The 70,922-nt window shown below is 38.5% G+C and overlaps 6 protein-coding genes and 1 pseudogene across 6 annotated transcripts in view; 3 read left to right on the top strand and 4 right to left on the bottom strand.

Moving 5' to 3' along the window:
* si:dkey-28n18.9 (sorting nexin-6) overlaps window positions 1-2,639 on the bottom strand; it is a 12,527-nt gene extending 9,888 nt beyond the window's left edge. The window contains exon 1 of the mRNA XM_053497651.1: window positions 2,409-2,639. Coding sequence (XP_053353626.1) covers window positions 2,409-2,414 — 6 coding nt within the window. The 5' untranslated portion in view covers window positions 2,415-2,639. The remainder of the gene's footprint in view (window positions 1-2,408) is intronic.
* A 1,631-nt stretch (window positions 2,640-4,270) lies between these two features.
* Window positions 4,271-11,061, bottom strand: ccdc174 (coiled-coil domain containing 174). The gene is made up of 11 exons (XM_053498881.1): window positions 10,940-11,061; window positions 9,174-9,278; window positions 8,039-8,139; window positions 7,880-7,938; window positions 7,613-7,778; window positions 7,247-7,342; window positions 7,019-7,155; window positions 5,782-5,876; window positions 5,168-5,300; window positions 4,852-5,016; window positions 4,271-4,565 (listed from the first exon to the last, which is right to left on the bottom strand). The coding sequence occupies exons 1-11, from the start codon at window positions 10,979-10,981 to the stop codon at window positions 4,300-4,302; spliced, it is 1,365 nt and encodes a 454-aa protein (XP_053354856.1). The 5' UTR covers window positions 10,982-11,061; the 3' UTR covers window positions 4,271-4,299.
* Window positions 11,062-12,888: 1,827 nt separating this feature from the next.
* On the top strand, window positions 12,889-14,897 carry LOC128527030 (ghrelin-like). Its single transcript, XM_053499294.1, has 5 exons — window positions 12,889-12,972; window positions 13,329-13,491; window positions 13,631-13,717; window positions 14,418-14,529; window positions 14,626-14,897. Exons 2-5 carry the CDS (start codon window positions 13,378-13,380, stop codon window positions 14,637-14,639), a joined length of 327 nt encoding a protein of 108 aa, XP_053355269.1. The 5' UTR covers window positions 12,889-12,972; window positions 13,329-13,377; the 3' UTR covers window positions 14,640-14,897.
* Window positions 14,898-17,741: 2,844 nt separating this feature from the next.
* On the bottom strand, window positions 17,742-21,246 carry vhl (von Hippel-Lindau tumor suppressor). Its single transcript, XM_053498944.1, has 3 exons — window positions 20,904-21,246; window positions 18,513-18,635; window positions 17,742-18,412 (listed from the first exon to the last, which is right to left on the bottom strand). Exons 1-3 carry the CDS (start codon window positions 21,109-21,111, stop codon window positions 18,219-18,221), a joined length of 525 nt encoding a protein of 174 aa, XP_053354919.1. The 5' UTR covers window positions 21,112-21,246; the 3' UTR covers window positions 17,742-18,218.
* A 3,719-nt stretch (window positions 21,247-24,965) lies between these two features.
* On the bottom strand, window positions 24,966-32,760 carry crbn (cereblon). Its single transcript, XM_053497573.1, has 11 exons — window positions 32,586-32,760; window positions 31,100-31,209; window positions 30,741-30,943; window positions 29,683-29,841; window positions 29,448-29,601; window positions 29,285-29,347; window positions 28,846-28,930; window positions 28,408-28,523; window positions 28,206-28,270; window positions 27,722-27,853; window positions 24,966-25,852 (listed from the first exon to the last, which is right to left on the bottom strand). Exons 1-11 carry the CDS (start codon window positions 32,659-32,661, stop codon window positions 25,675-25,677), a joined length of 1,341 nt encoding a protein of 446 aa, XP_053353548.1. The 5' UTR covers window positions 32,662-32,760; the 3' UTR covers window positions 24,966-25,674.
* zgc:152986 (uncharacterized protein LOC101884054 homolog) lies at window positions 25,638-38,264 on the top strand. The gene is made up of 6 exons (XM_053498165.1): window positions 25,638-25,809; window positions 27,662-27,822; window positions 30,752-30,928; window positions 32,658-32,790; window positions 37,707-37,829; window positions 37,923-38,264. Exons 1-6 carry the CDS (start codon window positions 25,638-25,640, stop codon window positions 38,189-38,191), a joined length of 1,035 nt encoding a protein of 344 aa, XP_053354140.1. The 3' UTR covers window positions 38,192-38,264.
* A 3,109-nt stretch (window positions 38,265-41,373) lies between these two features.
* Window positions 41,374-62,322, top strand: LOC128526927 (fatty-acid amide hydrolase 1-like; annotated as a pseudogene).
* Window positions 62,323-70,922: the final 8,600 nt, after the last annotated feature.

The following is a 70,922-nucleotide window of genomic DNA, read 5'->3' as shown; positions in this document are numbered from 1 at the left end:
AAATAATTGATTCATTACAGAGACACTTGTCAAGGGGCGGGACATGCAGTCACTTTTAATAGAAAATTAAAAGAGGGGGCACTAACTTCAAAGTTTTACGAAACTAAGTACCCCCTTACTGCCTCTTTAGGATTTGAGATCATCAGCAGGTGTGTCCACAATGCCAAGAGGGAAAGACATAAGCAATGGTCTTAGAGAAACAACTGTTCCTTTACATCAATCTGGGCAGGGGTTGAAAAACCATGGAGTTTGGAGCTCAACATTCTACAGTGAGAATTTATTTTCAAATTTAAAGCATTCACAACCATTGCCAATCTTCTCAAGAGTGTACGTCTCAGCACATTCACCCCAAGTTCACACCAGGCAATGCTTAAAGGCAAAAACAAGAGCTACATCTCAGGTCCAGTCTCACTGAACGTGTAAAATGTTAAAGTCTATGACAGCTCAATTATAATAATAATTATATAAAGTTATTGCTGCTAAAGGTGGACGTACATGGGTCATAAGGTAATCATAGGGTACTTTTAATGCACCATATTTTTTTTATTGGCTTCATTATTAATCAATAAATAATGGCACAGTAAAAAAAAAGTTATTTGTTGTTGTTAATTTGAGGTTGTATTAGCCAACAGTCAGATTATTTTATTGTTTTTACACGAAAAACAAAACATAGAATTAAAAGAGGAAGCACTAACTTTTACACATGGGTATATTAGGCAGCAAGTCGAAAGTCAGTTCTTAAAACTGATGTGTTGGAAGCAGGAAAATTTACAAGTAACAAGGGGCAAATAATAAAGACTAGATGGCTGAGTCAGACTATTTTCAAAAGACCAATTTTTGTGTGGTGTAGATGCAAAAGTCCTCCAAGGAAGGACAACTGGTGAACCATTAATTAGATCTGGTCTGATCACTGCTGCAGACCAAGTGCACCCCTTCGTGGTAAAGGTAAACACTACAAACATTTCCCAGGAATGGTCGAGCATTTGTGGGAAGTGCTGGTGTAAAAAGTCAGATCTGTTGAGATACTACCTCACAACTAACAAGACATAAAGAATCTACTGATGATGTCTTGGTGACAGATATCACAGCACACCTTTAGAGGACTTGTGGAATCCAGGCCTTAAAAGGCTTGTTGTTTTGGAGGTACAAGAGAAACTTACACAATATTAAATATATGCTTTTAATGTCTTGACTGATCTGTATAATGGTATAATAGTACTGTAATGTTATACAGTATATTAGACACTGAATATATCCTGTAATATTTAACAATGTTTGAGACATTTTATAGCAATTATATTATATTATTCTTGCTTTAGTGCATACAGATCAAACTACATAATTTTGAATTCAGAAACTGACAGACTTTGCCTATTCAGAGTCATGGATTCACGTTTTTCCCTTGTCTTAGCCAAACACAGGGAGCATGACAGGGTAACATGTGCTTCCTCCGAGATGTTTTCACGCTGATTAACATTCAGAGAAAAACATTATCCTTTGTTGTCATTTTTATGTACCGTACTAGTCAAAAGTTTGGATACACCTTCTAATTCAGTGTTTTTTGTTTAATAATTTACTTTCTGCATTCTACAACAATTTAGTAGATTTCAAAATAATAAATAAGCACCTAAGGAATTATGTAATTAGGCATAAACTGCAACGACAGTTGTTATTTTAAGACACAAAGGTCAGCTGTTCTGGAACAGTTTTGGCAAGATCAAGATCAAGCACCATCTCACCATTAACAGTTCATTGGAGATTATTGCATATTCTGGATTCCTTCAGCTTTAAAAAAATAAAATAAAATGAAAATCAGGAAAGACAACGGAGTTAGAAAGCATGTCCAAAATTTTGACTGGTACTGCACATGATTGGTTGGTGTTGCTGTGATTGACAGGAGAAACAGAGTATGCTCCTCCCTTTCTTCTTACCTGTTAAATCTTAACCTCCCTGAAGAGGTAACCAGATTTGTTTGAAGAAAAAAAACTTTTATGTGCTTTTGATCAAATACATCCTCGTATCAAAAGCACTTGGAAAGTTTCTGGAGCTTGCGAGTGGGTTAAGTAATAAATAATTTGCATTTAGTTTAGCAGACAATTCCAAGAGGAAGAAAAAGGATATTTTTGTTGCATGAAATTCCCTTTTGCTTGAATCTTTCTTTCATATGGAACATTTAGTTTGCGACATTTTTACAAAGACTTGCAAAAGAAGAGTGCCAATAATTAAGGAGGTGGTTGTAGAAAATACTGTACAAGTAAAGCAAAAGATTTTAAGATATGAAGCCAAAAAAAAAAAAGCTATAAAACCTAATCCCTAAAAAGCACATAAATCACATGAAGTTAATCATAGAACTAAAATAAGATAAAATTGATATATAACTTATATTGAGTTTAACAAGTAACACTCACCATCATATACGGGAAAGCTTATGTGCAGAAGAACTTCTAACAAAACGTTTTTTAAAACAAACACGAACACACAAGTCCTTTATGTGCTGGCGAATCAATTCTCTCTTCACATTGTCTCGTATAACTGTTTATTACTCTCTCTCTCTTTCAAACTCTCTTACACTCACACATACACACGGGCAAAAAAATGCCTGCATGCACAACTCTGGAAAGCAGGATATCCTTTAGGGTCTAAGGTCACAGCAGTCCCGTGATGAGCTTGTGCCAAGTGTGCAGTTTATCCGAGGGATTTTAAAGCAGGAACAAGTGTTAGGTTGAAGTTATCTGTGTGTGTGTGAATGTGTGTAAGTAAAAGTAAGATAATTACACAATGTTTGTGCATGCGATTCATTTTAAAAGTGTATCACAGGAGATAAAGCTCTCTTTAACACACACACACACAGGTTTAACAATAACCACTGAGTGACTATACCTCCTACATGTCAGGTGCTCCTTATAAACTATGAACAGAGTACTTTTTTTTTTTTTTACTCAGTTTCCTCCCTCCCTCTAACAGACATGGTTTACAGGAATCTCAATCTAGATTCAGATATATAATAAACAAACAAATTAAAGAGGAAAAAGCAATGTAAAACCTCCAAAGACGTCACAAAGAATAAATCTGAAAAGGAACCAGACACCTCTGGATATCAAAATTCTAAATATTTGTTATCATACTATATTTTATGAGAAACTCAAACAGTACTTAGTGGCCTGCAAAATTCAGCTCCTAACTCCTGTGGACCTGGGCCTGTATTCACAAAGCTTCTTAGAATTCTCTCAGAGAGCTCCTATCTTAGCTTGAAAGTTCCTAACTGGGAGTCTTAGACTAAAAGTGACTTAGAAAGTTTCTTAGAGCAATTCTGAGTAAGGACAGTAAAAAAAACTTTATCTTAGTGAGGAGGCGTGGTTGACCCTGTTGGGATGACGCAGCAATTCAAGGACTGTAATTGATTAATAAAAAAATGACAAGAAAACCAAATTGGATAGAAGAGCAGTGTTTACTTTTAGCTTTATTTTCAGCGTTTGGAGAATAAGTCTTTTTTCAGCCATTTGGTCCTCTGCTATAGAAACTCCTAAGCCTCTTAAAAGTCCTCCTCTCTACTCTTAACAATTTTTACATTAGGAGCTGTTTTTAGGACTAAGATGTTTAGTGGATCATTTTTATCTTTACTAAGATTTAATCCTAAATTTAAGGGTAAATTTTAAGAAAACATCATAATTCTAAGAATTTTCTTAGAATGTTGTCACTAGGAGCAACTTTTAGGCTTAAGAAGGTTTGTGAATACGGGCCCTGATCAGTCCGTCTATTCATGAACAAGAAGCCAACCCTTCCTTAAACTCCTCCACTGAGATATGTGGAGACATAAATCTTAACGTAATTCAAGATTTAACCCAAACAAGATTCGACTCCTCACCTAGCCTGACACGAATATGTGTCACACTTCATTTCAGTCAACCTTTATCCAAGTTTTGTTTGTTTGTGTAACTAAAAATCATTAAAAGTACAATTATAAAAAAAAAAAACTAATGCACAATCAGCTCTGCAGACAGATGGAGTGCCTGGGTCACTCACTATACCAAAAAGCACTTCCCTTAATAAAACACTTCCTCTTTTTCTCCCTTTCTCATCTGAAGAGTGGCTGATTTCCAGATCAAAAGATAAACTGGGTGGGAGACGGAGAAACCGAGATGATGCTTACTGGGGTTGTGCGTGTGTGTTTTCGGGGAAAAGATTCTGACGCTCTGGAAGAGGATCTCAGACAAGTTTAATTTGCACATTTATCATAAATACAGCAAAGACAAAAACAAAACGGTGTAATTTAAAATGAGATTTTTTTGTTTTTAAAGTTTAAACAGAGTTTTTGTAAAAAGATAAAAGAGCGTCCAGGTCTTGCGTTTGCGCAGACGGTTGTTGTGATGTTTTAGGTTGTCTTTCTGCTTCACCCTGATCTGATCCCCTGGGTGACTCGAACAATTTGAATCCGGGGTTCCCTTTGCCCCGCCCTTTGGGTGCAGGACCACTGTGTCGCTCATCTCCGTAATATGAAGAGGGCGGGGCAAAATCTGAATCTCTCTCCTCCCGTCTTCGAGTTGTCCACTGACCCCAGGAAAACTCTGTATGGAGAAAGCAGAGACAAGGATAAGAAAAGATGACCTGGATTAAATCCAGAGGTTTTGGAAAGACATGTATTTGTTGTTCGCGACCCCAAACAACAAAACTAAGTCATATGTTTACATGTGGCCGGTTTAAGCACAACTCCTAGTAACATCTTAAAAAAAAAAAAAAAAAAAAAAACTTTTTTAAAAATCTAAAATAAAAAATAAATGAAGGTCCCTGATCTAAATACATTATACACAGTTCAATTTACACACTCTAGCATGAGCATGATTAAGATGTTACCTTTCCCTCTGTCCCACTCTCTGACATGTGGCACTCCCGGTCTCGAGTCTTTCCTTTCCTGAATTTCCACTTCCACCTTTCTAAGATTTTCAGGAGGAAGTGGAGGTCCAATCGCGTCCACGGGATCGTTCTCGACCTCTTGAGCAGCAGCATCAGGAACAGGACCTGCAAAGTATGCCAAAATTAAGCAATACTCGTTTTCCCCACCCTCACTACAGCATTTGTCATACTGATCTACTCACACACTGAAAAAAGAGGAGGAAAGAAGAAAGAAAAAAAAAACCAAAAAAAAAAAAAAACCACCACACTGAAGTACCTTCTTCCTCCTCAGCTCCTGGATCCATTTTGCTTTTCTTTCCTTTCCTCATTCTCACTTTAGCGAGGCGAGCCTCGAGCAGAGCTTTGCGCTTCTCTTTGAGATTCTCTCTCTTTGTGCGTTGCTCGGCAGTCTATCAAAAAGTCAGAATATTAGATTATGATTTATAAGATAAGTAGCCTATACCCTGAACACACACATTAGGTGTATGTACTGTACATCTACAGTAACAGAGCTGTGGATCATGGGTAGACTAGGGTTGATTTGATTCAATTTTTTTTTCCGCATTGTGATTTGCGTTTCGATTCAATATTACCAAAGTTTACCCCTTATCGATTTCTGAATCGAAAACTAACCAACAAAAGATAGATTAAATTATATAATTGATCAAATCACACAAATCTAAACCTAGTCATCTGTGAAGAACTCACTGTTACATAATATAAGAGACTGAACTTGCACTGGATTTTTCAGATTAGACTATGTAGTGCACTTTAAATCCGGATAATAATATGCCTTTGATTGTTAGACTTTTAAGTCATTAATGTCGTTCACTCTTACTGCTTAATTATAGTAAATTATAAATATTTGCGTTTCTAAAGTGTCTCTCTCACCTGGTCTCTCAGCATGTCCAGAGTTTCTCTTTGTTTCTTGCGCTGGGCTTCCTCATGAGAAAACGCGTAATAGCCAACACCTAACTCTCTGGCCTCTAAAACACACAAACAATTTAAGCAAATTAGTGGTCAATTAGAGATTCATTTACTAATATTCATACTTACCTACAAGACAGGCCAATTATTATTTTAATCTAATACCAAATGTAACATTTGGAAGTTTACTGGCTAAAAAGTAATTCTAAACATCACAACAAGGGGGGACTTCAAAAAAAGTAGAAGTTATGCTATGATGCTGTTCTACCTACGATGCCGCTACCTGGCTAAAATAATATATATTTTTTTCCCCTGATTGCAACATTTTGAAAAGTTGGGATTTTTCATCTCTTTCATCACAGTCTGCATTTAATCAGCTGCCTATCCGCCGGCAGAAAAGGTTGTGGTCACCAGACGGAGTCACTGACCTTTTCTTTGCACATTACTATTGTGACGAATGCACAGCACAGAAGACGTGATGTACACTGACAGAAATGCCTCTGAAGAAAAGTCTCACTTTGTTATGCCCGCGGACAGAACATGAAAGCCTGTTACCCGTTAGACTTCTCGCTAATTTTAACCAGACCCTGTTAGCCAACAATGGAGCTCTGTGACCTTAGACATCAAATGCTCGCCAGCTGTCAATGTTGCCATGACAACATCATCAAACTGGGAAAGTATAATGTTTAGATTTAATCTTGCTAACAGTTTTTGATGAGTATGGCAAGTAGAAAACACATTTTATTACACTGTATTAGTGCATTCCTAATCCAAGGTGTGAGCTGGGTCCAGATTAACTTAATGTGCGGTCCGAATCGTGACCAGAACCTGGACTCTGAGAAACCTTGATCTAGAGAAAACACTGGACAATGATACCCCGGTACACGGGGTGGAGTAGAGAAGGCTTTACACAGAGAATAGTGTTGATTAATTTCCTGACATGAGTGACTCTAAGAAGAGTCTAATTTTTAAAATCCTTTTAATAATTACCAAAAGGATTGAAAATGCTTAATCATTAAAAAAAAGTGTCAGCGATAAGAATGTTTGGTCGCCACCTTCAGGACGACCCTGTAAAGGTGGCTAATAACAAATAAATCAAACTCGGGATTGTTTCATCAGCACAACCTGCGATCACTGAAATTTCTCTGTGCTGGTCTGACACCCCTGCTGTAGGTAACAGCGACTCTGCTTCATCTCTCACCCTGATCACGGATGGTCTCATAGTGAACGGGTCCAACGGGTCTCTTCATCTGCTCCTCTTCCTCTCTCTCCCACTGCTCTCTCTGCATCTCTCGCCTCATGTCGTCAGACAAGAGCGTCCTGTCAGTTCCCGTAACTCTACACACACGTAGGAACACTTACATCTAGAAATACAATGTGCGTAATACATTATATTATTCGTGTAAGTAAATATAACCACGTCGTGTACCGCTTGTTGTGTAAATCCTGATCCATCTTTTGAAACTGAGGTAAATCTTTCCTTAAACACTTTCGTGATCGACCTAGTGCATCAATGTAGTCCACCCTGAGAGAGAGAGAGAGAAAGATTGAGATAGAAGAACAGCCACAGACAGGCAAAGAAACAAACAAATACAGAAAGAGATAGACAGAAATTAAGACAGACAAACAGATGGATGAATTAACAGAGAAAGAGATGCCAGCAGAGAAATATATAGAAGGACAGAAGGAGAAAGGATCAGAAAGCGACATAATCAAGACTTTAATCCTCTGTTATTTCTTTAGTTAAATATCTAACAGTTAAATCATGAATCCTGCTTCTTGTTCCTTGCTTTACCATTCCTCGTCCGTGTTCTCAGGGGGCGGGATGGGAACGGACGTGCCCGATCCTTCTCCATCTCTGTCTCCATCTCCTGGTTCAGCCGCTCTCCTCTGTGCTGCCCTCTTCTGCTCGATTATTTTTTGTGTGAAGTCCACCAGGTACAGACTTTCTGTCTCCTCGTCTAAGATATATAAACATCATGTTAGTCCAATAAAACACAACACTTCATAATTCCAGAGTTATTTATTAAAAAAAAAAAAAAAAAAGCTCCAAATGCAGTACCTGGAAAATCCCCTTTAGTCATTTGTTCGTAAAGGCGAGCTTTCTCCTCCAGCTTCTGCCTGAGAGAGAAAGAAAGAGAGAGGAATATCATTATTAACAAAAGAGGAATAATAAAGAGGTGACATTCACCATTTGAATAAAACCCTAAGACCTGGTCACCTTGATTTGTCTATGTTTTGCTCCTCCTCTGCTGTTTTCTCCACATCCTTCTGAGCTCGTGCAGTCACTCCTTGGTTCTGCTTACTCCAAACGCTGGGTTTCTACACACACACACACACACACACACACACACACACACACACACACACACACACACACACACAATCAACAAGCGAATAGAAAATTATATGAGGGCGAGTCAAAATTATCTGCACTCAGGAAGATTTTATCAGGAACTTTTAGAAAAGACAAATACAACATTTTGACATACAACAAACTAGACTTTGAAGTACACCTTCATCCCCATAGTTCTGCTTTCAGGGGATCAAACAGGTGAAAGTCAGATGGAGTGGGATCAGGACTTAAGGGAGGATGCTTTAACACCTCCAAACTATGTTTTTGTAGAGTGTCGACAGTGTGTGCAGAACTGTGTGGACGCGCATCGGCATTGCAAGATCATCACTCCCTTGGATAGTGGGCCTCTGTATTTAAGTTTAGGCTTCAGCTCTTTAATGGGTGTCTCCCTGTAACAAGCACTGTTGATTGTTTAACCCTTTTTCTGATAATGTTTCAATTCTGGTCATTGAGAATCACAGAAAACTGTAAACATTGATGAATTGTCCAGCTGATTATTGACTTTTGAACTTTTTCTTGCTCAGCATTCGATGATGTTTTCATTCCATACTCTGTCATTTACTCTCAGAATCGTAGTGATGAATCTGTGTTGCATCACCAGGAATGATTCTCTTAAAGAAACTTTCACCTTCGTTAGAGTATCTCTCTACATTTTGTTTGCAGATATCCAAAGGCTTCCGTTTATGCTCTTCCGTGAGTTGTTTCAGCACCAGGTACACACTCACTTAGACCACAAAAACAATCTGAATCACAGCACAACGATCTCCTTTCATGCAAATCACAAGTGAGGCATCCATTTTTGCTCACACCGCAGTTACAAATTAACTGATGTAGCACGTTCACACCTATATAGCAGTGACCAGAAAGACAGGAGACTTAAACAGAAAGCACTAATAAGACAGTACCGCCAAGAGTATGTTAATATAACCAGAGTGAGGATCATTTTTGACATCCTTGTACAACCAGCATGTTACTGTATTTTTTTTTGCTGCTTGGTTACCTTTGAGTGATTGTGTTGTTTGGATGCAGTGCCGGTTTCCTGAGCAAGCTTCTCGTGCTTGAAGGCTTCCTGCTTCCTATAAAGCTCTGCTTTCAAATCAACCAGCTGGTTGGCAGGCAGACAGACAGACAGACAGACAGACAGACAGACAGGAGGAAATTTGTTTTAGTTATATATTGCCCATTATTTCATGCAGAAAAAATTTCTTTAATTTATATACTTAGCAAAAAAAAGAAACGTCCCTTTTTCAGGACTGTATATTTCAACAATAAATGTTGTAAAAATCCAAATAACTTTACAGATCTTCATTGTAAAGGTTTTAAACAATGTTTTCCATGCATGTTCAATTAACCATAATCAATTAATTAACATGCACCTATGGAATGGTCATAAAGACCTTAACAGCTTACAGAAAGTAGGCATTTAAGGCCACAGTTTTAAAAATGCAGGACACTAAAGAGACTTGTCTACCGACTGTAAAAAACAGTCAAAGAAAGATGCCCAGGGTCCCTGCTCATCTGCGTGAACGTGCATTAGGCATGCTGCAGGGAGGCATGAGGACCGCTGATGTGGCTAGGGCAATAAATTGCCATGTCCGCACTGTGAGACGCCTAAGACGGCGCTACAGGGAGACGGGAAGGACGGCTGATCATCCTTGCAGTGGAAGACCACGTGTAACAACACCTGCACAGGATCGGTACATCCGAATATCACACCTGCGTGACAGGTACAGGATGGCCACAACAACTGCCCGAGTCACACCAGGAACACACGATCCCTCCATCAGTGCTCAGACTGTCCACAATAGGCAGTCCATGAGGAGAAGATGCACTGCAGTACTTCAAGCAGCTGGTGGCCACACCAGATACTGACTGGTACTTTTGATTTTGAGCCTCCCTTCATTCAGGGACACATTGTGAAACATTTTTAGTTTATGTCTTATGGTGTTGACTCTTTTAGTGTTCATACAAATATTTACACATTAAGTTTACTAAAAGTAAAAACAGTTGAAAGCCAGAGGACGTTTTTTTTTTTGCTGAGTATATATGTTTGCATTTAAGATAAGAAAAATGTTGCAGTCAAATATTAGATATACAGATGTATGCATAAATTCTAATTTTATTTGTCACATACACAGTCATACAATGCTAAGACTGCCCGTGACATTAACAAAAAAGACTATGAATACATAATAAATATGAAAAAGAAAATAGAAGGTAAATTTAACTAAAAAAGAATAAAATTAAATAAAATAACTGTACAGTACAAAAAAATTCCAATATAAGAAAAATATATAGGCCTATTGAAAAAATATTTTTTTTCTTATATTTTATATTTTGTACTGTACAGTTATTATATATATATATATATATATATATATATATATAAAAGAAAAACAGCTGTACAATATAGAAATGTAGAATTTATAGATTTTTTTTTGTGGGAATGAAATTGAATATAAATAGAAATGTCCAGGGTGTGTGTATACACATGTATTATATCCATTTCCATACTGTATCACTACCCAAATTTGTTGTAATTAACCTGAGACGAAGTTTACACTACAAAATGATTTAGTTCTAGAACATTCCAATACTAATTACTTAGCTAAGTTAACTAACGCAGTGTTCCTCAGAAACACAAACACAGCGGCTAATCACCTAGCATTCTAGCTAAAGGAAATTAAATTACTAAACTGAACAATTATTGGAGCATCCAGAAGCTGAAAAAACATATATTAGAACAAGGCAGCGTTTATACCCTACCGACGAAGCCGTGACATTATATTGTTTTTTCCTCTTATCCATCTTGGGTTATCTTATGTCACTACAGCCCAAAGCCTCACAAACTCGCCGCCATTTTGAATATTCAGATGGGAAGAAACATAATCAGCTTACGCGCGCCCTCTAGCGTCTCGGAGCATAATATTGCATCCATTTGTACGCGGATGGATATGTGCGTCATCGCACAAAGATCCGCAGGTCATTACGTCAGAGACAGCGCGTGTTTGTGTGCATGCGAATGTATTGCCCTTCCTGTTCATTAGTTTGGTCTATTCCATACGTGCTCTGAAACACGCCACTTTTACTCCTCATTTACCGAGGGAGAGATATTGATCCTTTCTCAATACACGGAATTTATTTGAGCAAATAATTATTGGTATCAGGTAAGCTGAAATAAAATCAATAGCAGCACTATAATAATTAAAATGAGTAACTACGAGCTGATGCTGCTACTGATTTTATTCCAGTTTACCTTTTTCAGTTTGATTGCCATCCTTTTCACTCGGCTCGGGTAGAGAAGAGGTGTTGAACCAGGTTAAACCAGGGCATCAGTTCATCAACCGGTTCTACATCACTGACCCTGCTGCACTTGCAGCTTACACTGATGAGTGGTATATCTAACACTGCATCAAGATGATCCCCACTGACTAGATGAAATACTGTCTTTATAGTTTTATGCTCTATGTTGTCGATCTTAATGCTCTTTCCTTTGTTTTTTTGTTTTTATTTTACAAATATGACCCAATATATGTTCAGTGATACTTCAGATAATATGTTTAAATGGCATTTATTACTATATTGTGTCATATATTTATATTTTTTTATATATTTAATTATTTTTATATATTTTTTATACCAGTAGGTAGTGCTAAAAATTGATCTCCACATTAATGAACCAATGTATTATGATGTGGGATGTGGTGGGCTGGGGCAGGAAGTCCAGGGCCACTTTTTGGTCTCAGTACACCCTGGCTTAAAATTAAAATCTTTTTCAGGAGCAATAAATTGCTAACAAGAAATTCTTCTTCTTTTGTCCAACATTAAATGTGCATTAAGTAAAATAATTCTGTCTTATTTTTCAAGAATAGATTTTTAACAGTTACTTGGGGTTAACATTTGATTAAGCGGCACCCATGTTCATGAAGCTCCACCCCAGGATATTATGTGTGCTGTGCAGTTTACAAAAACTGACTATCATTTTATATGCATAGATATCAGCATTTCTTAGATGTGCTCTTTACAAAAGGTTCAGAGATTCTGTTGAATTTTTAACCGTTTTCCACATAAACTGTAAAACTTTAATGATACAGTGTGTAATGCATTAAGTGCATAAAGAAAAAAGAAAAAAAGCTGGGAAAGGTCACAATAAAAGACCTTGAGTCTGCAACTTTAGCACTAGATGTTCAGCTCTCCACAGGTTCATCATCCAATTTTGTTGGATTTTTAAAAATATACTGTACGTTATTAGCCTTTTATAAATTGTCCTGTGTTGCTGTCTATATATGTACAATATGATGCTTAGTTATTGGTGTAATGCAAAACCCTTTTCAAATAAAGATTTTATAAGAACTTTAAAACCAATAGTTGAAATGTTAAAATGTTTTATGAAACTCATCTCCATGACTGTGTGTACACGCTGTGTGAGATGGTTTGGTTCCCAGAGACGAGCAGATGTTTGTTCTTGATCAAACATCATTATGTTCATCACCCCATGTTTCAGGAAGAAATCTTTTCATCTCCACCTTTCATCTCCTCGTCCTGTCATTGCTAACACGCACCTGGAATTTCACAGTGATCTCACCATATCAGAGCTGATATGGCTTAAACACACACACGTCAGATATTTAAACAGCCCTGTTATTGTAGAGTTGGAAATATTCCGTGTGTTTATAGATAAAGTAATATTTCTCAGTGTTTGTCTTCCTCCGGCTGTAGTGTCAGCGGTTCAGTGTATTTAAGAGGCTCGAGTGGAGCAGAACATCTCATAACACCATCCTGACATCACCTGACTCCAGGTAAGACATCACGCTTACAGACGTATGTGTGTGTTTTAATTTTTTTTAGCTAACATTGTTAACAAACGTTGTTAACAATGTTAACTTTTGTTTTCAGCTAACGAAGAAACTGAACAAGACCATTAGCAAAGTAGTATAAAGGAAATGTGGATGGACTGATTAAGTAGAATAACTTAAGATAAGACGAGGTGTTGGAACCCTCGTATAAGTATTAGAGCAGTGACGTTCCTGATGTTCTTGTGGTTTGTTGTGAATTGTTAGTGATGATTTAACTGATTCCGATCTCTGATGTTATCACGTGCTAATTAATTATATATAATTTTACTTTATTAAATGCTGTTGATTTACTGCTTTAGATCGACTCCAACCAGAAAGAGAGAGAGAGAAAGAGAGAGAGAGATCACCATGGTGGATCAGGGTCGTATCTGTTATGTGATTTTGCTCCTCTGTGCTTCATCTCTGTGGACTGAAACAGTGATGTGCGGCTCCAGCTTCCTCAGTCCAGCCCAGAGACCACAGGTCAGTGTGTGTGTGTGTGTGTGTGTTCTGGTGTCAGTAGCAGGTCCTATGTGCATCTGAAGACCTGTTTCTCTGTTTCTTTCAGCAGTTGTAGTTATAGATGATATAAAGTGTTTCACTTTGTGTGTGTGTGTGTTAGAATCGCGGTGACCGAAAGCCTCCTCGAGTGGGACGGAGGACTTTACCTGAGCTTGAGTCTCCCCTTCCTTCCCAGGATAAAATGATGGTATGCAACCATTCAGGCCAGAAAGTAAAAGAAGAACCGAAAACATGACATTAACAACATTTCACTTCTTTCGGTGGTGCACGATGCACACAAAGCGTTTACTGTAAAAAAAAAACAACAACATCTGTTTATCTGATCATCAGTTAAGCTTTAGTTCAGTCAGTAACAAACACATGCAGTAACAAACACATGCACAACATGAAGATAAAGTTAGCTTAAGAAGATGTCTTGAGTTTGGGACAGATCTGAATCTTTCAGGGAAAACAACACATATACAGTGTTCAGAGCTGTTTGAACGAGTTACAGCATTCCTTAGTTTATTTACATTTGGCAGATGAACTTATCCAGGGCGACTTACATTCATTTCATTACACATATGAGCTTTTGAGCGGTTGAAAGCCTTGCTCAAGGGCCACATAGCTGCAACTAGGGGTGCTAGGGTTTAAACCTAGAACCTTCTGAACAGCAGTTCAACACCTGGACCACTGGGCAAGCCCTGCCTGCTTATTGTAAGTCACTGCCTGATCAGAGTCATGTTAGATTCAATTAGGCTGATAATCTGATTACATTTTGAAAAAAAAAAAAAAAAAACTAAAATCTACACACGTCTCTAGTCAAGGCCAGGATTCTCAGTCAGTTTGTGTTTGTGGGTTCGAAAGGTTTACAGCGATCATTGTGAATGTTTCTGGTGGCTCTGCAGGTAAGCGCACCGTTCCAGCTGGCCGTGTCTCTCACTGACACAGAGTATGAGGATTACGGTCCTGTGCTGCAGAAGATCTTACTGGATGTCCTGGGAGATCCACTGACCCCGGGTGCGTTCTGATACCACACACACACACTCTCTCTCTTTCTTAATAAATAACACTGAGACAGTGAAGTCACATGTGCTTCTTTTTGTGTTGTTTCAGACAGAGCATACTAACAGCCACCGAACCGAGCGGATCTTTAATTATAACAGTTGTGTGAAAAGTGCATAAGATTAAAATAACAGATTGTAAAATGAAAATAAACCACACTATCACACTCACGTGAACAAATGGTGCTGCATTCTCTTGTTAATGAACTTTGTATTCTGTGAGCATGATTGCCAGATACTGAAAGTTATGTAGTACTACAGTATATAGTGCAAATCAGCAACACATGACCCTGAAAACTAACAAATAAACAAATAGCAATTGTGGGACGTTTTGCAAACTGGAATATTTTTTTTAAACATGGCAACCCTTCAGTTCCAGTTTAACATTCTCACTAATGTTGTGTACTTCTGACAGAAATGCAACTTTAACCTGTAATGATTTGATGTAAAAAGTACATCAACCTTTGAACATGACCCAGTTACATTTTCATGGACAACACTTATTGAAATCACTCTGATTAGACAGACGCTGACCTGATAAAGTTTGTTTACACACTTAAAAGGATTTAATCAGAATGCAACTTGACGCGTAAGGTGCTGCTGAAAATATAACAAAATATAACAGAAGAAGAAGAAAATACCTAATTCAAATTTCCAAATTTCACCTAAGACCAGGATTTCTTTCCATAACTTACTGCGTTATAATTGGTTACAAGAATTCAGTCTTATCTGTGATACTTTACTATATGTAAAATGACAAACTAATCAGAGTTCCTTCCTTAGCCAGAGACCCATTGATGAAACTCAGGAATAGCGAGGTAGGAGAAAGGTGTTTGTTCTCACTGAGTTTATCGAACAGAAATGAAGCAAAACAATCTGACTAAACTGGTACTTAATCCAGAAACTGAATAACTACAGTGATCTGACATACTGTAACAGCCTATATAGGTAATTCAATCCACCTAATAAACCTCAAAGAAGACATTTTAATAAGTAAAAACGTTACATAAAAGTATAAGATTATTAAGCTTATTTCTGGCAGATTTTATTACCTTGGACTACGAGCATAATTCATTCCAGAAGCGGGCTCGTATTCCAAAACACTCATAAATCAAAGCAGATCTTCCCATAAGAAATAATCGAAACTCAAATTATTTATTCCACATACACAAAAAATAAATAAACAATAATTAACACAAAATATAAAGTACAAATAAAACAAATTAACCTGCACTTTACCTTTAGAAAAAAAAGTAAAAATAATAATAAATCCCGACAGATAAGTGTTTCCGTTTATGCACGCAGGCGCTGTGTGTAGGTGTGTGAAGCTAAAGTAAGAGGAGAGGAGGAATCAGACCACCCTCTCCCTCTTCTCGTCTTACACAGTAACTCTTCATCCTCTCTTATTCGAGTTTTACAAACACACATTAACGGGAAGACTGTTTTGTCGGAAAAATTAGCAAGGAACATTGTTAATGGTACTACTTAATGGCAAACTAATGGAATCACTGCTGTAAAGTAAAAAAAAAACTAATTTACCTGAACTTTACCTTTATAAAGAATTGCGACAGAGCAGTGTTTCTGTGTAGAGCAGAGAGTGTGTGTGAAGGCGAGAGGAGGAAGAGGGGTAAGTGGGTGTGTGTGTCTGTGTGTAAAGGCGAGAGGAGGGGGTGTGTGTGTGAAGGGGCACGGTGTCCAATGTGGTGCACGCACATATAACAAAAGACTTATAGAGAGAAAATGGATCTTTAACCTCTAATGAGACTTTCTTTTGCTTTACACGTGCACATACACGCCCACTGTACACACACTTACAAACAAGACAAAATATGTTTTACACACACATGGTCACAGTGTTATAGTAAACAGTACACGTGTGCACGGACGTTGATTATACGAGTTAGAGACGCGCACTAAGACCCAGCACGGGAGACGATTACCCACAATTCCGCAGCACAAGAGAGAGAAAAAACGTTGGCTCAGTTGTGATCCTGTGATGCTAGGTGTCAAAACAAGAAGCGCATGTGCATGATACTCAGTACTCGTAAACCAAGACTTTTTCGTTTTCCAAGTCATAATTTAGTAAAAGTTTTTGCTTGTCTTGTGGAACACTTACTCGCAAACCAAGGATTCACTGTATATTTTAACAATCAATTTCTCATTTTACTAGCAGATAATTTAGATAATTAGCAAAAAATATCTTAGCAAGAGATAAAAACCTTAATAATCTTACATTTGGTTTGTTCTTATCTTAATTTAAGAAAGTTACCAATATATTTTCATTGATATGATTATTTTTGCAAGAAACTTTTAGTTTTAAGTGAAATACCTGCCAATAGAACAAGAAAGTTACTAAAGAATCTTATATTTGGGTTGTTATAAAGATATTATATGAAACTTTATATAAGTTTGTCTAGATACAAGAATATTTCACTTGTCATGTCTTTGCAGTGTAAACTTTAAAAAAAGAAAACTATCACTAGGAACAAGTATTTTCTTAATAGATAAATTTGACTAAATTCTAAGTATTTTCAGAAGTTATTACCTCCACCATGGATTATTTTCTGTTAAGCCTATCAAGTATCTTAAAATTATAAACCATAATTTATTAGCATAAACCTCTAATTTATTCTGAATATTTCTAGAAAGTTATTCCACATAAATAAATACATAAGAACTAAATACTGTAAACAGCCAACCTTTCATTTATTTATTTTCTAATGTTTAGAAAAAATCGTACAGAAGTGAACTTAATGCGTTCTTAAAAAAAAAAAAAAAAAGTGTTTTTTGTTGCACAAAATATATTACACATCATTATTTGTATAACCTGTATAAAATTACTGCTGGGAAAAAGCAGTTAGATTTAGAATATTTCCTTGGTTTTCCAACTGTTTATTTACATTACTTTATATTTGGTGTTCTGACACCTTAGTGTACAGAGTTTATAATACTTGAAGGTGTGTTTATAATAACAACAACAACAACAACAACAACAACAACAATAATAATAATAATAATAATTATTATTATTATTATTTTTATGATTATGAGATTTTTAACATTTGGACTTCAACCGTCACAGGTGATTTCAATTAATTAAAAAACTTTTAGCTCCGACCCTAAACACAAACAAGCAGACTGGAGAGAAAGCCCGGTTTTCCGGACGGGTTTCCTCACTCTGTTTATAAATTTATTATTATGCCAGTTATGTTCTACATTTTGAGAAGAACTAAGTAAAATAAAATCTAACAAAAAAAAAAACAAAAAAAAAACAAATAGACAGATATGTAGACAGACAGACAGATAATTTGGGTTTGTGCAGTGATGGCCAAATATCATTCTAATGTCTAAAATTGACATGTCCAAAATTTCCCCTCAGTTACTAGTACATGTAAGGGAAAAAATAAAACAAAAACATGAATGACCAAACAAACACACAAGCCTGTTGCACATTTAAATTTTAAATAATTTTAGCTCTTAAAAAAAAAAAAAAAAAAAGTCCTGGTTTCCTTAAAAAAGTAGTGGAAATCTTCACACAGCGTTCCCGGCCTCTCTGGGTCACTCTCCAGGCTGAGGTTCTGTCTGAAGCTGGGTGTATTAATAATAATAATTATAAAGTATGATTCATAAAGCCAGGGGAGCTCTTCAGGTGTTCTGAGCCTCTCGGTTTTGCAGCAGTCTCTGCTCCACTCTCTGGCTGATGCGCCGCAAGTCAGACTGGATGCTCGGCTTGTTAGCGAGATCTTCCTGAAGACTTCGAGCGATTTCTAACTGAGAGAAATCTTCAGCACGCACGAGCATCCTGACCACTTGCAGACAACGGTCCTTCAGGGAAAACACTAACACACACACACACGATATAGAGTAAAATTATGGACCGAGAACTTACAATGCATAAGGTCTTAAAACACCAGGAAATTGAGGGTTAGTGTTGGTTACCTGGTAGTGTGATGTTGACCACAGACACTTGGCCGTTTTCCAGCGCTTTGGGCAAGTACATCTCTTTATTATTTACTGACATTGGGTCATCAGTCTTAATGTCACGAAACATCCATGGATGCCCTGTCAGAAATAAACAAAGAGAAGTTAATGTGTCGTCTTCAGCCTTTACTTCTCTTTACACATCATTACTGTAATATAACTCTAAAGCCCTGTTAGGACTGGATTAGTTTATCCAGATAATGAGGTTCTGGAGAGGGAAAAACCGAGGGTTTTATCTAATCATTTTGATTCATAATACATTTTTTATATTTCTCTTTTGATTCTGTAAAGCTGCTATGCAACAATGATCGTTGTTAAACGTGCTATACAAATAAAATGTAATTTAACTAAATTTAGTTTTAAACAGCTTTAAAACACAACAAAGTGCCTGTAAAGACTTGTGGTGGTGGTGATGATGATAATATGATCTGACATGTTCATTGTCACTGTCACAATCACTGAGAACATGATGGCAGTGTTGCTGTGACCTTTGTTTTTAATTTAGTTTGGAGTTGTGAGTTATGAATTGTGATTCTTTAGTGTGCTGATTCAGGTATCACAACACTGACTCCAAAATCAACATTTGAATAAAAACAATTTTTACATTTATAATAGAGATGAACCGGGTGATTGGCCAGTTACCAGAATCGTCTGGTTTTCAGTTTGATTGTCCATGAACGGTGACCGGCCGATCAGCCCCAGATATAAACGATCTGTATTAAGAGCAGAAGCTCCCAAGAGCTACAGGAAAAACACATTATTATGGCGTTAGATTATTTTCAAAAATCATGCGTGTTTAGAGCCTCTGATCTGCTCTTTTCTTCAAACTCTGTGAGCAAATTAGTCTTAATCATGCTCGTTACACTCACTTGCACCAGTCTCAAAACACCGTGAGCACTAATTAGTCAAAAATTGTGCATGTTAAAAGTTGTACATGCTGACGTGCTTACAGCAACTTAACCTGCGTGCTCACGGTTGAGTGGAATTTTGAGACTTTGGAGGCAAAACATCGCAGATTCTTTATAATCCTACAGGTGGCGCACTCTGAACTATTTACGCATTTTCACCCTGTGTGGTAGAAGTGAATTATTTGAAGTTTAGAAATACAGTGGAACCTTGGCTCATGGAAGCCTCCAAGTACAAAAAAATCAGTTTACGACCAAAGCGACTAAAAAAAAGACTAAAATTTGTCTCTGTTTATGAACTCCTCCTCGGAAACAAAGAACCGACATCCAGAGCTGGCGCTATCAGCTGATCAAAGCCATGAGTGCATCGCCCAGAAACATTTTTTTACCTCAGTCTGCGGTCTACACCTTATGAATGATAATGCGGTGTCCTTTTTGTTTGTACTGGCTACCATGTACAAACTAGGGGCCAAGAAACAAAAAAGAGAGAAAACCCCTGAAGGAGAATGACCCAGTGTTATTATGAAAGGGGACTCTCCATTTAACACTAACCTTCTCCTTCCCACACATCTCCTTCACCTCCATTCCTTAACATCAGCGAGTTTCCCCAAGAAAGGTGTGTTAATAATACATGTTAAACTTAAGTGTTCGCTCTTTCCTGTACAGTTTATATTTAATGTTGTATTATTTTTGTATAATTAACGTTTTTCCATACTATGTAGTTCATAGTGACAGGGAATAGATTAATTATATTTACATCTATTTCTATGGAAAAAAACTGAATCAGTGTTACGAACAGGACTTAGGAACGAATTATATTCGTGAACCGAGGAAGTGAAAACTGTGATTAAACCCGTTTACCATCCTGGGTGAGGAGGTTGGGGTTGTGGACAACTACAAGGACTTGAATAGCAGATTGGACTGGAGGATCAACACTGACGCTGTGTATAAGAAGCGGTTAAACAAACTATTTCCTGAGGAAGCTCAGATCCTTGAATGTGTGCAAAATGTTTTATCAGTGTGTTGTGGCATGTGCCAGGGATGCAGGCAAAACAAGATAAATAAAATCAATGTCTCAATGCCCCCCTCTTCCCTTTCTACAGTTTATTCAATCTGCTGCTGCTGTAACACGATAATTGTTCTGACAAGATGAAATAAGTCTATGTATTTATCTATCAGGACATTCAGAACCTGTTTGTGTATATTACTCTGACTTCCGCTAGGGGCACTAAAAACAAGCACGCGGAACCGGAAGTCCTTTTTCCAAACAAGCTTTGGACACTTTTGTTTAATCCATTGTTTATGCTAATTTCAGACACAACTTGTACACGCAGGATATAACAGAAAACGAAATTTAGCGCGTTTACAGCTTCGACTCTCACTTTAAATAGATGTTTCCCGCTGTTTCCCCCCATACATGATGAGGAATAAGATAAGCACAGACCTACGAAAGTGTTCATCCTCATGCCGGTGTGCGGCTCCAGGTTGCCGTAAGACACCGGATCGCCCCGGAAGTTGATCCACAGCAGGCAGACGGTGCGCGAGCTGAGGTTAAAAAACAGCACGCGCACCGGGAAATCACTGTGCAGAGAGCGGACCAGAGGAAGCGGCGCGTGCCGCTGTCTCTCCGCAGGGTCAGGGGGCTGAGGCATTACGGACACACTAACACCAGAGCAAATATTCAGCTAAAATACAATAAAAAAACAAGAGTGTTCGTAAACAGCAACCAGGTTCCAGAACTACGCTTGGTACGTGACTGGCGTTTGTTTTGATTTGCGTCATCAACTCAAAACACACCCGAAGAAGAAAGTTGCAGCGTCCACCGCCTCCCTCTAGTGACGAAGTTCCGATATGACTAGCAACGCTCACCGCCACTCCTATCGGCGAATGTCATAGATATGTGGGCGAATGTCTGATATATGGAAGCAGCGTTCACCATCTCCCCCTAGTGACGAATTTCTGATATGACAATCAGCATTCACCTTCTCCCATTCGTGGCGAATTTCTGATATAACAAACAGTGTTCACTGTCTCTTGTTAGCGCTGCCAAAAGACATGTAGATTAGGTTAATTAGCATTACCAAATTTCCCATAGTGTGTGTGCGCCCTGCAATGATTTGGCACCCTGTCCAACACAACACAATACAGGACTAACATTATCTTTTTACATCCAATACTGACTGGGCATTCATGACCACTATGGACTCATTCATGCACACTTTTGCACTTAATATTTTATATTTATGGACCACTGCACAAATCACTTTAGAAACAAGTCACTTTAAGAAGTCACTTTTATGCATATTTGGACACCTCAGTCATTTCTACATTTCTGACGAATTTCTATTTTCTTCTTTTTATATTTCTATATTATTATATTGATATTTGTTATTATTTGTACAGTATATTTTACAAGTTAATTTAATTTTCCACCATATTTCCTTATTACAGTATTTTACTTGTAGAGTATATTTTATTAGTTAATTTTATCTGCTCACGTATTTCTTTTATTCATATTTATCTCTTATGTTTAAGGTATAATTTTTTATGTCACTGGCAGTCGTGTAAGCATTTCACTACATATCGTACTGTTTATGACTGTGTACGTGACAAATAAAATTTAATTTTGAATTTGTCCTGCCTCATGCCACAAGTCTCCTGGGATAGGCTTGAGGCGAGTGAGTGAGTGTTCAGTCTACCCATAGAGGCGAATTTCTAATTTGACATGCAGTGTTTAGTCTCCCCCTAGTGGTGAATTTCTAATTTGACATGCAGTGTTCACCGTCTCCCCCTAGTGGCGAATTTCTAATTTGACATGCAGTGTTTAGTCTCCCCCTAGTGGTGAATTTCTAATTTGACATGCAGTGTTCATCGTCTCCCCCTAGTGGCGAATTTCTAATTTGACATGCAGTGTTCAGTCGCCCCCTAGTGGCGAATTTATAATTTGACAGGCAGTGTTTAGTCTCCCCCTAGTGGTGAATTTCTAATTTGACATGCAGTGTTCACCGTCTCCCCCTAGTGGCGAATTTCTAATTTGGCATGCAGTGTTCAGTCTCCCCCTAGTGGCGAATTTCTAATTTGACATGCAGGTTCACCTTCTCCCCCTAGTGACGAATTTCAAATATGACAAGCAGCAGTTGCCAACTCTCTCAAGTGGCGAATTACTGATATGACATGCAGTGTTCACCTTCTCCCCCTAGTGATGAATTTCAAATATGACAAGCAGCAGTTGCCAACTCTCTCAAGTGGCGAATTACTGATATGACATGCAGTGTTCACCGTCTCCCCCTAGTGACTAATTTCAAATATGACAAGCAGCAGTTACCAACTCCCCCTAGTGGCGAATTACTGATATGACATGCAGTGTTCACCGTCTCCCCCTAGTGACTAATTTCAAATATGACAAGCAGCAGTTACCACTTCCCCCTAGTGTCGAATTACTGATATGACATGCAGCGTTCACCGTCTCCCCAAGTGGTGAATCTTTAATATGACAAGAATATAGCAAAAGACTAATTTGCACCCCCTGTCCCTGGTTAGGCTTTTACATCAAAACAAAACATTCTGAAATTACTTGAATTCAGTTTAGCTTTAAGCAACAGACATTGTGACAAATCAGTTTTACAAAAAAGTAGATAATAATAATTCATTTATAGTATGTTCAATTTAGACACATGTATATAGACAGTTATTCCTTCCACTCTCATAGGAAGGCTTTCTACTTGATATAAGATTTTAAAAGGGAAACTGTTTATCCTAGAGTGTACAAAGACATGCTAAAAAATCTTGCTGTTAAATTAGTGGAAACAGTTAGGAAGGGCATACAGTATTGTGCAAAAGTCTTATGCACTGTATTATTTTTATTTACCTTGGATTATGAGCATATTCGTTTTAAAACACTCATAAACCAAATAGAATTTTCCCATAAGAAATAATGGAAACTTAAATTATTTGTTCCACAGCCCCCCCAAAAATGTATACATAAAAATAATTAACACAAGATATAAAGTAAAAATCAAACAAATTAACCTGCACTTTACCTTTAAAAAAAGTAAAAATAAATCCTGACAGATAAGTGTTTCCGTTTGTGCGCGCAGTGTGCGTGTGAGAATCTAAAGGAAGCTTCCCTCTCCCCCATCTCGTCTTACAAAATTACCCTTTCTCCACTCTTTTCACACACACACTCGCACAACAGAAACACTGGTTTATCAGAAAAATAAACAAGAAATCTCCCCAATGAAACTCGATTGAGTGACCCACTAACGGAATCACTGCTGTAAGGTAAAAATAAAACAAATTAACAACTCGCGACAGAGCAGTGTTTCTGTGCAGAGCAGAGAGAAAGTGTGTCTGTCTGTGAAGGTGAAAGGAGGAGGGATCACTGTGTGCGGCACAGTGTCCAATGACGCGCCGCACACAGACACAAAGAGCAGGCTGATAGAGAGACGTGCACTGTACACACACGCTTACAAACACAAAATAAAAAATGTTTTTTACACACACACACGTGGTCAGTGTTATAGTAAACAGTACACGCGTGCACAGATGTTGATTATACCGGTAAAAGGCTCACACTAAGACCCAGCAGGGGAGACGATTACCCACTAACCCGCAGCGCAGGAGAGAGAAAAAACGTTGGCTCAGTTGTGAACACGTGACGCTTGCTGTCAAAACAAGAAGCGCATGCGTGATACATGATACTCGGTACTTGTAAACCAAGACTTGTTCGTTTTCGAAGTCAAAATCTTTGCTCGTCTTGGGGAACACTTGCAGTCAAATGTACCGGGTTACTCGTAATCCAAGGTTTCACTGTATATTGATTGTAACAGCAGTGTTATCAACGCCTTTTATGTAATAAATATACCTGCTAAAACATTGGAGCAGTGTGAGGAGCGGCAGCGACTTGACCGCGCACTCCATTCGCAGGTAATGATGGCACACAGGCGTCAGTATCTGTACCTGGGCGAAGCTGTGGTTAATCTCTGGTTATTTATAACACAACAGTCACGATTTCCAAACATATATTAAAAAGTTATAAATAAATGAAATTACAGAACTGTACTTGCATGCCTGCAAAGAGTCAACATATTAAATGATTTTAGCACAGTGCTGTTTCTGGGGTGATGGTCAGGGCAGCACATACTTTTTAGATGGTTTACTTATCTTTAGTGAGCATGCTAACACTATCCTGGTCATAGACTCACAGTGTAGAATACTCAGTATTCACAGTGTGTGTGTGTGTGCGTGTGTGGTGTACTGTCTCTCTTTCTCTCACACAAACATCCTCATACACTTTAGCACAGCCCAGGCTTCTACCTGCTTGTTCTTGGAAAAGTAAAGGAAACGAGAGACCCCACAGGAAGCACACAGAGACAGGAGGAGAACGTGCGAAACACCACATGGAGAGTTACTGGAGTTTGGCATCGAAGCTTGTGATCCTGCTGCTGTGAGACCGTCCAGTGAAAAAAAATCTTCAATAAAAATAAAGTATTAAAGACTTCTGATACAAATAGACATTCCAGATTTTATTGTTTAGTATTTAGTACTGATCAGCATGAATCCTTGGAATATTACGGTCATAAATACGCCTGCGATGATGAAAGACGAAGAATTATGATGCACAAGCTGTGTAAAGTGTGTGTGAGGTGTGTGTGTTTGTGCATGTACTTAAATAAGTGTGTATTGGAGACCCTTTATATCATCTGCATTACTGCGCTCTATAACACAGCCATCTTTCTATAAACACACGTCTTAAAAGACATTTACATCGGAAACCCATCACTGTTCCAGGAGATGGAAGGAAAAAAAAAAGATATAAACTATAAAAATATCTACTATACTGTAATTCACCAAAGAGAAGACTTTTTCTTTCTTTCTTTTTTTTTAAATAAATCACAGGCTGTCCGTTTGGATCTGCAGTCACAGTGGCACACTCACCTATATACACACGTGCTTATCTTACAGAAAAGCCGATTTATATCCATCAAACAGAAAGAAAAAAACACAAGATATGATGAATCTCATATACACACACACTTCGCTCTCCTGTGCGTGACGTTCTGATTGTGATAAACTGAATTAAAGTCGACAGCATTCTCAGTGCCTCATAGTGTCTGCTTTCTCTCTCTCTCCCTCCTTCCTGCTTCCATGAGGTGTGGCGTGTGATGAAGGACGGGTGATGCGCGAGATCTGTGTGCTTATGCAGCGTGCTGAGGTCACAGGCAGAGCAGGCGCGAGCCCTCCACACCCTCCTCGCCTTGAGGGATTGTGGGTAAGAGCGCAGAGCGAGTCAGACCCCAGAACCGCTGAGGACTCAGATCTTTTTTCACAGCGGAGAACTTCCAGCCCATGTGAGAACCGCAGGTCCGGCACTGCGCGATAGTCCACGCGTACCTAAAACACACACACTTTTTAAAAAACTTATTCATTATGTGTACTAGATTAATTAATTTATACTTAATTTTTTTAAGTATTATTTTGTTTACTCGCCCATTCATTTCTTTAATTTATTACTTTGTTTATTCAGAGGTTTAGTAATTCATTCTTTAGGGATTTTTTTTTCATCCAGTTAAATCGTTCAGTAGATGATTAATTAAGCTAATTCATTTTCTATCATATTTATTGGATGATGAATTCTTTCATATATTCATTGGTTAATTCATCCATAAGGCTATTCATTACTTCATGAATTTATTCATTGACTCAGGTTTTTATAAATTTATATATTTATATGCCTGCATTCATTAGATGACTACTCAGTCAGTATTTTTATCCATTTTTATTAAATATATATTATATATTGCTTAATTTCATTAATTTACTGGCTCATTCTTGCATATTTTTGTGGTTCGTTCTTTTATTTCATAGTGTTTAGTTAGTTTAACCAACCTATTTCTTTAACTAACCTATTTCTTCCTTCATCTATTGGTGCGTTCATCCCTTACAGTGGAACCTTGGATTACGAACATAATTCGTTCCGGAAGCGGGCTCGTATTTCAAAACACTCTGAAATTTTCCCATAAGAAATAATGAAAACTTTAATTATTCATTCCACATCACAAAAATAAATACATAAAAATAATTAATACAAAATATAAGGTAAAAATAAAACAAATTAACCTGCACTTTACCTTTAAAAAAATGTAAAAAATAAAAATCCAGACAGATAAGTGTTTCCGTTTATGCATGCAGACCCTATGTATGTGTGTGTGTGTGTGTGTGTGTGTGTGTAAGAGAGAGAATCTAAAGTAAGAGGAGAGGAGGACTCAGACACGCCCCCCCCCCCCCCCCCCCCCCACGTCTTACACAGTAACTCTTCCTGTTGTAGTAAACAGTACACACGTGCACGGATGTTGATTATACCAGTAAGAGACGAGCATTAAGACCCAGCAGGGGAGACGATTACCCACAATTCCACAGTGCAAGAGAAAGAAAAAACATTGGCTCAGTTTTGATCATGTGACGCTCGGCATCAAAACAAGAAGCGCATTAGTGATACATGATACTCGGTACTTGTAAACCAAGTTGTTTATTTATTAAAAATTTTTGCTCTTCTTGTGAAACACTCGCAAACCGGGTTACTCGCAATCCGAGGTTCCACTGTATTCGTATATTCATTAATTCATATGTACATTAATTTATATATTAATTAATAATTAAATAATTTATTGGTTCATCAATTCCACATTTTATTTAATTATTTATTCATGTATTAGTTATTTTAAGCATCTATTCATTAATTTTAGTTTATTTATTCATTTTATTATTTATCCTTCAATAAATTTTTCATTATTCATTTATTAATTAGTTAATTCATCTTCATCTTTCCATTATTCAATTTGTGTACTGTATTCAGTAGTTCATTTATTTATTAATTAATTAACTGGTTAATTTATTCATGTATACATTGATTTATTCACCGGTTCATTGATTCACTGGTGCATTTAGTGTATTCACCCTTTCATTCATTTGTTGACGCATTCAGTGATATATTTCTGGGTAACTGATTTCATCTTTTATTTTTTCTTTCCCCATTGTTTTGTGTATTTATGAGTTCATTCGCATATTTGTTTGTTCACAAGTTTATTTATTTTTACCTTAACATACTTCTCACTGAAATCCCTAAGAAAAAGTCAGGAAACTTTTAAAACTAATAAAACTATTAATTAAATCCTCATGATCTTATCTAACTCTTATTTACAGCAAAACAGCCGCCTCGCCGATCATCTCAGTGTGTAATGAAGATCGTGATGGCGTGCTCACCCCGGGAACCAGCTGTGCAGTGTGGAGGGCCTCCCGATCAGGTTAAGGTTGCTGGCCTTGTAGACAGTCAGAGTCTCGTGGACGTAGCCATGAGGATTCACGTAAGCTGCCATCGGCCCGCAAAGAGACAGACTGCGGAGACGGACCAGAGAAACCGATGAAAAAAAAGATAAATAATAAAAAAGGGATTTAAAATGTGTTGTTTTGTGAGTTGGTCATCAGCTATACAGCTGTCTTGAGCAGAACTACCTAGCACCGCATTTTACTCAACACCAAGAATGAAAAACTCAATAAGAATTCCCGCTTAGAATTTTTTTTTATCCCAGTGATAAAACCAAGAGGCGTTCAAGTCAAATCTGGACTTTTGATTGTGTAGAATGACAGAAGTCAATTCTGAGATTTTTTCTCTATGTAATCCTCTCATACACTAATTGATTAAATGTGAGGAGAGGAGCTGAAAACGGGATGTTTGTGAGCGTCTTACCTGAAGATCTCGTTCTTGGTCGTGATCTCGGTGTCCTGGCACTGTTTACAACACAAAGATGTGCACTGCAGAGGGTAGCCACACACACACACACACACACACACAAGCATCAAAATAATGACTAAGAAAAGGCTTCTGACAAATCTCTAGGTCAAGCATGTCAAAAAAAAAAAAAAAAAAAAAAAAACACACACACACCCACCCTGTCCATGATGTCCAGCTCACACCGGAGTCTCTGAATGGCACTCCCAATCCTCAGCAGCTGCAGTCTCAGAGCATCATCTATCGGCAAACACGCCGCCACCCTGTAGGAGAAATCTACACACACACACACACACACACACACATCACACACAAATATACTTTTGAAAGTTCAATTCAATTCAATTTTATTTGTATAGCGCTTTTAGCAATTTTCATTGCCACAAAGCAGCTTTACACAGTCAGTAATAATAAGTATATTTTGTATTATTTTATTTGTTTGTTTATTACTGCATCGTCCAAGTTTTCATGATTGCTGCACTTGGACACTGCACAGTTGATAACGCTCCTACACACTCCTGTATTCTCATTACCAGGACATATACCTCACATCAAGTGTGTAGCAGCATATAGGAGTGTGTATGTGCATGTACTGTACCTATAGCATTAGTAGGCAAAGATTCATCTTTGAGGTTCTCGTCCCATTCATGGAGCTGCTTCTTAACTCGGCTCATTAGAGTCTCCTGCATGTCACACATATACACATACTATAATCACAAACTAAATAAAATACAAGTTCTACAAGTTTAAAAAAAAATATAAAAAAATATTTACTTGATAATATTTAAATAGTTCCACAAATTCCACAGACTCAACTTCCAATTAAATGCTTATTACAATATATAAGCCCTGTCCATGGGGGGGCGTATCCCTTTTTACAGTACTAACTTTTCAAGTTGCAAGTCATTCCTAACAATATCTCAGTTTTTTTATTTACTTACTTATTTATTTATTTTTATGATCATTTAGAAAAAAAGAGAGGCATTTGTTTGCGAGTTGCCGGTTATGAGACCATTTATAATGGTATAAAAACTCACCGAGTCGTACAAGGCGTAAACCCAGGAAGGCCATCGGGTCATACTGGCAGGATACAGCTTCTTCTAAGAGAAAGAGAGGGAGAAAGGAAACAGTTTAGAGTGTTAGTCTTAAATGAGCTCACAGATAAAATATCACGCTTCGTGTACAGTATTCTTTCGTTACCCGTTTGTAGGTGTGGCAGCGTTGTGCTTGGCTCTGCGGTGGCGTGGTTCTGGTGTCTGGAACATGTTTGTGTAAGCGAGGCGAGAGCTGCACTGCACTCAAAGGGTCCTGCAGAATCCTTTCTGGCAAAATCTGCACCTTGGCCTGACGAATCCTAAAAATAAACTGATATAATCAGTGATTCACGGTGTGATCCAGTATTTTCAGCTAGGTGGCGCTGTTAAGTAAGTCTCACCCGTCTGCCTGTGTGCGAATGTCATGCACTTTGAAGCGCTGCCGCCCGATCGCTTTGATTTTCACCGTCTCGATGCCGTACTCCTGCTCCTCACGAAAGGCGTAAATCTCCGCCGTCGTGCCAAACTTCGCCTGCACCTCTCCCTCGGCAGCGTCCGGACTGCAGAGAAGTGTTTATCAGCTTAGTGAATCGTTACTCGGGAGTGTGACGAGTTCTAGCTACATTCACACAGACAATGTTTCTTCAATCTAATTTACAAGCATTAAATCAGAATACACGAGGGGTGTTTAAATCAAACCGGGACAACTGATATTTACAAAAGACTTTGTAGACATTGTTCTGCGATGCTTCTGGGTGATTAATACCTATAGCATGGTACTCCCGTCTTTCACGTCACCCTCCCACACAGGTTTTACTCAGAACTCAACCCTGCTTAGAAAAACACAGCCACCTGCACGCTCAGGTCACAGTGGAACTTTTACAGCCACATGCAGTGATCCCAAGCCCATTGTTTCCCCTCTTGACCAATCAGATTAAGTAAGTGAGATGACCATAGAATGTTTGTGGTGGGAAAAAAAAAATGACACAAAATCTTTTTTTTTTTGCATAACCTCAAAATAGTTTTTGGGTTCACGTGCAAACCTTAAATTAGTCTCTACACACAATTATTAAATTTTACATTGAAGCTGGATTAAATGGATGGACGGATAGATTGAGTGACAGATGGATAGACAGGTAAATACATTGATGGATAGATAGATGAAAGGGAGATGGATGAATGCATGCATGAAAATGCACATGAATAAGATGGACAGAAAGATGATAGATTAAGGGACAGGTAGATGGATGGATCGATATATGGATGCATGCATGGATAGATCAAAAAGTAATGGATAGACTGACAGACGAATAAATGGATAAATGCATGATTATATGAATCAGTGGATGGATGCCTGGATGGACAAATAGGCAGTTGGATAGATAAACGGCTGGTTGGATAGACGAAAGGGTAGACAGATGCATAAACACAGGGATGAACACATGAATCTATCGGTTACCTGTTTGCCAGTACGGCGAAGGTGCGGTCGCGGCTAACCAGGTTGCGGAACATGCTGACCTCCTGTGGTCTAAAGAGCTGCAGCGGCAGTGTCTGCCCCGGGATCAGGATGAGTGTGGCGTGAGGGAGGACGGGGATACTCTGTACGCTGTCGTCGTCGTGAAGAGTGCGCCCGTGGAACTCTTCCATGTCCGAACCCAGATACTAAAACATGTTAAAAAAAAAGGCATTAGAAATGAGCAATGACATCATCAGTGTGTGCCTTCTGTTCTCTCTCTAATGATTGTATAATGCATTTCTTTGTAAGAATACTGAATGGCACATTTATTTTTGAAGTGTTAGTGATGACTGCGATCTCACAGCGTGCGAGGTGGGCAGGCTGGGGTCGAAGTTGATAATGCTCGGCTTTTCCGCGCCCTCGCTGTCCAGGTCCTCAGTTTCCATCTCGTCTTCTTCCACCTCCTCATTTTCTACAGAAACAGATAGCAGATAGAAGTAGTCCATTTTTATTCTTTTTTTGTTTCTAACTCCAATTTAAGCAAAACGTAAATATTGTGAGATACGGGGCTGTATCAAAAAGTTGAGATTAGCTCTCATCACAAGCTTTGTGTTTTCACTGTATGACCTCCCTCAGGCAACTTAAAACCTGACAGTAGAATTTTTTGTTCACGGTCCGGGCCCTGGGGACGAATTATCAACGCGCAATGCTGCATCGGCGGAGCTGTGGACCTGCCTCTCCTTTTTCGTTCGTGGAGATGATACTGCTGTGTAGACTGTTGCTTCATCTCAAGATCATACCCGTACACCCAAATTTAACCCCATGTAATGATCCTCTATATGAAGGACGGGTCATCCAAGGCACCCTGTTTTGTCAGACTTTGACGCAATGTTCCTTCTGCTCCTGGGGTCAGCAGCCTGGGGACGAACTCAGTAGCAACTCAGCATGTGTTTAAATCACACGTGAGGATCGTCTGGTTTGTTCCGTATGACAATGGCAGCAATGTTGTGGATTGTTCTCCAACGATCACCATGCACAAGTTAGTAAACGGTTTCGACATTTTTGGGCGTTGAGCTCATTGAAGCTTGATCTTTCTGGTCTTCCTGATCTCTCGTTGTCCTCAGTGATGTCCTTCCGCTCTTGAAACGCACATGCCACTCAGAACACCTTTAAACAACTCATTGCAGCATCGGCGTAAACTTGCAGAATCATGTCAAACATGGCTTTGTGGCAGATTTGCCCAGTTTTATGCAGAATTTCACGTTCGCTCCTTGATTTAACTTGCTGTCCACGGTGAAATAGCAAACCAGGTGACAGCTCGGCGTCTTTTGGCCTCGATGTCCCTGTGACCGTGCACACAGCCTTGGTGTGTAACTAGTCTCGAATCTTTTCGACAGCACCTCGTATGAGGAAGGGGGCGGGACTTCCAGCGTGAAGTGCAGCTGTCAATCATTCCAGACTTTGACGCTGATTGGTTGTTGCATTTATAATTTAGGGGAAAGATTGAGCGTGTTTGTTGTTGTGTAAAATACACGTCACAGTCTGGCAAACATGAATATAATTCGTTCAGCTGTAATTTGTTTTGAATCAGTGCTTTCATTTTCACTTCTCTGCAAAATGCTTAAGGTTTATTTTAAATCCTCAGACACGACCTGTTTGGATGTGAATGAGCGCCTAAACTCTTACAGACTCAGATCTACCAAACCCTAAAGCCTGTCCTGTCTGAAATCCCGAGTTAATGCGGAGTTAAACCGTGAAAACTCTGCGCAGCTCACAAACAGGCCGGAAGTGTTTCAGCTCCTGCTCTCGCGCTGGCTCTTATCCTTCAGATTACAGCTAAACACTCACCCGGCACGAGCTGCAGCTGATTCCCCATGTCGTCGTTAATGTTGTTGTTGTCAGCTCCTTCTCTCTCATCAGCCATGGCCGTGTGTTTACACCATGATTACTGCCCCCAAACACAAGCAGCCTGAGAGCAGGCGCGGAGAAGAAGCGCAGAAAGCCGGCGCGCCCTCTGCTGTCCGGAGGAGGAACTACAGCGCGCGGTTCCCAGGTACAAACAAACCATATATACATTTATATATATATATATATATATATATATATATATATATATGTTTAAAACATAATCATTATTACTTACTTAATAACTTATAAATCGCTTTTATATTACACAAACTCCATATATTTGTCGTCTAGGTGGTAAAACATTTTTTAATTTTGGGGGGATTCCTTTGTTTGTATTTGATGCTACAAATAGCCTACACATGGATTTTTTCACAGTGATTTGTTCTTTCATGTTCCTCCTTCTTCAAAACAAATGTGGACAAACATACAAACATACAAAGGTGATAAACATTTAAACATACAAATATAATATAAATAAAACAAAGTAAAATATTTGTTTTTTTTCTTTGTTAAAATAATCTAAGATTTTCTCTAAAATCTTACATTGTCAAAAAACAAAATGTCTGAATTCTGTTGTGTTTTAAGCATTAAAAGAAATAAATGAACATTTGAAACAACTCGTGTACACAGCTTAAAGAAAAAATCAGTTGTACCATAATATTTTTGAAACCTCAGAAAGCATTTCTATATTTTATAGTCTACTACGTAGTACAATTTTTGCTTGCTTTATTACTACAAATAGACTAACAGTGTTTTTTTTTTTTCAAATATTCCTCCTTTTTCAGAACAAACATCAATAAATTTTAAAGATATGCCATAATTATCTTTTTTTTTTTTGGAAAAAATAATCTAAGGTTTACTCTAAAACTACGCAAGACAAAAAAAGTCAGACTTCAATTCTGTGTTTTAAAGTAAAAAAAGGACATCATAAACAATTAATATATATACCTATTCTTTAAAAAGTCTGAATTATAACTTAATACCACTAAATAAAACCTCAGAAATCACTTTTGTATTTCACATTCGATATATTTGTCTTCTATGTAGTAATCTTTTTTCTTTTTAGGATTTTATTTTACATTTGTGGTAAAGCTATAAACTGTCATAAATAGGCTACACTGTGATTTCCTTTTAAGTATTCCTCCTTCTACAGATACATAGTAAATGCAGAGGGTTGTGTCAGGAAGGGCATCCGACGTAAAACATTTGCCAAATCAACAATGCGAATCAAGAATATAATTCCCATACCGGATCGGTCGTGGCACGGGTTAACAACGACCGCCACTGGTGCCGTTGACCTACAGGGTGCTGGTGGAAATTGGGCTACTGTTGGTCGAAGAAGGAGAGGAGGAAGGCGTGTTCGAAAGCAGAGAGAGAAGAGGAAAGGCAGGAGTTTAGGAGTGATAGTAGGGACTTTGAATGTTGGGACCATGACAGGGAAGGGAAGAGAGTTAGTTGATATGATGCAGAGAAGGAAGGTGGATATACTGTGTGTCCAGGAGACCAGGTGGAAGGGTAGCAAGGCTAGAAGCTTAGGATCAGGGTTCAAATTGTTTTACCATGGTGTGGATAGGAAAAGAAATGGAGTAGGAGTTATCCTAAAAGAGGAGTTTGTAAGGAATGTTCTAGAGGTGAAGAGAGTATCAGATAGAGTGATGAGTCTGAAGCTGGAAATTGAAGGGATAATGTTCAATGTTGTTAGTGGTTATGCCCCACAGGTAGGATGTGAGTTAAAAGAGAAGGAGAAATTCTGGATTGAGTTAGATGAAGTAATGCAGAGCATCCCCAGAGGTGAGAGAGTGGTGATTGGTGCAGACTTCAATGGACATGTTGGGGAAGGGAACAGAGGTGATGAAAATGTGATGGGCAGGTTTGGTCTTCAGGACAGGAATGTAGAAGGACAGATGGTGGTGGACTTTGCAAAGAGGATGGAAATGTAAATACTTTCTTCCAGAAGAGGCAGGAACATAGGGTGACATATAAGACTGGAGGCAGAAGCACTCAGGTCGACTACATCTTGTGTCGACGTTGTAACCTGAAAGAGATCAGTGACTGCAAAGTGTTGGTAGGGGAGAGTGTAGCCAGACAACACAGAATGGTGGTGTGTAAAATAACCCTGGTGGTGAGGAAGGCGAAGAGAACAAAGGCAGAGCAGAGGACAAAGTGGTGGAAGCTGAGAAAGGAAGAATGTTGTGTAGTCTTCAGGGAGGAGTTGAGACAGGCTATGGGTGGTCAGGAGGTGCTTTCAGTTGACTGGACAACTACAGCCAATGTGATCAGGGAGACAGGTAGGAGGGTACTTGGTGTATCATCAGGTAAGGGGAAAGTGGACAAGGAGACTTGGTGGTGGAATGAGGAAGTCCAGGAGTGTATACAGGGAAAGAGGCTAGCTAAGAAGAAGTGGGACACTGAGAGGACTGAAGAGAGTAGACAGGAGTACAGGGAGATGCAGAGTAAGGTGAAGGTAGAGGTGGCAAAGGCCAAACAAAGAGCATATGCGGACTTGTATGCTAGGCTAGACAGTAAGGAGGGAGAGGTGGATCTGTACAGGTTGGCAAGGCAGAGAGATAGAGATGGGAAGGATGTGCAGCAGGTTAGAGTGATTAAAGATAGAGATGGAAATGTACTGACAGATGCCAGGAGGGTGATGGGAAGATGGAAGGAGTACTTTAAGGAGTTGATGAATGAGGAAAACGAAAGAGAACAAAGAGTAGAAGAGGTGACTGTTGTGGAACAGGAAATATTGGTAGAAGTGAGGTGAGAAGGGCGTTGAAGAGGATGAAGAGTGGAAAGGCTGTTGGTCCTGATGACATACCTGTGGAGGTATGGAAGTGCTTAGGAGAGGTGGCAGTAAAGTTTTTGACAAGTTTGTTTAACAAGATCTTGGAGAGTGAGAGGATTCCAGAGGAATGGAGGAGAAGTGTATTGGTGCCAATTTTTAAGAACAAGGGAGATGTGCAAAGCTGTGGCAATTATAGAGGTATAAAGCTAATGAGCCAGACAATGAAGCTGTGGGAAAGAGTAGTGGAAGCTAGGTTAAGGGCAGAGGTGAGCATTTGTGAGCAGCAATATGGTCTTATGCCTAGAAAGAGTACACCAGATGCAGTATTTGCTTTAACGATGCTGGCGGAGAAGTACAGAGAAGGTAACAGGGAGTTGCATTGTGTCTTTTTAGATTTAGAGAAAGCGTATGACAGGGTGCCAAGAGAGGAGCTGTGGTATTGTATGAGGAAGTCTGGAGTGGCAGAGAAGTATGTTAGAGTGGTGCAGGACATGTATGAGAGCTGTAAGACAGTGGTAAGATGTGCTGTAGGTGTGACAGAAGAGTTTAAGGTGGAGGTGGGTCTGCATCAAGGATCGGCTCTAAGCCCCTTTTTGTTTGCTCTGGTGATGGACAGGATGACAGATGAGGTAAGACAGGAGTCCCCATGGACTATGATGTTTGCAGATGACATTGTGCTCTGTAGCGAGAGCAGGGAACAGGTGGAGGAAAATTTGGAGAGGTGGAGGTATGCTCTGGAAAGCAGAGGAATGAAGGTTAGCCGCAGCAAGACGGAATACATGTGTGTAAATGAGAGGGACCCAGGAGGATCGGTGAGGCTACAGGGAGCAGAGGTAAAGAAGGTGCAGGATTTTAAGTACTTGGGGTCAACAGAGCAACGGAGAGTGTGAAAAGGAGGTGAAGAGGCGGGTACAGGCAGGTTGGAATGGGTGGAGAAAAGTGTCAGGTGTGTTGTGCGATAAAAGAGTATCAGCGAGAATGAAAGGAAAGGTGTACAGGACAGTGGTGAGACCAGCGATGCTCTACGGCTTAGAGACAGTGGCGCTGAAGAAAAGACAGGAGGCAGAGTTTGAGGTAGCAGAGCTGAAGATGTTGAGGTTCTCTTTGGGAGTGACAAGGATGGATAGGATTAAGAATGAGTTTATCAGAGGGACAACCCACGTTAGATGTTTTAGAGATAAAGTCAGAGAGGCCAGATTGAGGTGGTTTGGGCATGTTCAGAGGAGAGATTGTGAATATATCGGTAGAAGGATGCTGAGGTTGGAACTGCCAGGCAGGAGGTCTAGAGGAAGACCAAAGAGGAGATTTATGGATGTAGTGAGAGAGGACATGAAGTTAGTTGGTGTGAGAGAAGAGGATCCAGAGGATAGGGTTAGATGGAGGCAGATGATTCGCTGTGGCGACCCCTGAAAGGGAACAGCCGAAAGACAAAGAAGACAGATACATAGTAAAATACTTTTTTTTGTTAAATAATATTAGTATGAAGTTTTTACTTTAAAACCCTACATTATGTCCAAAAAACAAACAAAAAAATGCCTGAGTTTAGTTCCCAGTGTTTTAAATATTAACATGGAAAATCATCAATATTCAGTTTTGATATTTAATCATCAGGTTGGTCAGATAGAGAAAGAGCTTTTAAAATAAGGTATAGATACAAAGAAATAAAAAGTCAGATAATTAGGCCTGAGGTCACCACCTTAACAAAGAAACAGAGTGACATTTCTGTGCTTTCTGTTATCATATATAATAAAATTATATAAGATATAACATGAAACAAATGTATTAATCAAATATACTAAAATACAGTATAGAACAGTGTGATCCTATTTATTTATTTACCACTATTTTGCTAATATATACAGTATGTTGCTCCTTTAAAAAGAAGGGGGAAAGAAAAAATTATATAAAAAAAAACAAAATAAAAAATGGTATAAATTATTTCTTATTAAAAAAATGTACAGAAGGACATAAACATGTAGCCATGTTTACAGTACAACATTTAACAAGTGTAGTGTGACGTTTTGTGTGTGTGTGTGTGTGTGTGTGTGTGTGTGTGTGTGTGTATTTTAAAAAGTTAAGGTTGTCTTTTTTTTTGTATGTATTGCATTAATCATCAGTAACTGTTGGAAGGTTCTAATTAAAGAGGGAAACTTCTGTGTGTGTGTGTCTGTTCATCCCCATACCCAGGATGTCAGTGGCCCAGGCAGTCAGCGTGAATGTCCTGCTGATACTCTGCGTGTGTGTACTGGTGTGTTTGGCTGATTATTACTCCGTGTTAGGAGTTCCTCGCTCTGCATCTCAGAAAGAGATCAAGAAAGCCTTTCACCAGCTCGCTCGAAAGCTCCACCCAGACAGGAACCGCAGCCCAGATGCTCAACACGACTTTACACAGCTTGCACAAGGTGTGTGTCCACCCCTACTGCAGCTGGACACGCATACTCAGTCTTTCTATCTCTTCTTCTGGTGTCTCATGGCATCTTTGTTTTCTCCCTTAGCCTACGAAGTGCTGTCTGACCAAAACAGGCGGCGAACCTATGACCAAAACAGCGAACAAGATTTTCGTAGTGACCGGCATGGTTTTTATGGTAACGGGGATTTCTTGGACTTGGGTCTGCTTGAGCTGTTAAATCTGCTGCGAATGGAGGATGAGTTTCTAAGGGATGAAGATGCAGGTCTGGGTCAGGGGTGGAGCTCTTCTCTATGGGATGAAGGCCAGGGTGATGAGCATGATGATCTTTTCAGCGATATCTTCAGTATGCTGTAAAGTCAGAGAGATTTTTTAAATGCAGAGATTGTGTTTTAATTAAACATTAAATAAAGAGCATGTTTTAAAAGCAGCTTATGGTGATGATTTTCTTTTGAACTTACTGATGTCCAAGATGCTGTGTAAAATGTAAATGCATTTCTCTCTCAATAGTTATAACAAAGAGGAATGTGAAATTCTGCATGAAATGGTGCAAAGCTGCCACGATGACGAGTCATTCGAAGGTGTTTGTCCATGTTGTCCATGTGTCATACGGAAGAGTCCAGACAATCCTCACGTGTGATTTGATCAGGACGTGATTTGCGTTGTTCTGCTGCCTAGTTCATCCCCAGGTTGCTGACCCAGGAACTGAAGGAACTTCGCATCGAAGCCTGCCAAGAACCTCAGCGTCAGTGTGACCTAGATGACCTCTTCATATCAAGGATCATTGCGGTGATGAAACTCGGGTGTATGGGTAGTTAAAACTTATGATTAAAAACTTCATTTTTGTTAACATTTATGCCAATAAAGCTCTTCTGAAGTGAACTAACTAAGCAACGGTCTTCACAGTGGAAGAGCCCATCGTTTACACGATCAAAAGAAGCGAGACAGGTCCGCAGTTTGACCAAACGCATGCTCATCATTTTTCATGCACATCATTGTGCATCGAGAATTCGTCCCCAAGGGCCAGAAAATCAATAACAAATTATACTGTTAGGTTTTAAAGCATCTAAAGGAGGACAGGATCTGTGGTCTGCAAATTTTGAAATATTTTGATACCCCCTCATATAAACACTTTGTATGAGGGGTAGAGTAAGGATAAACTGCAAGTATGTTATCTGGTTGACAGTTTTAGTTACTAAGCTACACTATCCAGTTGAGACCTGGGCATAAAATGTTTATAGTAAATTTAGTTCACAAAATGTTTTAACTGTTGTTTATTAAGTAACGATATCTTTTTTTCTTTTTATCACTGCTGCACTCTAGTGATGGGTTGTTTATGAACTTTAACGTGACTCAGAAGAACGAGTAGTCTCGGAGAGGAATTTGTTTATTTTCTCCTGGGCGCGCATGCGCAAATCATCGCAAACTCTCCATAGGTTATGTACAGGAAACAGAATTAAATTACCTTTGAGTTAAAAAAATATATATATATATTTTCTTTTTATTGAATGAAAATAAAGAACAAAATATACATTTATAATAGCAACATAAAGTTTGAGTAAAAATTGATCAAAAAACAAAGCACACATTAATTACCCAGAAAAATAAGTATTGAAAAAAAAACACTCAAGAAAATTATATATATATATATATATATATATATATATATATATATATATATATATATATATATATATATATAATAAAGAGAAATAAATAAGCAAAATAGATAAGTAGATACAAATGCAAAAGGGTCTCTATTTTTCTTCTAATAAACCAAGGTCTCTTATTATTTCAGCAAATTTCTTACCTTTTTTTTTATCTTTCATATGCTCCAAAGATGGAACATAATTGCAAATAAAATCCTTTTTAAAGACCGAAAAATAAGGTTATGTTTTTATACATTTGCATTTATGAATGAAAAATTTGCCTAAAATTAGTTATATATTATTGAAAAACTTACTATTTTTATCTTTCAGTAGTATTCCAAACATAATATGTTTTTTTCCAAAGCGTGCAGTGATTCTATCTTTGGCTCCAACCAATAAGACACATTTTCACACCACACATGGTAAGCTACTTATTCTGTTTATTATAATATTTCCTTAACTGCATTGTAATATTTTCATTATTGGAAATATACCCAATTTTTTGTATAGAGACATATTGGAGGTCTGTTTATTGAAAATGTAACATTTTATTTTATTTCTGATCGAAAGAACAGAATGAACCAAATGACTCAAAAAAGATTCGTTCATATTGATGAACAAGATTCAAAGAACCGAGTCACTAAAATTATCCAAACTTCGCATTACTACTGCACTCCCGTTCATTGGGTGGCAGTAAGGCACTTTAACTTGGTCTGTGAGGAGACGAAGAAGACCAAGAAGAGGCGCAGGCGGGAAAAAGGTCAGGTTGCCAGATTCTCATTCTGCTCGTTATATTTGCTTATTTGCTGTGGGCTAATTTTTCTTTTTTACATGTGATCGAACGAATGACTAGGATAGATGTCAGCGCAAATGAACTGCCTAATACTTTAATTAGTATTTATGGAAGTATTTGTAGAAATAAAAAGAGCACCCTGGGAGCATCCCTGTCACTTTCACAGTTTACTTAAAAGTGACAGTCATGAATTAAAGAGTTAAAACATGAATGCATGCCTGTCTGTCTGTCCTTCCTTTCAGTCTGTTTTTTTTTTTTTTTTTTTTTTTTGCCAGTCTGTCTCACCCCCAGGCTAAAATCTGTCTGTTTCTCAGGCTACCTGTCTGTCTTTTTGAGCTGTATATTTACTTTTTGTCTATCATTTCTGAATCTGAAATTATGCCACCGTTGTACAACAGTTAGCTCCAAATGTTTAATCTGACTGGACAAAAGCCATTCCGTGAGTCGTGATAATGGATAGTAACAGGATGTTTAATCATATGTATCATTCTGCTTTCTGTGTGTTCAAACAATTGTTAATTCCACGAACCAGCGGTTGCAGCATGGGTGAAATAAGTTCTGTACGGTGCGCAGTACTAAGAAGAGTGCAGCTACCTGCTGAAACCCACATTCATAACCAGTCACAGAAGCATTTACAGAAAGAACACACATCTGATAAATATGGCCTTTAAACTATTCGTGTTCTTTTGTTTACAGTTACAAAGCTAACTAGCTTCTAGCACAAGGGTGAATCCCAAATCCCTCTTTAACCCCTGATCAAGCACACTTGGTGAGTAACAAGGGATTGTACACTCTCCAATTAACACTATTTGGGATTCAACACAGAAACTGTGCCTTAATGTCTACGATTGATGCTGATATTCAGTACAACGGCACGATCACAAGTGTTGCATTGCTATAATTAACATCTTGTTTGCATGTTGTTTGTTTTTGTTGTTTTTATTGACACATGGCAACCCAGAAGCAGAGTTTCGGCTTGTTTAGGAGCACCGTGCCTGATAAGATGTTCAGATGACGTGTATCTCTCCCTCCCTCCCTCCCTCCCTATTTTGTGTGTGTAGTGAATAGTGAGTGAGAGGTTTAAGAGCCGATGAGTTGAGACATGGACTGTGAGTGGAGGAGTGTAGCAGCGGCGTTGATTTGTACTACCAGTGTGAGTGTCTTCCTGCTGAAATGGAGAGAACAGCAGAAGGTGGAGAGGAAATTACAGAGAGAAGAGAGAGGAGGAGATCAGACAGGCAGAGGAAGCCATCGGAAGCTTTAAGACTCAGGTATGGACACACACCGGTTTCACCTGTTCATTAGTACTTTTCACTCCTAATCTCCTATTACATCTTAAGCTCCTGTTAAGTCCCCCTTTCTTTCCACCTAAAAACCTCTGTAACTCTACCTCTGTTTCTTTATCCATAGTCCATCTGTAAAGTCTACACTCCTCTGCCCAAAAGGCAGATAAAAAAAAAAAAAGTCTAATAAAACCACGTCAAAAACCTCATTGTATGGTTTTTTTTCTTTCTCTCTTTTTTTTTTTTTCAAAAATATTGTCTGTTTTTACATCACAAAAATCTGATGTTTTAGCAGGGGTGTGTAAACATTTTTGTGTTAACACTGGATAACTATTTGTCTATATTACTATTTGATTTATTTATCTTTGAATTTATGTTAGGCTCTGTTTGTCTATAGTTCTGTCTCTCTCTGTCTGTCTATCATTCTGTCTGTCTGCACATATCTGTCTGCCTATCCTTTTGTGTAGCTTTATCAAATTTAAATTTTATTTGACACATACACGGTCATGCACAGTATGATATGCAGTGAAATGTTTCAACATCCACCCATGATCTAAAATTGTAAAAAAAAAAAAAAAAAAAGAGTATCCTAAATAAAGAACATGAAATAAGAATTTATCAGTGTAAATTTATGAAGTTAAAGTTAGTTTAAAAAACTAAAACAAAGAAAAAGAGGTCTCACTAGCCCACCTTACCGGATCCGCCATCTTTTATCTGTATATATCTATCCTGGTCTTTGTACCATTCGGTCTGTTTATCTGTAAGAACTAATGAAAATTCTGATTATTCATACCACAACCCCCCCAAAAATATATAAAAATTATTAATACAAAATATAAAATGAAAATAAAACAAATTAACCTGCCCTTTATCTTTAAAAAAGTAAAAATAAATCCAGACAGATAAATGTTTTCTTTAGTGTGTTTGTGCGCGCACGCACTGTGTATGTGTGTGAAGCTAAAGTGCGACGAGAGGAGGAATGACTCTCTCCCTCCTCTCCTGCCTCCCTCCTCTTATCTTATAGTAGTGGCTACTGTGTGGGATGACACACACACATACACTAACGGAAACACTGCTTCTTTAACAAGGAACCTCTCTAATGACACTCGAGTGCGCGCACACACTAATGGAATGTTACAAGACTAATGTCACCACTAATGTGTACACCACCACACAGAATTACCTGCACATTTACAAGTGTTTCTAGTGATGCTCATACGTGCACACACACACTAGTGCTTTCTGACAGAGGGAAACTGTAAACAGCAAAGAGGAAGAAAAACAGGATCTTTAAAAAGGAACCTCTCTAATGACACTTGCTTTTGCTTTACGTGTGTGCAAACAACTGTTATAATAAACAGTTTCTCTCTCTCTCTTTCACACACACACACAAAATAAAAGATGCTTTACACAGGGGTGATAGCGTTCCAGCGCCACGCTGGATTTCCGCCGGTTAAGGCAATGCTCCACGTGCGAAGGTGTTTTTAGCTTCCATACTGTACAATTGTGTGTCTCATACTGGTAAGTCATGGCTATGTTTATGAAGCCAGGGGAAGACATTAAAGATCTCGATAATGGTATAAAGAATAAATGCCGTTGGGCTTGGATTGAAGATGTGGGTAGTGACGGAAAGCCCTTTGGAAGCTGTTGTTAAAAGCTCCGGCAACCAGGAGCATGCTATTGCGGTATGAATTTTTAATATGGCGGGCCTCCCGAAGCCATCGGAGATGCAGTTTTTTTTCCATGTCACTATCTGTATAAGTGTAGTTATTCAGTCCCGAAGAGGGGGTGCAGATGTCTTTTTCAGAAATGCTAATCGGCAGAAAGGAGTGAAACACGCACAATTTATTCTATTTCTGATGGGTATGCGCTTTTCAGCAGAGAAAATGAATATAAACAAACAAATAAATAAATAATTAGAGCCTCCTAGCTACAAAAAAAAACGAGTTGGATTGCGTAGCATTTACATCCAGTGATTGTACTAAGATGGGCTAATAATGTCAATCTAGGCACTGAACATATTTAGGAGAAAATGCTGTGTTTTCTTAAGTAATACTGGGGGCATAATGCAAATATGAAAACATCTAAAAACAGCCACTTGACAATAATAATAATTAGGGCTATACATAGGCTGTTTATATATTTGGGCCCAGGGGCCAACAAGTTATGTGTTAAAAGTGCGTCGCATACATAGTAGCCCCACCCCTACTCACCTCGGGGACAAGGAAAAAAAGTTCAGGCTCAGGAATTTTTTCCACTATCAGCCCTGTTTACATGCACAAACGTGGTCATAGTGTTATAGTAAACAGTACACGCGCATATACGAGTGATGCATGCACACTAAGATTGAGCATGATATACGATTACTCACAATTCTGCAGCATACAAGACAGAAGAACTATTAGCTCAGTTGTGAACATGTGACGCTTGGCATCAAAACATGATGCGTCTGCGTGCCACATGATACTTGATGATATTTGGTACTCGTTTATCTAGCCAAACCTGATTTAAATTTTTTTGCTCGTTTAGCAGAACACTTGCAGAAAACCGAGGTATTTACAATCCGAGTTTTCACTGTATTTTATTACTGTATTTTATTATTACTTATTTGCTATCTGGCCTTTGTACACCACCACATTAGTCTCGTAAAGGATTTATGCAACACATAAAGTCTTGTAGCTGAAGAAACGAGTTGCTCGGTCTGATGCCAGGAGAGACATGGCCAAACATGCAAACGATGTCTATTTTTATTAATAGCATAATAGTTTTTATATATTTGGCCAAATGTCTGGTATCATGTAAACTTTTAATCGTATTGGTGTTTCGTCCACACGGATCCGGCGTTTTAGGAGACTGAAACCGCTATTTTTTTAAAACCGGGTCCCAAAGTGGATAAATCTGTAAACGACACCCTTGCGTCTTCGTGTGTACGGCCAATCCGTATATTTTGTGAAACGATGATGTCATCACATCACGTGTCGGCTGCGTCGCACGTAACAGCAACAACAATAATGGCAGACTACATGATTGTGTTCGTGTTGCTACAAAGCCTACTAGCTTTATTACAGCAAAATCTATTGCTTCTATGCAACTGTTATGAGCAACAAGCGATAATGGACAACACAATCTTGGTTCGTATACAGCGTGAAGGTTATGCACATGCTCAAAGTCTTCTTCTCCGTGTATAGTGTATCTCTATGGCAGAATTACAGCGCCCCATACTGGTCTGGCATCTACACTGTTTTCAGTGGTTTCGTGTGTACGCAGATATTTCTTGAGACAACGCCGTGTTCACGAAAAAAAATGATCGGATAGGGAACGCACCGGCTTCGTGTGGACGGAGTCTAAGAGAGTTAACACCTTAAGATCAGATTCAAGACAAGACTGGAAGTTAGTAGCATTGAGGATTTAGCATGTCAGATCATATCCACAAGTAAGAGAGGAAGAGAGTAGAATGAACTCATTTTATATAAAAAGTCTCTTACATACATTCAATGTGAAATGAGTATAGTCAGGACTTTCAGATTTATTGCAAGGGATATGACAAAAGTGTGGCATTAATTGTTTTAAGATTTACAACCCCCACCATTTTGGTGGTTCATAAATAACGAAACAATAGGCAGACAAGCAGCTGCATGGCTAGGTGTGACCTGATTTCCCATTACTCCATGACTAATCATGAACATAAAAGGCCTAGAGGTGGTTCTAATTGTTACATTTGCATTTGGTAGATATGCTCTCGAACATGAGATTTTTTGAGCAAAAATTGAGCAAAATAAACCTCCCAGAGGGGGAGAGAGAGAGAGAGAGAGAGAGAAACATTAGGAGTGGCCAATTCAACTGTTTGGAAAAGTAGGAGTTAAATGTAAAAGGCCTGGAAGACCATGAATGACAACAGAATTCTGTTGAAGGTGTCTGTCCATCTGTACATATCTGTACATATACCTCCACTGCTCAGGGGTGGCTCAAACGGTCAAGGCTCTGGTTTACTGAATGGAAGGTTGTAAGTTCGACCCACTGCACTGCCAAATTGCCACTGTTAATCCTGGCTGACCCTTTGCTCTGACCCCAGCTTCCTAACTGGGAGATGTGAAAAGAATTGTTTCACCTTTCTGTAAGGTACAAATAATGCAAGGTAAAATCTTTACAAACCAGGGACTTATGTGAGGATATTGTTTGTGGACTTCAATACAATAGGCCTTTAATACAATTATCCCAAGACTGCTCCAGACCAAACCAACCCAGCTATTTGTTCCTAGCTTGATCTGCCAGTGGATCACCACCTTTTTGACAGACAGTTAACAGCTAGTGGACTCATGTCCAGCAGCCGCACCATCGACACTGGCTCCCCCAAGGGAACCGTTCCCTCCCCCCTGCTCTTCTCCCTCTACAGAAACAACTGTGTCTCTACACCGTCACCTATCCAGCTCCTGTAAATTGTGAGCGACTCTACAGGTATTGGCCTTATCCCTGATGGTGATGAGTCTGCATTTGAAGTGAGGTTGAGGAGCTGTCTGTCAGGTGCAGTCACAAATACCTGGAGCTGAACATGCTCAAAACAGTGGAGATGATTGTGAACTTTAGGAGAAACCCTCCTGCACTTCCCCCACTCACCATCATGAACAGCAGTGTCGCATCAGTGGTCTCATTTCAGTTCCTGAACACCAGCATCTATCGGGATCTGAAGTGGAACAATCATTTTGACTCCATTGTTAAAAAAGGCCCATCAGAGGTTGTATTTCCTTTGCCAGCTGAGGAAGTTTAACCAGCCACAGGAGCTGTTCACATGGTTCTACACGGCATTAATTCATCATTGAATCTGTCCTGTGCACTTCAATAACTGTTTGGTTTGGCTCAACTAAAATCAGACCCCAGAGGACTGATGGTTCAAAGGATGGTTCAGACTGCTGAAAGGATCATCAGTGCTGCCCTCCGTTTAAGATCTACAGTATATATATCCAGAGTGAAGAAAAGGGCTCAGAAAATCATTTTGGACCCCTAGGAACATAGAATTGTCCTCTTCTCTTTGTATGTTTAATTTTTGTGTCTGTGAACCTACAGCTGATGTGACTTGACAAAAGTTTCCAGTTTTGTCTCATCTGTCCAAAAGACACTTTCTCAAAAGCTTTATGGCTTGTCGTTATGCATTTTGGCAAATTCCAGTCTGACATTATGAGTTGCTTTCAACAGTGTCTACTTCGGGCAACTTCCTTTAATTCTACTTTGTCTTAAACTGCGAAGGATGGTGCATTTTGTCACTGATGTACCTTGACCTTGGAAATCATCTCTAATCTTTTTGGAAATTGTTCTGGGCTCTTTTGTTAATATTTTTTTTAAATAAATTTTCCGCTTTGCGGCCATGTCCAGGGAGGTTGGCTACAGTCCTGTGGACCTTAAACTTTGGAATAATATGTGCAACTGTAGTCACAGGAACATCAAGATGCTTGGAGATGGTCTTAAAGCCATTATCCTAAACATGTTTGTCTATAATTTTTCTTTCTAATCTCCTGAGACAACTCTTTTAGCATTCTGTGGTCCATGTTTAGTGTGCAACACACCATGATACCAAACAGCACAGAGACTATTTTTCACCATTTAAATAAGAAGATTGGCTGATTACAAGTTTGAGGACACCTGTGATGCTAATTTTTTTAAGGGTAACCATCGTTTTTGTCCAGGCCAATTTCATAAGTTTATAGTTTTTTCAGTGACCATTGTGGATTTTTTCTTTAACGAAGGGGTAACAAAAAGTTTGTCCATGTTTGTTTCAAATCTGTTAGTCGATTTTTGCCAGACTCTCTACTTACCCTTCTTTCTGTCTTACTCTCTATCCATATATCCATATATCTGAATGTGTCTTTCTCTGGCTTCCAGTCTGTCTGTATCTTAATTATCGTTTGTTATTAAATTTGTGGTGGATTGCATAACATTTGAGGTTGAACTATCCTGTGTTTGCAGAATCCTGCTTTTAATTTGAGCTCCATCGTAACTCTCCCGCTGGCTGAGCTGAGGGAGAGGATCAAAGAAGGATCTCTTCAGCCCGATGCTGTCCTCCACGCCTACATGGAGAAGGTTCAAGGCTCTCAACACATTTACATTATTACACACATATCCTCAGAATGATGTTATGATAATAGCACCAGCGCAGCAAGATGGAATCCTTTAGTATTACAAAATAAACCACTACAGTGTTTATTATTTTTAACCACATTATGTTTATCTTCCAAGTGCCTAGGCCTACATTATCAGGATTTATTCTATAACCATGTTACTGTTTTACTGTTGCATTCATGAAAACATATGAATAGAGAGATGTGTGAGATGTTGGTTCTTTAGTTAGAATATGGTTATACATTCCCTTGTTAAAAATGGTGAAATTGGCACATTAGAAGTTCTTCACCCAACTTATTTATTTATGTTACTTATAAACTTATTAAACAAATGAAAATAGTTTAATAACAGGACGTTTTGCCCTTGTGAAATGTACTGCAAACAAATTATTTAATTTTTTTGAACATTTTTTCCCAGATGAAGTAGTGCTAGGGGGCACAGGTTTATAATCATACCTCCAGGATCACTTGGATCTGTGTGAGTGGAGTTTGCATATTCTCCCTGTTTGTTCCATCAGGTATTCCAGTTTCCTCCTACAGTCCAAATTTGCCCATATTGAGGGTATGTCCTGCTATAGATTGGCACATTGACCAGGATGTAACTTGTGCCCTAAGTCTCATGGAAAAAGCTCCAAGCTTCTCCGTACCCTGTACATGATAAAGTGTTAGGATGATCTCTTCACAATGCATCTGTTCATAAGATTTTGTGTGGGAATTTTTATGTGGGAATCCGTGGACATTTGTTCTGTGGAGCATTTATGAGGTCAGGCACTGGTATTGGACAAGGAGGCCTGGTTTGAAATCTTTATTCTAATAGTGCTTGAGTTCAGGGCTCTTTTTGGCCAGTCAAATTTTTCCACACAGGACACATCAACACCATGTCTTGTAGTCCTTGCTTTGTGCACTGGGGCTCAGTCATGTTGCAAAAGAAAATAAAATTTTATTTGTATAGCGCTTTTAACAATTGTCATTGTCGCAAAGCAGCTTTACACAATAAAATGAATTATTTAAGTCTGTAATGACTACGCTACCCTCTACTCAGATAAGCTCTGCACTTTAGCACTCCTGCACTATTCCTACAGTAAAGATTAAGATAAGATAAGACTGTGTGAATAAACTGTGTAAACTTGTTTGAGTCTCTGTGTCTGTCTCACTGCCCCGACTTTGCATTGGTGGAGAATGCAGGCGTGAGACACAGGCCAGGGGGCACATCCTGAATCATGTCATCACCCATCTACTGGAAACCAGCATCCAGCAGCAATCGCTCCTAAAGCAAATTGTGCAAGGACTACAAGCCGCCATAGCAGAGCTCTCCTGACTGTAGCAGCGAGGAGGTAAACATGTCCCTCTGCCTGAACCCCATAAAGCAGCACAATGCTTGCTCATTAAGCTCTTCTCCCATGAAGAGGTCGAGAAGTATGTACAAACTTCCTCAGTTGAGCATCCAGTTGTGTACTAAAATATACCGTGGTTGAGCACAAAGCTCTCGCCATGAAATGGGCTGAAGATGATATTCTCTAACAGGGCGACATTTTATTGTTATTACAGATCATCCTTCCTGCAATGGATGGCGTGGGTTGAAAGATAATAACCCCTGCATTATTTGCTGGTTTTCTTCACTACAGGATCAACACCGAGCTGGAGCAGAACATGGAAACACTGGTGGCCTTTTGAGGAGCCATGCCTTGTTTTCTGCTCCCAGGAGGTGCTCGAAGCTAGGGGGAGTAGGGGGATGCAGTGATAGCAGGTTGAAAGCCAACACCTTACATTCTGTAACAGCTCCTCAGACAGTCAAAACAGGTGGCACGGTTAGCACCAAGGCTTGCCTCAAGGCTCTTCACAAAGGGGCGGGGCGTCGTAATCCTGCACGGCCGACTCTGCATAAACACTCATCGTCAGAGCATGTTATAAAAGAAAATCCAAAAAGCCAGACTCAGTGAGTGTGATGTTCTGTGCTAGAAGTGACTTAAGACTGCTCTCTTGTTTACCTGTTTCTTTCTTTGAGAGCCTGGCCACGGGAAAGAGCTCATCCAACTCAAATACAGCTCATCTGAAGCCCAATCAGTCAATCCACCTCGACCCCCTGCTGCTACTGCCTTTGCTCGGAAAATGACTACGCCACCGTCCTGCACTATACCTACACTATTACTACACAAAAGACCGAGATGATGATGTGTGTGTGAATAAACTTGCACCTCTTTGAGCCCCTAATGCCATCTCCGTGTCTGTCACTTCCCTCCTGCAAAAGTGCTTTATATTCAGTCCATATTTAATTTTTTTTATATTTGTCTTGTAACAAACTGTAATGTTCTTTTTCTATAAAACTGTTTTGTAAATGTTCTGTGTTGTAAGCCATATTCTTTAATTAAAATGTAATATCTAGTGTATACATATCTCATATGGTTCTTTGTTTGAACTACTGTATTTGATACTGTATCCTTAGCTTGACTCGTGTCTTACAGGCTCTGGAGGTAAACAAGAAGCTGAACTGTACCACTGCTGTCCTCATCAAGAGTTTGAAAGAACTAGAAGACATTGAGTCACACAAAGATGGCCTTCTCTATGGCATACCTGTCAGCATCAAAGAAAATCTGGACTATGAGGTACTGAGGCGGAAAAGACACTTTAAAATGGTCAAGCATTCCTTTCATTTCCAGCAACATTGGGAATGAGGAAGTAGTATGGCAGAGCTGGATTCTTTATTATGTTGTTTTATTTTCAAGAATGCTTTCCATACAATCATCCATAATCATCATATTGTCTCAGTACGAGCTACTGCTGAGCAGAGCTGAGCAACAAACCTCTTATATGAGGTCACAATAAGGGAAATATTTTAATTGGCTTGGAAAAAGGGCAAAAAAACAGGGCTGTTTACTTGTATATGCATACTGGAGACGCATCTGAATGTCAAAAAATTACTTAAAAGTGAATTCTGTACAATAAAGGAATATATTTTTTGCTATTTATCTTTTATAACTGATACTGTAATGTAGACATATATAAGGTACTATGCACTTTGTGGCATTTTGTATATGTGCTGTGGATATTTATACAAATTTGCTTGATTTAATTTAATGTTAGTTATATAATATATAAATGTAATTATCACCTTTAAGAATGGACAGCCTTACAGAAATCCATAAACACATATTTATTCACAGTTATTTACATATTACATAACAGACCTGTTTTCAAATGGAAAGAAAAAACTAGGGTAGGGTTTTGCATGAAAATAAAAAGAAGTAAGGAGACATGTTACAAAGTTACTAGAAGAACTCATATTCTCCAGCATGCTCAATAAAACCGCTGTTTTACTTACAGTATTATGCAAATGTGTTGGGCACATACAAAAAAATGCTATAAGGAAAGATGATTTTAAGAACATTTCTACATACAATAAACTTCAATAAAAAGCTCTAAAGAGTAATACAATAAACACAGCCAATATTTGTGATGAAAACTCTGCCTAAAAATCAGTAGTGGTATATACAGATGTGTGCAGTTTTATAATTAATGTTTATTGATCTTGCTGAAGAATATATCTGAGTTCTTCAGGTAACTTGATCATACTTAATCCCTCCTATTTTCATGCAAAACCCTGGAGCCAATGTTAGTTTTTTTTTCTAAGAACTGGTCTGTCATGTAATGTGTTGCTTTCTTTACAGGCATGCAAATATTCTTTTATAATCTTCTTTATTTTTTAAAATAGTGAATGGTTTTGTACATATTAAAGCAGGCATGTTAAACATATATAACAACATTTGTACTAAATATAATAGTGTCTATGACTTTTGCACAGTACTGTATATTAGCACACCATGTCGAGTGAATGTTTAATCTTTTCTTTAATGTTCTGCCGGTCTAAGTTTAGTTTATGTGTGTGTGCGTGCGCTAAATTGGTTTGTTTGTTTGTTTGTTCAGGGCTATGACTCCACCTGTGGTGTGTTGACTAAGCTGGATGATCCTGTAGTTAAGGACAGTGTGGTGGTGTCAGTTCTAAAGAAGCAAGGTGCAATCCCGTTCATCAAAACCAACGTCCCACAGGGTCTCCTCAGGTCAGAAACACTCTACGTTTAAATTTAGGCATTGCTTCTATTCTATTATAAAGCTAATAATAAGCTGATCAGCTTTAATGTAATCAGTGATCTTATTATTTCAGGTTGAAGCGCACTTACCACATGTCTACCTGTCTGTACTCTGTAACTCTCTGCTTAAGTTAAATTATCTATGGTTAAGTATCTTATGACTTGTTTACGACAAATTGTACTTTTTTCGTCGTCAGCCAAATAAGCTCCATGTTCAGTAATCAGAGAGTGAATGACAGATGAGAAAGCGAAAAAGTAGATCAGATAAAGATCCAGATAAAGTTTTTTCTTAAAATGATTCCAGCATGTTAAAAAGGTAATATTTTACTATTTCGTATATTTTTTTTTTTGTTTCACAAAATACGAAATTTTACATTAAGAACTCGCCTCTGGAACAGATTAAATTCATATACTGTATTGAGGTACCACTATACTGCAAAAAAGTTCATTACATTCTGTCCAGCCAGTTTTACGGGAAAAAGTTGTTGTAATAGATATTTTCATAGCGAATATAGCAATATTATATTACACTGAGCTCTCATGCCCTCGGACTGCTGTGGATGTGATTGCTTCAAAGACCCGTGTTTTATGTCATAGTTGCACTTTACATTACTGTTTATTAGCGCCACGGTTTCGGAACATATGAGGCAAACTGCCTTTAAACTTCCCACAGGAAGAATAAACATACCTAGATCTGTCCATTCATCTTTGAAGGTTCAGTTTTCATACTTTTAATTAGTAGTTGTACTTACCTTTTTGGAGTCAGCCATGCTTTCGCTTTTGTTTTTTGAGGTGTTTGTTTGCTTGTAGGTGCCTTACTGTTGGTTCTGTGTCTTTCTCATACTCTGTCTATACACTGTAAACTATTGTGTTGATTGGCTCTGTTAAGTGACGCAGATGCTGAGACATAATCTGTCATATAATCTCTCATAACATCAATTCTACTCAACCTTTAGATTTAATTTATGATGCAGGTTTAACTAAAGGCACAACCTAAATACTGTCAAAGGTTCATTAAATTTTCTGACACTGGTTTCGCATCCTCCAATGTATGAAATATAAAGATATCATTGAAAGAGTGAGTTCTGAGTAATGTGTAGACCTTTTTTATTTATGTGGGTAAAACTCATGTATTATATTTTGTATTGTTTTTTACTGTAGCTATGAATGTAGTAACCCCATATACGGAAGAACAGTGAACCCGTGCAACCTCTTAAAGACGCCTGGCGGCTCTTCAGGAGGTGAAGGTGCTCTGATTGCTTCAGGAGGATCTATTCTGGGTCTGGGAACTGACATTGGAGGAAGTATTCGCATTCCAGCAGCGTTCTGTGGCATCTGTGGATTAAAACCCACAAACAACAGGATAAGGTGTTTTTGTATTAGAATTAAAGTTTTATTTATCGTGTACTCAACCATGCACATATGATCCATGACACAGGTGTAATGGAAAAAAAACAAGTCTAAGCAGTTTAGTTCTATGTGGCTCTGGTTGAGCGCCCGAATAGCCGGTTGGATGAAGTAGTGTCGATCATGTGTAAACACACGTGCATGCTTTTAAGAGATTACTTTTAGATGTCTTGTCTGTTTTTACATAAGATTTCAATCTCCTAATTATACTTTTTATACTTATTCCCTGTAATCCTGTGTTAAAGTGCACCAGTGACCCAGAGTAAATAGTTCATACTTTTGTGAATTATTAATTAAATAATGAATTGTTATTAATAATTTGTTAATAGAAGCAATTGTATAGGCGAAGGATGGAGCTAGAGTGCTGCTGAAAACCCATGTGTTAAGAATATTAAATTTTTTCATCTTTTACATAATCCAAAATAGTACATGAGCCAGATATAAGTGTAGTGTAAATTACATTAATAATGTACATTATAAATGTAAACATTTTCCTAGCAAGATCCACATGGTATATGATTCAGGAGTCAAAATTTGCTCCGCAAAATGCTCTTTGTTGTTAGAATTTTTAATGAAAAACTACTTACACCACTTACTTTGTTTCCAGCATACTTAACTTTTTTAACTTGTTTTTCCAGTCCACAGTTAACAAGAAGGGGGAAAATTCCAGTAAACAAATACTCCCACTATAGACGAGATACCGATATAGAGAGATTTGTAGTCTTTTGTACTATGTGATTTATTTATTTATTTATTTTATTTTATTTTTTGTAGTTGACAAGGGCTATTTTTTGTTTCCTAACAATATATAATAAATCTATATTAATTGTTGTACAGTTATTGTAATGCAAACAGCATTTAATAAGCTCATCATAATTTTTTTCTTGTTTACCTTCTAGCATTAAGGGAATCAGTTCGTGTGCTAAAGGCGTTAAAGCGGGTAAAGAAACCACATGTTCAACAAATCAGAACAGCATTTTCAGACAGCTTTAAAAAGTAACTGACAAATGAAGTAACTTTGGAATAACTGTTTTTTTTCCAGTCTTGAGTGCTGTTGGTCCCATGGCCCGTGATGTAGAGAGTCTGGCTTTGTGTATGAGAGCTTTACTCTGCACAGACATGTTTACTTTAGATCCTACAGTTCCTCCAATACCGTTCAACCAGGAGGTATGTAACAAAAACCTTTTCAGTGCAGCAGTGTTGTCTCCCTTGGTAATTAATTATATTTCTCTCTAAACAGGTGTATGAGAGCTCGGAGCCCCTTAGGATTGGTTACTATGAGAACGATGGGTACTGTCAGCCATCTCCAAGCATGAGCAGAGCTCTTCGTGAGACCAAAGCGCTCCTGGAGAAAGCAGGACACACGGTATCAGTGTTTGTGCCACGATTGCCCATTATATTGGTGGCAGAAGCCAAGTATGTTTGTGGGTGTGTGTAAGTTATTATTAGAATCCAAAGCAGGACTCTGATTACAGATGATACTATAATGCAAGGCAAACCAATACAAAAAAATTAAATAAATTAATGACAGTATACTATGAAACTACAGAAACAGGAAACTAAAAAAAAATATTGAGGTGGAAACTACAGAGAGAGGAAACTAAAACGATGCAGACAGGAAACTAAGAAACTACATAGACAGGAAAGTAATTAAGTATATATTCTTTAAACTAATTAACTACAGAGACAGGAAGCTAAGAAACCACCTAGATGGGAAATTAATTCTTAGCAAGCTTAACCTTTTAAATTATGTCTTACAGACTGTTTCAATGGCCAAGCGATTGCCCAATTTCCTTATTCCAAAATAAAATAGGACCTACTACTCCTTATACTTCTATCCAGGTACCGAGCAAAGTATAAGAAAAAGGTCACATTAAATGTAGGCATTTGGCCTAGAAGTCATCATTATTGTGGTTTTTGCTGTTTGAGTGTGTTTTATGCTTTTATACACACAACAATAAATATCCACATAAGCTAACAAAAGGATCACAAAAAAAAACATAGAAGTTAATAAAATTTCACAGCCATATATCCACCAGGAACATAGCCAGGCCCGTAGCACATCACTGTTAACTTGATCCATATGGGGAGTGTCATTGGCCAATTTCTCAACTTCATGAGATAGTATACAGATCTAATCCAAAATAGCCAGAACTCCATAATTAGGAGTAAGAGCATCTAGAGATCTACTCCAGAAAGTCTGGCTGCATGTGAAATATTCAACACACCATGGAAATGTAGTCAGTCAGGTACACTAAAAGAGGGAACATAAGTGTGATTACAGACTTTCATCCCTGGTGAACACTGAGTATTAGTCTGCTTGAATGACATTATGAGAAGTAGTATTTTCGATTCATACAGGGATTTTATTTTTTGCCCGTTTTTTAAAAACCTTTCTAAAAATCAGAGAGAGCAGCAGGTTTATGATAAGCACATTCATAAACCTGCACAACTTTACAGATCTATTCATCACTCTTGTGCTTCTCACTTTTACTTTCACATTTCTCACAATGCCTATTTGCTGCAAGGGATTGCCTTAAAAGAGCATGACAATGTCTAAACAATTCAGCACTGTCTAAATACTTCAGCACAGTCTTAATACCATAGCTTCAGGATATTTACGCTGCACACACCTTTAAAGCGGAAAGACATTGCTCTCTCTTCCATTTATCTTTAACCCCATAGCTTTTACCTTTTTTTTAACTACACAATTTATCTGCCCCAATTCCTTCACAAAGTTACACATAGGATCTTAAAAACACGCTGGCTTATTGTAAAAACATTATTACGACTAACTTATTCGGTACTGAGAAAGCTACATGTTAGAGTTTTATGGATTCCTCTGCAGTCATCTAGCAGCAAGTTTTTTTGGGGGATGGAACAGGATAGAACTCACTCATGCTGTCATGTATAGGACGTTCAGGGACTAGAGTAAGAACTCATGGAAGATGATGCGCTGTCACCTGGATCAGTCATCATGCCACGGTTGACAGATGTTGACCATTGCTGTCCCATCTGGGTTGCCAAAGTTAATCAGGAAATTATTTATTGACAAATAAATCAGGAGACTCTGATTAGGAGAATTAGATTTTATTTTTTGTTTTATTTTGCATGCATCAGTCAGTCCGGGCAATGAAATCCAAACCTAAATGGAAAAACAGCCCTTTTATACTGAAATGTAAACATCAACCCAAGGCCAAGAACAGAAAAACAATAGGAGAAAAACACAGTCAAGGTCCTGAACATTATATGAGAAATAAGTAAATAGGGACACCTACAGAGATCACACTGGCATGAATTAAATCTTAATGATGGTGACCTATCCATATTAGAGACTAACAAACTGAACTGACCAAACTGAGGAAACTAAAAACTACAGAGGCAGAAAATGCTGCATCTGCTAGTTTTATGTAGAGAGCCAGAAAACTAAGAAACTCTGGAGACTGAAAAAGGAAACTATGGAGGAAACTATGGACAAAGTACTTCATTATGGAGATAAGAAAGTAGTCAGATATGAAGCTACAAAGACCGAAACCTAAGGAGACATAAAACTAGAAAGATTATAGAGACAGGTGATGGGACCCTTGAGACAGGACAGTAACATGAAACATGAAACTAGGCATCTACAAGGAGGGGATCATTAAAATTGTTGTTTATTTTACCAACACACTTTTAAAAAAAATCTGTAATTTTTGTGTTTGGAAGTTTGTGTGCTTGTGTGTGTAATTTTCTGCGCCTCTGCCTTCTGCTCTCTTGCACATAGTTGATTCCATTTAACCCTCCACGGATATTCACTGCCTTCAATGAGTACGTTCTGAGAGGAGTCATCGCAGACTCAGGCTCCACAATCCTACAGCACTTGTGAGTCAAACCTTAGATTGTAAAATATTGGTGTTGCATTTTGGGATGCGTCTCGTGTCTGGGGATGGTTCTCCATACCTAGAAGACGGTTTTGGCCTTGACTGGTGTTGGCAGCTGTTTCTCTGAGGACTTGACTGTTCGATAGTTCAGGACTGGAACTACAAGTCTAGCTAAGTTTTCAATAACTAACTGGACTACATATTAACATTAAATAACATCAACTGTTATGCTGAACTGCCTGTCAACTAACTCACAGTTTGAATGCAGATCAATTCCTGCTCTTAGTTTAACCCAAATGAGGATGGGTTCCCTGTTCAGTCCGGTTCCTCTCAGGGTTTCTTCCCACTACCATCTCTGGGAGTTTTTTCCTCGCCACTTTTCCTCGTCGTCCTCGGCTTGCTCATCAGGAACAATCTGACCATTTTGATTCATACTCATTCAAATTCCATACAAACTTAAATAATCCTTTTGATTGTGTAAAGCTGCTTTGGGACAATGCCAATTGTTAAAAGCGCTGTACAAATAAAATTGAATTGAATTGAATTGAATTTACTTTACTTTATACGATCCTGTAAATTGTGATGTGTTTTCAGTAAGGAAGGCCCAGTCGATCCATATCTGAAGTATCAGGTGTCAAAACTTAGGCTTCCAGTGTTTGTAAAGAAGATGATTTCGCTGCTTCTCAGACCTATTGTGAGTTTAATTAACTAATTTTGCTAAAGTAATTTAATAAAAGTAGTTATTGTTAATTTAGTAGCGGTTAATCTTGCAGCTAGACAAAAAATGTTGTGTGTGTGTGTTTTTAAAAAATTAGATCTTTTTTTGTCTTTCTACTTAGTATCCACGCATGGCTGTAGCTTTCAACACCATTTCTGGAGTCAGGTAAAATCTCTGTTAAAATGAAACTGGACACCACGCCGGTCTGATACCGATATCCAAGGAAAAAACGATTTCGATTTTATTTCATTTTAGGTTTACATGAAAAGAGAGTTACTTGTATTATAACTTATTAGATAGATAGAAACTACAAGAGACATTTAAGTCAAAGCTAGACGTTTTATCGTTTAGAATAATAACATCCCAGTGCTTCACTAGTACTTGGATACCATCAAGGTAAAAGTTTTTTCAGTCTGCTGAAGCCATGATTGGACTGCCTGCTGCACGTCTAAAATGCTGGCCTTTAAGGAACTCCTTTAATAGAGTTCACGTGAAAAACTTTTGCCCACACACATATATTATACTGTAGGATCATACCCATGGTGAAAAGGTGACACCTACCTGCATTTGTAATTCCTAAAATCTAAAAACATGGCAAACAGAAATGCTCTAAGCTATGCCATTTTGTTGAATTATTATTATTTTTTTTTAATTATAAGCGTGGCCTAAAGCAGTAAAGCAGGCCTAAATTATTTCAATGCATCAGACACAAAACCTTTCAAATGTTTCAAATAATGTAATCAACAGACATGGCTATTATTGAGAATCTGCAAGCAGTTACAGTCTGGACAAACAAAGGTCACATGCACAGTAACAGCTAATAAGATGTTTGTAAAAAATATATATTTTTCCCGGGTAATAGATAGCTTGTTTATTTGTTTTTAACCAGCTGCCCCTGAGTGTTTATCACTAAATTTTTTTTTTTTTTTTTTTTCACAGCAATGTAAAAGAACTGTGGAAGCAGCACAACGAAATCAACGTGTGTATTTTAATTTTTTATTTTGCATACCTGTTTCTGATCACTGTGCAACGTAGGATTTAATAAAAGAAATACAGGTTTTTTTTTTTTGTAAGATTATATCTCTGGAGTGGTGACAGAAAAAATAAAATGATTAGATGATTATTTTAAATGTTAAAGTCTGTTCATGTGTGTAGGATTATATCCATGAGACATTAGATGAGTGGAGGAAACTTGAGCTGGATGTTCTGCTCTGCCCCATGCTCGGACCGGCCTACAACTTCAACTACGCGGGACAACTCAGTAGTAATATACTGATTTCTTATAAGTGGTGACAGTATCTTTTATCTGTCATACAGATGTTATTCTTGTTGACCGCATACGGGGCCGTGTGGTGAATGTGATGAGAATGTGTGTGCGTTCAGGTCCTTTGACTTACACCTCTCTGTACAACATGCTCAACTTTCCTGTTGGAGTTGTTCCTGTGACCAAGGTCACGGCCGAGGATGAAGATCAGCTGAAAGACTTCAGAGGGAACTTTGGGGACCTTTGGGACAAGAAGTTTGTCAAGGTGAACATGGCCACACAGTTTGTTTTACCTGTACCAAGTCTTCTTGTCTCTCATCTTACACAGTAACCCTTCCTCCTATACTATAGAACAAATAACATAATTTTGTCAAAAATATGTTAAACACATTTATGTAAATAATCATAATATATAGTACTGTATTGTAAAGTTATATAGTATGGTATGTAAAATTAATCAAATACCGTAGTGTATTACAAGTGTTATATATTGAAACATGTACAGACAGTTTGTACAGTATGTACAGACATTACATACTAGATACTACTGAACTTTGGTAGATACTGTTATAGGGAATAAGTACCATAAGAACATAAGACTACATAGAGTACCATGGTAGGTACTGTGGGACTTTGGTGATACAGGTACCTACCATGGTACTCTATATAGTCTTATGGTGCCTACTATGGTAATATGGTAAGTACCATGGTAATAAGCTGGTATTACTATGATTTACCCTCGTAAAAATTCTTATGAATAATTTTTAAATAAAGATAGAAAATAAGACTTTCACTTTACTGCTACGAAGACAAAATTACAGTTGGGAAAGCTTTTGACGAAGTTTTGACAAGGAGGCGTGTGTCTATTCCCGGACAGATGTTTGTTTAAGACAAGATGTTTGATTCCAGCTGTAATATATTGATGGGTGTTGAAGTCAAACTGGGATTATGGACCAAACGTTTTAAAGAAGGCCGTACATCTGTGAACGATGATCCCCGCCAAGGTGTCTCAGAGCCCACTGCAGCCATGATCCTTGAAAAAATCGACAGATAGCTTGTCGCCAACTTTTTAACTGACGCATCTGTCTGTTGGTACAGTACTCGCAATCATTCACCAACACCACTTGCACATTACAGGAACTTGGCTGGGAGTTATTGCCACATCCCCAGTATAGTCCTGACCTCGCTTCAACCATTTCCACATGTTTGGGCCATTAAAGAAGTTTCTGGGTGGCCAGAGTTTTAGATGTAAAGCAGACCGATCATGGCTCCGGTGTATTGAGAAAACCTTCTACTTTGATGGTATCCAAGCACTAGTGCAACGCTGGGATAAGTGCATTAGAGTAGCAGGGCATTATATAGAGAAATAAAGTTAGATCACTGTGTTCTATTATTCCGGACAATTAAAAGTCCCAGTCTTGACTTGAACACCCCAGTATAATAATTAGACGCCTTTCATCGGCACCATTTATCTCACACAGACCAAATTATCTGTAAGCAAATCTTTTTGTTAGTGTTGGCCGCTGTATTATAATGATTTGCATCTTCCTCCGTGAACACTTAACATCTGTGCGAGACATATTTCATATACACATTAACAAGACGGGCATTAGGTGGCGTTCATACTTGCCAGTCTGTCAGTCACCATATCGAGCAGGAGGATGCAGATGATAAGACACTAATTAAGTTCAACTTATAATACACACGCTTACAAACCTAACGCTGGTACAAATAGTAAACAGTCTTGTACTTTTTCGTCTTTTACTAGCCTTTCCTTGGGTGGATTATCTTTTCATGATGACTAGCTACTTTGTCTAGCTATCATCCTACCAATATCATCAAACCCCCTTATCACTGAATATGCTTTTTTTATTGTTATTCCTCGACTATTGGGTCTAAATAAGTTTTAGACATTGTGCATGAAAGTTTCTTTAAAGTTGAAAAGTTCTTGCTAGCTGGTTACTAGACTACATGTAATTGAAGAAGTAATAGTGACAGAGTTAATCACTGTGTGCATGCGTCTGTATTACAGGCAATACGAGGAGGTGTGGGTCTGCCAGTAGCAGTGCAGTGTGTGGCTCAGCCCTGGCAGGAAGAGATGTGTTTACGCTTAATGAAAGAAGTGGAAGAACTCTGGGCCAAGAAAAACAACAATTCCTTCAACACACACAACTAAACACCAGTGTTGGGTGTAACTCGTTACAAAGTAGCGTTTAAGTACTTGGATTACTCTTTTGATGTAACGAGTAATCTAACGTGTTGGTTCCGCCATTTAAGTTCCCATTTATTTAGGTACACTACCCTTCAAAAGTTTGGGGTCACTTGCAAATTTCTTTGTTTTTGTTTAGTGCTTTATTTTCTACATTCTACAACATTACTGGGAAAATTACTGCAAATTACTGCATTACTGCAAAATCCGTAAAGCACCATAATAAAACTGGCTCTCATGAAGGCCATCCCAGGAGGGCGAGACCAAAACCTACCTCTGCCGCAGACCAGAAGTTCATTTAGAGTTATCAGCCTGAAAAATGACCAATTAACAGCACCTCAGATTAGAGGCGTTATAAAGTCTTTACAGAGCAGAAGTAGCAGACACATCTCACCATTAACTGTTCAAAGGAGATTAATGCATTTTTTGGACGCCTTCAGCATTCCTTTACAATGTAGAAAGAAATAAAAATCAGGAATCATCATGGAGTTAGAAAGTGACCCCACCCCAAACTTTTGAACGGTGGTGTATGTTTTCGAAAAATGTAAACTGTTGTTCAGACAATTTATTGATTCCGTTAGTGTGTGTGTGTGTGTGTGTGTGTGTGTGTGTGTGTGTGTGTGTGTGTGTGTGTGTGTGTGTGAGAGAGAGAGAGAGAAAGTCGGCCTACAGGCCCTGTCCCTACCTCGATAACCCCCCCAACACCCCCCCCCCCTGTTATTCCTAGTTAACAGATTATGGGCCAAACTTCGCTGAGTGATGATGGTAGAATAATTATTAAGGTCTTGACTAAAACAACATGCATGAGCAATCAAAAATTAATTTACATTTTCTCCAATGGGAAAGTACTCTAACTAGTTAATTTTATTAAAAGGTAATGCTGTAATGTAACTAATTACATTTTAGTGACAGTAATTTTGTAATATAATTAGTTACTTTAAAAAGTAGCATCTCCCAACACTGCTAAACACACACACATATTTTAGATAGACTGTGGATCAGCTTTGAACAGAATACACTGGTGCTCCACTACTAACTTGTTATTGAAGTCTAAACCTACCAATTTAGCACTGTGTACACTAGTAAAGTGGAATATTGAAACATCCTTAACTTGTTTTGTGTTTTAAACTCCTGTGTTCCTGTGGTTTCTGACTCCGTGTTACACGTTTACTTGTGTATTGTTGAGTTATGTAGTCACCACTCGGTCACCTTAAGGATATTAACACACTTTCACACATTTAAACACATTTTTTGTTTAAAATTTTTTTTATCTATGTATTATTTGGCTAAGATTTATCTACAGTACATAAATGTTTCTCAAGGTGTGGTCTGCACACTTTGAGAAACATTACACATCCTAAAGAAAAGTTAAAAGTTTATAATTTAGTATGAAATGTCTTTAAAATATTTATGATTAATATTGGATAACAAAGTTCAGAACCAGGGGCGGACTGGCCATCGGGAGCACCGGGACATTTCCCGGTGGCCTGACGGTCATTCTGGCCTGCCGGCTGCCGCTGTACAGACGATCAGCCTGGCATGTGATAGGCTGGTGTATAACTACGAATTAATTGACGGATCTCTCAATCTACGAATCAGGCAATGGAAAGGGAGGGGAAGATTAGAAGATCAGGAGGGAAAATTACACTCCCACATCACATGACCCAACGTCAGCGACGCACTGCCTAATATCTGGCCATATCCAGAGACAGGGTATATCTGACTAAATCGTTCAAAAAATGGAGCGTAAACGCAAAGGAGGAGTAGAGAGTCAGCGTAAAAAAAAAAAAAAAGCCCTGGCCGCAGACGCAGCAAGCTGCTGCAAAATCCCAGCCATGTTCGCCAGTAAGGGAACAGGTCGGTCAAGATTACATCTACATTATATTTATAATAATTTGGCAGACGAACACTTTCATCCAAATCACTTACGTAGATCATCACAATCGATAAAACTAAACCAACAAACGAGCAACAATATGTAAGTGCTGCTGTGCTGTGTCAAGTCTCGTTTCGTCTGAAAAGTTGACGAAGGAAGCAGCAGTAGCACTAGTGCTGTAAATGCTCCTGCTGTTGAGCTAGAGGTGGTGGACAGTTCAGCGTTTGAGTCAGAGCAGGGACCTTCAGGTAAAGTTAAAGCAAAACTAAACATGCAGGCAGCAGGCTATACTTTTTAAACAACATGTGCTTTTTATGATTTATAAGATCAGTAGTAGGACTGTGATTTTGGGGACATACAACTGATGGCTGCACAATTATAAGTACAGATTATTGAACACGCCTATTTCATATTGCAGAGCAACTACATGTGCAGAGTGAGAGAGAGAAGGATTCAGGGAAAGATTAAGGAGACAGTGAAAGCCTTTATATCTCTTTTGATTATTTTGCCTGTCTACAGTCTAAGGATTAAGATTTTTTTTTAAGTATCACCCAATTCAAACGCCTACTGGTGTACTAGTAGTGCTAATTACTTACTGTTTACTCTTACTGGTCTGTTCCACATAATGCCATAATTGAGTAAACATTGTTATCTGTTACTTACGCTGTTATAGGTTTTGTTAAGTTTATTTGTGTTTGTGTTTCTGATGCATTTGATATACTAGAGTTGAGCACTGAAAATACATAAAATGTAAATATTTCAACATGTGAATGTGTCTCTTATTATCTCTTTTAAAAAGCCAATTTTCTATTTGTCATTGGTTTGGTAGTATAAATGGTGTATTCCTAGTGAGTTGTTAAGGGCTATTTTTTTATTCATTTATATTGCATCTGGTAGTCTACCTGTTACAATAATAGGGTTAGCCTACAAGTTTATCAGTCCAGTAGATTACATGAATAGGGTGGTGGTGACTGCAGCAGCAGAGGTGGCCTGGGAGTGGAGTCAAATTCCCGGCCTGAATTATTGTCCCAGTCCGCCACTGTTCAGAACTAATGGAACAAAGCCAAAGGACTTTATTCTTTTTTGTCCTGTCGTTTGTTTCCCACAATTAAAGTTCAACCAGAATAAGATGAAACCATAGTTTAAAAAAATCCTATGGACTTTTTGTTTTTTTAATGTCAAACAGGAACTGCTGATGTTGTAAGACATTAAAGGACACGTATCTTGATTTGAGAAATCAGTTGATAAAATATTATTATTATTATTATTATTAATAATAATAATAATAATAATAATAATAAAAGAGAGCTAATGATGCCTGCAAAACACTCACTTAATTACAAGAATATTAACTTATTAACAGGTAAAAAATTTGTATGCACTTCAGAAAAAGAAAAACTTGTATAATAATATATACTATTATGTTTTTTTTCTCCCTGAAGTGTAAATGTACTGAACTTCGAGCCTTTTAACCGATGAACTAAATGTCCAACTGAATGTCTAAACATGATTAACAAGTAAATTTTGCGAAAAGGTCATTTTGTTGCTTTGCAGCTTAAAATGAAGACAGACAGGTTCTGTTTTATCCAGCTGTATTTACTCAGTGCAACTTTTAACACCAAAGTGGAATATATAACACCAACATGTCAGGAAAAAATGACTTGTAAACTCAGGTGAAGCTAATTACCTTTTCATTTTAAAGGCTTTATTACTGTCTGGAAGCAAAGAGAAGTCTATAATTAAAAATTGGAAGTCATTTAATACCACACAGACCTGGCCTGGATCAGGATGTTGCTCCAAACTGGCTGAAAGAGCTAGGAGGAAACTGGTCAGAAAGGCTACCAAGAGGACTACATCAACTCTGGATCAGTTGCAGAAATTTATGTCAAAGAGCGGTCATTGTGTGCATGTAACAACAATATCACAAATTCTCAACAAATGTGGCTTGAATGGGAGGGTTGCAAAAAAAAAAAAAAAAGCCCTTCACAAAGCCACATGCAGTCGCAACTGAGCTTTGCAAAAACACAGATGGTCAGATAAGACTAAAATTAAATTATTTGGCCAAAAAAAACAAATGATATGGCGGGCAAAAACCCAATATCCCTCATGATCTAAACAAGACCATTTCTATAGTGAAGCATGATGGTGGAAATATCCTGGTATAAGGGTGTTTCTCTGCTGCTGGTCAGGATAGAAGGATAATGGATAGCCTGTCAAATGCTTGAGGTAAATGTGTTGCCCTCGGCCAAAGAGGTGTCAATAGGAAGAAGGTTCACCTAACAAAACATTACAATGACCCAAATGTATTAATATATTAATATAAAACATTTTTAAAGGGAAAATTGGTTGCTGTGTGTACAGTAAGGGCTGGAAAAGTTTTTTTCTCACCGGCTATATCAGTCTTCTCTTGTGGTGGATGTCCAACAAGTTTGTCCAAGTACAGTAATAATACTGTAACCAGCTGCCTGATTTTTACCATTAAGGAACAAACAAATAAAAAACTAAACAACCTTCAACCTAACTAGTGTTAGTTACCTAGACATGCTAATCCGCATGCTAAACCACAGGCAGAATTTGAATTTCCTATGCAATTTAAGAACAAACGTAAGCTGTGTAATTTCAGCTAAAATATACATGTTTTTTGACCACAGACTCTGTGGTTTTAACTTGAACATTTTTTAACATTCTAACATTTTTTTAACATTCTGACTCCTTATCAATAACAACTACGCACTTAATTTTAATATCAGCACAAAAAAGTAAAACCCATCTTTAGCGTCCGCTGTTTGTGTGAATACAAACATTATCTCATTGCTTCACTTTTTGATAAAAAATATTTGGTATATTGTATTTTAGTTCTTGATTAGTAATGACATTTATACAGAATGTAAAGTAAGTTTAATTTCAATAAATTCATTAAGGTGTACACATTTGTAAAACACATTTTGATCAACTAGGGACACCTGGGTGTACTGTATGATAATTTAACTGGTGGTTGATTTAAAAATAATTAAAAATAAAGCTAGATATCAAAATTAAACATTTATCTATTACAAATAAATTTTGAAGTGGAGTTGAGTCATTACCAACCTACACTCACCTAAGGATTATTAGGAACACCATACTAATACGGTGTTTTTTCCCCTTTTGCCTTCAGAACTGCCTTAATTCTACATGGCATTGATTCAACAAGGTGCTGAAAGCATTCTTTAGAAATGTTGGCCCATATTGATAGGATATCATCTTGCAGTTGATGGAGATTTGTGGGATGCACATCCAGGGCACGAAGCTCCCGTTCCACCACATCCCAAAGATGCTCTATTGGGTTGAGATCTGGTGACTGTGGGGGCCATTTTAGTACAGTGAACTCATTGTCATGTTCAGGAAACCAAGTTGAAATGATTCGAGCTTTGTGACATGGTGCATTATCCTGCTGTAAGTAGCCATCAGAGGATGGGTACATGGTGGTCATAAAGGGATGGACATGGTCAGAAACAATGCTCAGGTAGCCCGTGGCATTTAAACGATGCCCAATTGGCAGTAAGGGGCCTAAAGTGTGCCAAGAAAACATCCCCCACACCATTACACCACCACCACCAGCCTGCACAGTGGTAACAAGGCATGATGGATCCATGTTCTCATTCTGTTTACGCTAAATTCTGACTCTACCATTTGAATGTCTCAACAGGAATCGAGCTCATTAGACCAGGCAACATTTTTCCAGTTGTAAAACAGTTGTAAAACTGTTTTCGGGGTGCTTCTTTAGCAATACAATAAGCTAGCGAATTACCTTGCACGTCCATAGATTCACCAGTTGTTGAAGTAGAAGACATATTAGGACGTATACTAGTGGAGTGAACAATCTCTAAGCAGCAGTCATGATCTGTTTCTACTAGCCTGTCATCCTGTGCATTGATCAAGTGTGCCAGAGCATATCCGAGGGTGTCAAAAGAAGAGGTGAATTTTATCTCTAAGTTACTCGTAGGACAAAGGATAATCTCATACCCAGACCTAAGCCTTCATATGTTGTGTTTGAAGGTTCTGTAGGACTTGTTTAACCTGATGTGGAGAATACAAAATTAAAGGATGAGGGAGAACAATCTTCTCAGCATCTTGTACCATCACCGCACAGGTGGCCACAGCCCTGAGACAGGCGGGCAAATCTTGTGCCACAGCATCTAAAGTTTTGGATAAGAAACACATGGTCTTATTATTATTAAGACCATGTCTTATTAACAACACCCTGCTTGAGCAGTGATCTTGAAATTTCATCTATTCCTGAGGTGACTCGAAAGTACGAAGTAACATCGCGGGGCTGGAACTCTGAGAGCATCCCTATGCATCATATGCTCCTACCTGCATCCCTGAGAAGGGAAATGGGTTTATATTGTTGTTGTTGTTGTTGTTGTTGCATTCTCTGCGGCAGCTGCTGGGAAGGATTAGGAGAAAACACCTCATTAGCATCATGCCACTGACCATCTTTCAATCGATTATACATATTTTGTCCTACGTTCCTAATCTCGGGCCTTCATGTGACATTCACAAGCCCAATGACCTTCTTTATGACAGTAATAACAGTTACCAAACCTACGGGGTATACCATGACCCTGCAGACCTCTACCTCTGTATCCTTCACTCTCCACAAACAAACATGCAACTTGTTTATTTTCTAAAATACCATCTCCTTCCATGCTCACCTAATTTTTTAATAGACATTGTAGAACGATCTGACAATTGAAACTTTAAAATTTTTATGATTTTTGGTCGACAATTATTCAAAAAGGTGGTAAGGAAAAGTGGATTAGGGTTTGCTTCAGGCAGGGGCATACCACCCAAAAGGGTCCAGGTCTCTCGAAACCTCTCAAGAAACTTGGACGTACAGTAGTCACACTCATTTCTTGTCTACAATTAGTTACCTGTGACAGATCTTGACTAAGTAGTTAGCTCATCTTTTAAAAATTTCATAGCCTCATTAGAATTACTGTAAAAAAAAGTCATATTCCTTGTTTTTTAGTCATCCTCCCTCATCTACGTCTTAAATTTTTCCACTACAGCCAATTTGTCTGTTTTAGAGTCTAAGCATTTTACCGTTTTTATCAAATCAGCCTCATCGTACCCATCTCCCAAAACTGATTGCAAAATAAAGCGATAATCTGCATCTACGGGCTGACAGTGCCTAAAAGACTTTATCAGCAAATCAACAAAATGCAAAGCTTTGTTGGGAGAAAAAAACATCTTAATAATGTCCTTCAGTGTGCTTACGGATGGTGGAAGGATTTTTGGACCCTTTGGTCCCATGGAGAAAACAAACGCAGTGTTTTCTTGTCGACGTTTGGGGCGAGACCTCTCATCCGGACCTTCATCGTCCGAGTTATCATCATCCTCACCATCAGTATCCTCTGGATCATCCAAAAGAGGGCTGTCAGGAATTCGTCCCAACACCCTCTTGGGAGTCTTTCCATTTCCTGAGGCACACCCTTCCGGTGAAGGTGAGCACGGTTTTGTGGGTACGGGGAGACAGGCACAGATGAGCAGCTCACAAAAGGGTTTCGGATAAATAGTTGTGGTCTTATTACTCATTTTATAAATGTGAACTAACCCGCGACAGAAATAACCAATATCTTCAACAAACAACACACAAAGACAAGTAGCTGGCAACAGAATACAGCTTCCACACTTATGCTTCAGTTAAAGGAACCTTTCAGAAGCGAGCGCGCGCTAAACAGGCGTGAAAGCCACAAGACAATCCTCCCCCGTACTGTGGTCCAGATACCAAAAACCAGGGAGCGTGCTTGGTCTATCCTTATTGAGAAAAATAAAAAAGGAGGACTCACCTGATTAGAGGTATCCCGAACCTCCTCTACCTCTGTATCCCCCAAATTGTAAGGATTTCTTGAATTTTGGTAGACCCCCTTTGGTCTACGAAGTGCTCTGCCTGTATTCTGCTGTCCCGCCTGAGCTCAGGGAACCCCTCAATGAAACACACAAGTCAGTGTTCAGTAAGACGTTCAAGGTTTATTGTGGGAGACAGGAGTATATATACGCTCACGCACGTGCAGCTTGTGTTGTGGTAAAAGAAAGAAAAACACTCTGTTCTCACGCACACAGAATATCATGGAACACACTAGGAATTAAATATTCCCTACACCAGTCTTCAACTGTCCAATTTTGGTGAGCTCGTGCAAATTGTAGCCTCTTTTTCCTATTTGTAGTGGAGATGAGTGGTACCCGGTGGGGTCTTCTGCTGTTGTAGCCCATCCGCCTCAAGGTTGTGCGTGTTGTGGCTTCTTAAATGCTTTGCTGCATACCTCGGTTGTAACGAGTGGTTATTTCAGTCAAAGTTGCTCTTCTATCAGCTTGAATCAGTCGGCCCATTCTCCTCTGACCTCTAGCATCAACAAGGCCTGTCTGGCACCAACAACCATGCCACGCTCAAAATTGCTTAAATCACTCTTTTTTTCCCATTCTGACATTCAGTTTGGAGTTCAGGAGATTGTCTTGACCAGGACCACACCCCTAAATGCATTAAAGCAACTGCCATGTGCAGGCCCGGAGTGGCTAATCGGGAGGACCGGGTACAATTCCCGGTGGGCCGGTCTGATGTTTGGGCCGCAAGGGCCGGTGTCTAATTCTTTTCTTCTTCTTCTTCCTTTTTTTTTTTTAATTACATTTTATTTTTCGTGGGCCAGCCCATTGCTCAGTCATGGCATTAGGTTGATCATACGCTGCTACCGCTGTCCCTGTGCCGCCTCCAATGGTGGCTCTTTTGTTTATAAAAAAGAAAAAAAAAATGCCTGTATTATTGGCAGACGCACCCTGACGTAACGCGTAGGTGCACTGGGTCAGCGCCAGGTCAGCGCAGCAGAGTTCTCCTGGCCGGATCAGCTGTTGAAAGATGGAAAGTAGAAAGAGCAAAGGTGGCGCGGAGAAAGCAAGAATTAAAAAGAGGAAAGCTCTGGAAACAGACGCAGTTAAATGTGCCAAAATTGGCACCTTTTTTACTAAAACGAGCTCGCAGTTTCTAGCACCACATGAGGACGATGAAACGGGTAAGGAAAGATGTTGAACTTTAACTCCAAACCACAGTTCAACTTAAAGGTTGGATATGGTATATGAACACGATAGCGGCGGCATCTGTGTGTTTAGGTTGAAGTTACAATAATACAAAAAATATTTCCAGCCGCTGGGTTGTCAGGTTTTCTGCTGATACGTCCAGTGATGAATTTATTGTAGAGGAGTTTAACTGACAGCTAACGTTAGCAAGTGAGTTAGCTTACAGATCCAGGAGGAAAGTAACATTAGCCGTTTCTCAATGACAGATAAAGCCGTTTTTACGTGTGTTTTAATGCCGGGAAAGTTTTCTATGTGGGTCCATCTAGTGTAGCAGACACATCACTGCCCCCCCTCCCCCCACATTATTTAATTCCAGAGTATTATTTTATTTCTTAGTTTTACAAATAATTATAATTATAAAGTCAATGAATTGTGTGTTGTTGTGGCATATAACAAAACGTTATACCATTTAAACGATAGTGGCCTATAATGTGACGCCACATAACAGGGAAACTTTGTCTTTTAGCTCCTCAGAAGCTAGATCGAGCACCATGCACCAGCCATGAGCCTGCAAATCCAGAGTGGAAAGGTAGGAATAGGCTACGCACTGAGTGAATAACTAAATATTATTAAAATTAATATAATATATATATGGTGTATGGTGTAGACCTGCCATATATGAAATGTGCCCTGAAATGCTAGATGATTCAGCACTACATTAACGAAACTGACCTAAATTGATCAGAAAACTTTGTAAAAGGGAGAGATTTGTGCTGAGAAT

Source organism: Clarias gariepinus, chromosome 6, assembly GCF_024256425.1.
Source record: "Clarias gariepinus isolate MV-2021 ecotype Netherlands chromosome 6, CGAR_prim_01v2, whole genome shotgun sequence".
Taxonomy (NCBI): domain Eukaryota; kingdom Metazoa; phylum Chordata; class Actinopteri; order Siluriformes; family Clariidae; genus Clarias; species Clarias gariepinus.
The sequence above is the reverse complement of the archived record's forward strand: the minus strand, read 5'-3'. Positions and strand labels throughout refer to the sequence as shown.

Excerpts from the sequence above, each read along its gene's own strand:
- ccdc174 (XM_053498881.1), bottom strand. The coding sequence starts at position 10,981 with ATGGATAAGAGGAAAAAACAATATAATGTCACGGCTTCGTCG. Across the intron at positions 8,140-9,173 it reads AACAACACAATCACTCAAAG|AAACCCAGCGTTTGGAGTAA; the intron begins GTAACCAAGCAG and ends GTGTGTGTGTAG. Across the intron at positions 7,343-7,612 it reads GAGAACACGGACGAGGAATG|GGTGGACTACATTGATGCAC; the intron begins GTAAAGCAAGGA and ends TCTCTCTCTCAG.
- LOC128527030 (XM_053499294.1), top strand. The coding sequence starts at position 13,378 with ATGGTGGATCAGGGTCGTATCTGTTATGTGATTTTGCTCCTCTGTGCT. Across the intron at positions 13,492-13,630 it reads GTCCAGCCCAGAGACCACAG|AATCGCGGTGACCGAAAGCC; the intron begins GTCAGTGTGTGT and ends TGTGTGTGTTAG. Across the intron at positions 13,718-14,417 it reads CTTCCCAGGATAAAATGATG|GTAAGCGCACCGTTCCAGCT; the intron begins GTATGCAACCAT and ends GTGGCTCTGCAG.
- vhl (XM_053498944.1), bottom strand. The coding sequence starts at position 21,111 with ATGCCTCAGCCCCCTGACCCTGCGGAGAGACAGCGGCACGCGCCGCTT. Across the intron at positions 18,636-20,903 it reads GAGGATGAACACTTTCGTAG|GGCATCCATGGATGTTTCGT; the intron begins GTCTGTGCTTAT and ends TATTTCTGACAG. Across the intron at positions 18,413-18,512 it reads GGTCAACATCACACTACCAG|TGTTTTCCCTGAAGGACCGT; the intron begins GTAACCAACACT and ends TGTGTGTGTTAG.
- zgc:152986 (XM_053498165.1), top strand. The coding sequence starts at position 25,638 with ATGCGCGAGATCTGTGTGCTTATGCAGCGTGCTGAGGTCACAGGCAGA. Across the intron at positions 27,823-30,751 it reads ACGTAGCCATGAGGATTCAC|TACGGCGAAGGTGCGGTCGC; the intron begins GTAAGCTGCCAT and ends CCTGTTTGCCAG. Across the intron at positions 32,791-37,706 it reads CTACAGCGCGCGGTTCCCAG|GAGTTCCTCGCTCTGCATCT; the intron begins GTACAAACAAAC and ends ACTCCGTGTTAG.
- crbn (XM_053497573.1), bottom strand. The coding sequence starts at position 32,661 with ATGGCTGATGAGAGAGAAGGAGCTGACAACAACAACATTAACGACGAC. Across the intron at positions 31,210-32,585 it reads TCAGCTGCAGCTCGTGCCGG|AAAATGAGGAGGTGGAAGAA; the intron begins GTGAGTGTTTAG and ends CTGTTTCTGTAG. Across the intron at positions 25,853-27,721 it reads CTGCACAGCTGGTTCCCGGG|GTACGCGTGGACTATCGCGC; the intron begins GTGAGCACGCCA and ends TGTGTGTTTTAG.